The 64,160-nt window shown below is 30.4% G+C and overlaps 5 protein-coding genes across 6 annotated transcripts in view; 3 read left to right on the forward strand and 2 right to left on the reverse strand.

Annotated features, from left to right (window-relative positions):
* Positions 1–2,373, forward strand: part of LOC131179421 (F-box protein At3g62230-like) — a 2,973-nt gene extending 600 nt beyond the window's left edge. The window contains exons 2-4 of the mRNA XM_058146268.1: positions 1–6; positions 998–1,171; positions 2,074–2,373. The exon at positions 1–6 is cut by the window's left edge and continues 343 nt beyond it. Of these exons, the coding sequence (XP_058002251.1) occupies positions 1–6; positions 998–1,171; positions 2,074–2,373 (480 nt within the window). The remainder of the gene's footprint in view (positions 7–997; positions 1,172–2,073) is intronic.
* A 3,453-nt stretch (positions 2,374–5,826) lies between these two features.
* Positions 5,827–9,965, forward strand: LOC110638960 (BES1/BZR1 homolog protein 4). 2 transcript variants are annotated; one of them, XM_058145545.1, is made up of 4 exons: positions 5,827–6,431; positions 6,879–6,984; positions 7,070–7,104; positions 8,736–9,965. In XM_058145545.1, the coding sequence occupies exons 1-4, from the start codon at positions 6,216–6,218 to the stop codon at positions 9,462–9,464; spliced, it is 1,086 nt and encodes a 361-aa protein (XP_058001528.1). In that variant the 5' UTR covers positions 5,827–6,215; the 3' UTR covers positions 9,465–9,965. The 2 variants fall into 2 exon arrangements, with proteins under 2 accessions (XP_058001528.1, XP_021645397.2); XM_021789705.2 differs by lacking the exons at positions 6,879–6,984; positions 7,070–7,104.
* A 10,045-nt stretch (positions 9,966–20,010) lies between these two features.
* On the forward strand, positions 20,011–36,011 carry LOC131168858 (uncharacterized). Its single transcript, XM_058145546.1, has 7 exons — positions 20,011–21,195; positions 24,182–24,421; positions 24,951–25,040; positions 30,805–30,954; positions 31,421–31,545; positions 32,490–32,619; positions 35,258–36,011. The coding sequence occupies exons 1-7, from the start codon at positions 20,629–20,631 to the stop codon at positions 35,381–35,383; spliced, it is 1,428 nt and encodes a 475-aa protein (XP_058001529.1). The 5' UTR covers positions 20,011–20,628; the 3' UTR covers positions 35,384–36,011.
* A 633-nt stretch (positions 36,012–36,644) lies between these two features.
* On the reverse strand, positions 36,645–46,465 carry LOC110638959 (seipin-2). The gene is given in 6 exon segments (XM_058145548.1): positions 36,645–37,151; positions 37,153–37,259; positions 37,313–37,729; positions 37,732–37,970; positions 45,644–45,924; positions 45,926–46,465. Coding segments are annotated over 6 exon segments (1,383 nt in total). The 5' UTR covers positions 45,952–46,465; the 3' UTR covers positions 36,645–36,838.
* A 1,881-nt stretch (positions 46,466–48,346) lies between these two features.
* LOC110638956 (probable LRR receptor-like serine/threonine-protein kinase At1g53430) lies at positions 48,347–56,937 on the reverse strand. The gene is made up of 24 exons (XM_021789701.2): positions 56,536–56,937; positions 54,135–54,303; positions 53,957–54,028; positions 53,581–53,652; positions 53,385–53,456; positions 53,228–53,299; positions 53,055–53,126; positions 52,900–52,971; positions 52,744–52,815; positions 52,562–52,633; positions 52,398–52,469; positions 52,149–52,220; positions 51,996–52,061; positions 51,766–51,825; positions 51,648–51,686; positions 51,511–51,560; positions 51,047–51,414; positions 50,687–50,885; positions 50,474–50,614; positions 50,247–50,365; positions 49,916–50,126; positions 49,600–49,837; positions 49,217–49,367; positions 48,347–48,989 (listed from the first exon to the last, which is right to left on the reverse strand). Exons 1-24 carry the CDS (start codon positions 56,651–56,653, stop codon positions 48,582–48,584), a joined length of 3,057 nt encoding a protein of 1,018 aa, XP_021645393.1. The 5' UTR covers positions 56,654–56,937; the 3' UTR covers positions 48,347–48,581.
* Between the last annotated feature and the right edge of the window lie 7,223 nt (positions 56,938–64,160).

Raw genomic sequence — 64,160 nt, forward strand, 5'->3', positions numbered from 1 at the left:
CTTCAGGTACTAGCTGCTCTTCTTTCCCTATCAAAAGACCAATATATATCTATGCTCTCCCTGATGTTGAGATAGATTTATTTATATTGTTAGTCTTAATCCCATATGGCTTCCATTGTCCACCAATTGTTAGATCTTATAATCTCATATCATATGATTTAATTCTTCATTTAATAGCATCAATCACTCATTTATAATTATATTTATTTCACTTGAATTTCAAACATAATTTCAATTTAAGAAGTGTAATATTTTATCCATAATTATTATATTAGTTCTAAATTTTCATGTTAATTTTGTCCAAATTCAAAAATTAGATTCAATCTATTGTCCTATTGTGAAATATCTAACACTTCAGTTAATAGTCACAAATTATATATCACACGTGTATTGCGAACATAATTTAAATTTAGAAAGTGAGATATCTTTTCCTTAGTTATTTTACTAGTTCACCAAATTTTCATATTAATTTCATCCAAATTAGAAAAGTATATTCAATCTCTTGTCATGCTGTAAAATATCTAATACTTGATTTAATGGTTATCATCATAATTATTCACTTGTAAATTATTCAATAAGCGTGCATTGCGCACAGTTTAAATAAAAAAATCGGTACTCTCAATTATCCTTACTACAAATTAAATTAATATAGTTTAGATTGGAAAACTACAATGCTTCAAATGACTTCTTATTCACTTGTCATGCTTATTTTACTTCAAACCCAATAGTATTCATATCAATCTGCATATAATTAGTCAATGCTCATACTCTACTCATATAGTTTAGTTTGGAAAACTGTGATGATCCCAATTATGCTTATGATAAATTTATTCAATTTTTTTATATATATAATTAGTTTCGATTAAGATTTGAATTGGAGATTTTATAGTCATAGAGATGACTATAATACCACTAATTTAAAGTTCATAGGTTAATTTGTTTAATATTAATTTTATAAATTTGGAAGTGAAAAACTTTTTGTTTTTGGTTCTTGCAGATTGTAGCGCAAGGAGAGGAACCATTACGTGTACATGCTCCGATTGATGTCCGCCATCTGATATTGAAAACTTTAATGCACTTAAACGAATTTCATGGCATGAGGTTCATGTTCAGTAGCTGCCCACTTCTAGAGATCCTTACTTTAGACATAGGCCATCGAAAAATCTTCCATGTGAGTACTTAACTTGCACTTCAATAAGGAGATTGATTGTTATATAAATAAGCAGTTCGATATTGAAGGATTATTGTGTTACCCCTTATTATAGCTTGGTTAACGCCTAGCTTTTTGTTGCTCCTACCTATATATATATATATATATATAATCTTTATCACATCAGATTATCTTGTGCTTTTCTCTCACATGTTACAACATAGTAAGATTTTGCCACTAAAGCTTTTGCTTTTTTGGCGAAATCAGATTTCACCACTAAATTTTTTTGCAATGCAGTGTTTGCAGTGAACCGGCAACGATTTTAATTTTGCCACTAAATATTGGATAAATTTTGATAATTGTTTCTGAACTTATCTAGTTGTAACATTACAGTCACTTAACTTAAAAATGTAACATAAAAACTCATAAACTTTCAAATTTTACACAGTAAAATCCCTCTAATATCCAATTACTAATTTTTCAGTTAGACGTTGACCTGGACAGTTCTAGTATGGAGCTTAGTCAATATTTCTCTTTTATAGAGAGCCATATGCAAATTGAATCATTATTCTCTCTATAGACAGAATAATTTTTTACGTATTTAAAGAAATATTGACTAAGAGTCATGCGAAAGCTGTTGACGTTAGTTTCTAATTGAAAAATTAATAATTGAAAGTCAGAAGAATTTTACTGTGCAAAATTTAAAAGTTTAGGGGGTTTTATGTTATATTTTAAAATTGAAGGATTGTAGTATTACAATTATATAAGTTTAGGGATAGTTGTTAAAATTTATTCCTAAATATTTTAGTGGTAAAATATGAAGTTTTAATGTGAGTTTTTGTCCCACAAAAATTGTGTATATATGTGTGTGTGTTGGGAGTGTTGTATATGAATTAACTTGTGTTTTGGTTTGTTAATCTCAGAATTATGTACCTCCCTTTGAATTAAATCCTCATGAATTTTGGTCAAAGGACATAAGGGTTCAAAAGTGCATTCATAGCTGCCTTCGAGTGGTGAATGTCAAGGGGTTTAAAGGCACTTTGAATGAACTGTATGTCTTGAGATACATAATCTGCTATGGTCGCCAACTACAACATCTTAATCTCCATATCTCCAATGAAGAAGGTGACAATGGAGAAAACAGGGATACTTATATGACAAGAGTTGAACGAATTACGCAGTTCAAGAACTCCTCCCCGAACCTGCAAATATCTATCTTCTAAATCGGCAGTATTTTCTTCTGATATATTCTGATATGAGTTTGTTAAAAGTATCATGTGGCAGCAACTGTTGAACAGTATGCATGTTTGGCTTTAGTTTTATAATTTTATGTTTGAATTTTTCAACCAACTATATAGTTTGGTGTGAAGCTTGAATTTGATCAAGTTTTCACCTTTCTTTGTGGAGCTTTCTTAACACTCATCAGGGGAAAAACTTATTCCATTTTGACAACTCGAGACATAGATTTTATCATTCATATATATATATATATATATATATATATATATATATATATATATATATATATTGTATTTTAAATTTACAATAAATTAAATTTAAATATGAATTTTCCATATTGTAGATATATTATATGCATACCATGATCAACAATCAAAATAATAATATGAAAGATCATGGAATTCCATTTATGGTTTGTGGATTTGTTATATTGCACAATGACTGAATTTCAAATGGTGTTAATAGAAGCATGAAAAATACAATTTTAATTTTATTTTAAAAAGGTTAAAATTGACTAATGAGACCTTGATTTAACATGAAAACAATTCAAGATTAAGGTCTCACAAATCAAGAGGACACTTACTATTATTAGGTTACGAAACAGAAGTTATTATTGCTACATATTCATAAAATTTAACAAAAATAATTAACTAAGCTAGGAAGTCTTATTGTATATTTTTAATTGTAAAATTGTATTAGATTAATCTTACCTTCTTTTCAAGTTAAAAATATGATTGATACTAAACATTAAAATTAAGAATTTTTTTATTGAAATAAAAGTAGTTTTTTATATTAATTTAAATTTAATAGTTAGAAACTATTTAGTATTTCTGTTAAAATTGTTAAAAAAATTACTACTAATTAATGAGTATTAAAAAATAATTTAAAATAAAATTTGCTAAATTTTAGTTATAAGAACATTAAAATAATAAAACAGTTTTTTTTCAAACTAATTTTTTTCACGGTATTTAAAATTATGCTTTTATTCAAAAAAACAATTTCGACCTTTCAAACAGGCATCTAAACGACAGCAGTTTGTTTTTGAGTGAGAGTAGCAGAGGTACGCCTCTGAGTGTTTTACATTTTTTCGGGAAAATTTTGTATGCATTTATATTCATATGGATTTTTCTTGTCTAAATCTAGTTTATGATAGATCTAAAATATAAAATATATAATGAAACTCACCTATTAAATATATAAATCCTATGAGTGATCAAATTTAGATAAGAATTTTTCTGTTTAGATGTTTGGAAGCCAAGGTTAAAAATAAATATAATATTATTGTGCAAGTAATTGTCAATGAAATTTTTAGTTGCATTATTTATGAGAGACTTGCTACATTAAGTGAATATATTGTGGAATTTTGCCATTTACTACTATTATATTAAATTTACATTATTTATGCAATAATTTGAGTTTACCCATTTTTATAGATATATATTTACCTTCAAATTTAGATATATGTTTTAATAATTATTTTTTAATTAATATTATTCATTTATTTTCATAAAATTAAAATTTTAATATATTAAATTTAAATTATGATAATTTTGAGTTTAGTGAAGGGTCATGAAATTATATAATATATATTAGAATTATGAATTACATTAAAAATAAAAGTGTAGAAAAAATTTGGTGAGTGTAGATTTAAAATACTTTATTAAAAATGTTATTTTAAATTCATTTTAAATGAGTTATAAAATATATTATTTCTAAAAATAATTTTTATTTCTAAAAATTAAGAACTAAGGATTCAATTTTGATTTTAATTTCGATTCTTAAAGAGAATCAAACTTGAAATTGGAATTGAACACTCAAAATTTAAAAAAGCTTGATTTTACGAGAAAGAGTGGAGGGGATATGATTTTAGAGGTCAGTAGTTGTTAGGTTAGGATAGACTCTAAAGTAGTTTCGGTCGATAATTTAGTATGGACCGATTTCAATTCAAGGATTAACACTAATTTGATCATGATTAAAGTTTCACTTCAATTTTGTTTTCAGTTTAATCTAATTTAATTTGATTTTAATCAAATTTAACTGTAAAAAAATTTTAATTTTAAATAAAAAAATAATTGTAATGTAAACCAAATTGTTAGATTTTAATTCAATTTAAAATTAATTTTGATTAATCTAAATTTAGTCAATGTTCAACTTTGAATTAAATTATTTTAATTTTAATTTTGAATTAGGCCTTGAGCGCCTCTAACTACACTCTCTCTCTCGATTAGGCGATGGGATTTGGCCTTATAGTTCCGATTCCGATTCACCCTTTTAAGCATATTGAACCGGTCTGGTGGCCGGCTTTTGTGATCGGAGAGATTAGATTTTTTTTTTTTTTCATTATTATTCAAAGAGAAATATTGGAATTTTTTTTTTTTTTTTTTTAAGGCAGAGATATTGGACCTTTGAATAGAAGGAAATTGGACAATTCCAACACGCGAAGCCTCGACCAACTATTGCGTCTTCTCGCCACGTAGCCATTACTTTTGCCTTGGTTCAGTAACGGTCTCTGTCTATGACTACCCAATGAGAGCGGAGACTGAGTTGCACGTCTCAAGAAGTTCGGCGCACGTGTCAAATTAGGCCCAAGAGGTTAAGGTGATGGCGTATGCGCGTATAACACATGATCATGCGGACTCGCCTCGCTTTTCACGTGACAAGGCGTGACCGAAAATTGGACCTTTTACTTCAAACGCCGTTGAACAACTAGCTGGCACATAACAAACAGTGCGTGACACTTGCTAACCGTTAAAACTAAGATTATTATTTAATCCTAGATCTTAATTAATATTATAATTTAATCTCAATTTAAAAATTAAAAGATTTAATCTTTCTTATTTATTTTTCATCGATTTTATTTAATATTATTATTAATTTAAATAAAAAAAATATTATTTAATTTTTAAATTTTGATTGGTATGATAAATTACTCTCCATATTTTAAAATTTAAATAATTTAATTGGTATATTTAATAATTATTGAAATTATTAAAAATTTTTCTTATTAATTGTTTTATTAATTTTTTTTAATTTTTTTCTATAATAAAAAAATTAATTTATTTAATAATAATTAATTTAATTAAAAGAAAATATAAGGATTAAATTTTTTAATTTTTAAAATATAAAAATTAAATTATAATATCAATTAAACTCAAGTAGTTAAATAATAATTTTTTTATTTAAATAAAAATATTTTATTTTTTCATTTAAACTCATTGAAATTCTGAATTGAAAGATTTTTAATTTTGAATGAATCATAAATGAGAATTAAATTGTTGAATTTTTAAGATGCAGTAACTAAGTTGTAATATTAGTTGAAATTTAAGGGTGAATAATAAATTTCCTTAAAATTAAAAAGATAGTGGCAAACTTGTAAAACTAGATACGCATTAAGGGCAGTTAGAATTGTCAAACATATTTAGCTGACCATCATCATCTCATCTCATGTCCTTATTTGTTCTCAGCTCATGATGCTTTGATTTCCTGTCTCTTCCCTCCTTTTCCCGGGTTTCACATTCGGTTTCCCTGTCTGAGCCCTCCAATGAACTGATCCATCTCCTCTCAATTTCAATAATCATGAATCTGGTCACTTTTGCTTTACCACCATCACTTCAATCTCTTTCAAAAACTTCAATCCATTTCTTTGCCTGATCCAGTGACCCTAAAGCTCTACCAATTTACACTCTTCTCAAACCCTCCCAAGTTTCTGGGTTTTTACGACTAATTCTATAGAAAAACCAAAACCCGTTTTAGCAAAATGAAGACTTGGTTGATTCTTGCAGATCATAGATAGAGATTCTTTATTTATTTCAGTAGCTGAGACACTATGACTTCGGGGACGAGGCTACCAACATGGAAGGAAAGAGAGAACAACAAAAGGAGAGAAAGGAGAAGGAGAGCAATAGCAGCAAAGATCTTCGCAGGATTAAGGATGTATGGTAACTTCAAGCTTCCTAAGCACTGTGACAACAACGAGGTCCTCAAAGCCCTCTGCAATGAGGCTGGTTGGACCGTCGAGCCCGATGGCACCACCTATCGTAAGGTACTTCTGAATTCCTCTTCGCCCACGGCCCCGCCCCCTCCCTTTGTTGCCTTGTTTTTGGTAGCATTTTGCTTCTGTTTTCTTGATTTTGGAAACAGAAAAAGAGAAATTACTCCAATTTTGCATTTGGCTAATCACCAAAGCCAGTTCTTGCCTCCAATCTCCGGCGCATGTTAGCAGAGGCCAGCTACTTTCTGTTAACATGTGCTGGTGGGGCTGCGCAAGGCAGCTGGGGGAGCGTTACTTCACTGCCTTTTGCGTGATTAGCGTTTCTTTTATTGGCTACTTTTTTGTATCATCGGCGTACTTTAGATCTGTTCAGCATTGATTTTCTTTCTATCTAGTTCCTTTTTTCTCTGTTGTTTGTTGAGATGTCACTCCCCTTTCTCGCGTGAACCATAAGAATCTTTCTCTGTGCTTCTTTTAACTCTAGTTGATCTCATATAGAATATGGACCAGCTCTGTCACAGATCTCGATTAAAAGACCAAGAAATCCTCAACAAATATCAATATATGCCACTGGTTGGTAACATGGGGATAACGATGGACGAGGGTATTTCTCCCTTTATTTGATAGATTTTAGTGGTTTTGCTTTATTTATTGCAAAAGTAAGGAAGACTTTTTCTTTTTTGGTTCAGAGTTTCTGCTCACAGCTCACTTCCCTGTTTGGGAGGTACTACCTCCATCCACTTTTCACTTTTATTTGTCACTGTTCAAAGTTATTCTGTATCTGTCACTTTGAGAAAAAACAATTAAGGAATATTAATTATTTTTTTATAATTTTACTCTTATTTTTATTAAATAAAATAAAGGATAATTTAATTAAATTATAAAAAAATTATTATTATAATTTAGGTGATTTAATTATTTTTTTTAGTCATAGGAGATATTATATTTTTGTTTGGTTTAGTTTCTGGTCATGTGGTTGAGTAATGATAAATTGTTAATGTAGTTTCTTGGAAATTCAATTATTTTGAGGACCATTTGTTTGCATAGCTTCCTAGTTAGTATCTCTTTATATTGGAAAAGGCTTGGTTTTTTTTTTTTTTTTTTTCACTTGGTCCCAACAACAATGCCAAATAGAGCATAAATGGTCTGTGATGGTTATGGGGATTAAATTGAGGCTTTGCATTTATGAGTCCATAGGTTAGTGATAGAAATTAAACGGTCATTTAGTCACTCAAATTCAATTTGATAAAATAAAATCCCTCAATTTTATTTTTGTTTCAAAAATGTTCTCCTGGCCTACAATAGCAAGTTTACAGGTTAACAATAATAAAATTAACCTTTTGCCCTCTTTTTTTATTTTTTACTTTTATGATTAAATTAATTAATAATTATTATCAAAATATTATTTTATTTTAACTAAATTTATAAATAAATTGTTAATTATATATATGTTATTTTTTATTAATTAATAAATTTTAAATTTTAAAATAATATTTTATTAATATATTTTTATTTTATCAATATTTTAGTTTTTATATAAAAAATAAATAATAATTTGTAGATTTTTTTTTATTAAATATTAATTAATGTTAACTAAAAAAATGAACCTTAAAACCAATTATTGCGGGTAAAGGGACATTTCCTGGAATAAAATTAAAGTTGAGGGATTTTATTTTAACAAATCGAAGCTAAGTGACTTAAATGAAATAATCACCTAAATTGAGGAATGGTCGGTGCAATTTACCCATGATGGTGTCATTTTTATAACTAATTGGTGCATCTAAAGCAATGGTGTATGGTGGGTGGATCAATTTTTTGCTATGGAATGTGAACACATGAATGTGTGGATTGAGCCTTGCAAAATCAGGGCACCTTAGACCCTACGAATTTAAAGACTCTGAGATATTGCAAGATTATTGTTGGTTTCAATGAATTCAATTGGGTTCATGTCTTCCTTACCAGTCTCAAGGCTAAAGCTGTCTGCCTTATTATGATGTAATGAAGAGTGTTGAAGCAATTGGAAAGCTCAGAAGGATTTAACTATGTTTTTCTTGTGCAATTCATGGAGGCTTGTAGTGATTGTTTAGAGAAATCTTTATGTGGTTAACAGAGGACCAGGGGCGAAATTATAATTAATCACTAGGGCTGCATGTAGGGAGGATAATTTTGAGTAAATTGACTTATTAACTGTTTGATGGAAATACTGGAGAAAGACATTGTATCTTCTGCATCCATTTCATTCCTTGTATACAGCATCACTTCTGCATATGTTGCTTAAATTCAAGAGCACTCCCTTCATGATCTTTTGATTTTTTTTTTTTTTATTTATGCCTAGTCATCATTCAACTTTTGCAGGGGTGCAAGCCTGTGGAGCGCATGGATATTGTGGGTGGTTCTGCAACAGCAAGCCCATGCTCCTCTTACCGCCCAAGCCCTTGTGCTTCCTACAACCCAAGTCCTGCATCCTCTTCCTTTCCAAGTCCAGCTTCATCCTCCTATGCTGCTAATACTAATGCTGACAGCAATTCCCTCATCCCATGGCTCAAAAACCTTTCATCTGCATCCTCATCAGCATCATCCTCTAAGTTTCCCAATCTTTACATCCATGGTGGATCTATCAGTGCTCCTGTTACCCCTCCTTTAAGTTCTCCAACAGCCCGAACACCTCGAATGAAAGCCAACTGGGATGACCAATCTGCTCGCCCAAGCTGGGGTGGGCAGCATTATTCCTTCCTACCATCTTCTACTCCACCAAGCCCTGGCCGGCAGATTCTTCCTGATCCTGAATGGTTTGCCAGAATTGGCATCCCACAGGCTGGCCCAAATTCTCCCACATTCAGCCTTGTTTCTTCCAACCCATTTGGCTTCAAGGAAGAGGCTTTAGCTGGTGGTGGATCCCATGGTGGATCCCGTGGTGGATCCTGCATGTGGACTCCTGGGCAAAGTGGGACCTGTTCTCCTGCCATTGCAGCTGGCTTTGATAATACTGCTGATGTTCCGATGTCTGAGGTAATTTCTGATGAGTTTGCATTTGGTAGCAATGCAACAGGACTGCTGAAGCCAAGCGAAGGAGAGGATTCATGAAGAGTGTGGATCAGATGATCTGGAGCTTACTCTTGGGAGCTCAAGAACCAGGTGATCTGGCATGAATAGATCAAACTGAGTTCTAAGTTTCTCAAATCATGTTGGGAACCGAAAGATGGGTTGCTCAAATGAAAAGTTCCAATTGTCTCCTTAGACATATATTAGTTCCATGTTGTGCTTTCAGAAGAAAGAGTTTATAAAGGAGATGAAGGTGAGCACCAGCACTTGCTCCCTTCTTATAGTCCTTTTCCTTTCTGTTATAACATATAGATGGTCTTCAAATGAAGGGTAGCTTCACAACCCTTTCATTAGCCTCTGTGTATTTTCTGGGGAGAAATGGTCGATTTGTATTGGTTGCCGTTGAAAGTAGTGCTTAATGACTTGGGTCAATTGTATGTAAATCAATGGCCAAACCTACCTTCTGTGAAAATTAGAAGAGAGTGGTTTTTTTACCATTGCTTTTGTTATGTTATTTGATGCTAAATTGTTTTGTTCTTGTTATCTGGCTTTACATCCTTTTCAGCCTTTGTTTTTCTATTTTTGGCTTATTATTTTCATGGACCAAGGACTTGGATAAGTTACAGAAATCACCCATATAATATCTCTGAATTAAACAAATCAACCCTCTAGTTTTAATAATTGTATAAAATCATTCCTAAAATGAATTTTATAATCCTATAACTATAATTGGTTAATTTTAAATTGTGTTAAGTTAATTCGTCACAACTCAATCCATTTAATATGCTTTGATGTGATATGTTAAATCAAATTAATTAATCAATTCACAACATGTCACAATTGCTCACTTGATCAATAAAATTTCAATACAAACACAAATAAATTCAATTTTAATTCTCTATTTTTACATCAATTTCATGGTGATTTTCAATTTTTCATATTGGAGGGATTTTAATTATTTTATTTAATTTTATTTTTATTATTATTATTATCATTATTATTTAGTGGGGGTTGGCTAAGAATGTGTATGCTAATGTTACTGCTTATAGAATTGGTGATGTGCTAAAAAGGAGGCACTTTTAGATAAGGATAATGAATGTGGGCCAAAGCACTTGACGCTCCTCCACCGAAATTCTTGAAATTAGAATGGCTATAGGGTTATTTCTCTTTAACTGATTTTCTTGTTCTTTTTGACCTGACATTATTTGCTCATGTGGTGTTCTTTTGTGCCTGGCCAATGGCTTACATTCATTTTATCATCATGATGACTTATGCACCAATCCATTCATCCAGTCGTTTGGCTCATTTGCCCTTTCTGATTTTTAGTTTTTATTTGGTTCAAAATTCACCGTCATTAAGCAAATAAAGTGTTGTCCCACATCAATAGCGAGGCTCAGTTATTTTTTCTACAAGGTATCAAAGTCAACTTTGCTGCTAATTGAGTTAGTCTTGGTCTATTTTCTCTACACAAAGTTGGAGAAGATCAATATGATATCTTCACATAATCTTTTGTGTTGAATAAATCTCTTACATACCATCTTCACGTTGCACAAACAGCACATTGTTAGAGCTTTGGAAATTAAGTTTTCAATTTCTGATTTTGGGTATTTGATAAGCACAAGTAGCTAACTTCAACTTCTGAATCAAACAAGCTTTTAGCTTTATTGCCATATCCAAGACTAGGAATAAGCATACACTCGAAAATTGACAGATTTATAGATGATGAATGAAAAAAAAGGTTAAATCCAGGGTAAGAAGAATATGTTTATGTGATTAAGAATGTACTGTGGAAGAGCAGAAGATGCATTTAAGATTCTAAATACGACACGAAAAAGATAAACCAATGATGTAGAAAGCAGCCTTCGACAGAGAAGTTGCAAACCACCAACTGCTTATCATATGATAATCTAATTAACAGATGTTTGACCTTCTGAATTTTAAGTCGGTTACAAGTTCAACGACACCACTGATGTAGAAAGCCATGTCTATGAAGTATAACTGTCAGAGTTGGTATCATGACATTAGTTTAAATAGTCAAATTTGATGGGTTCAAATGAACCCACATGGTAAAGAAGGTTTGAATCTTTCAATTTGTGTTTTTAATCAAATGGAAAGTTCTTGAACTGACAGTCTTGGGGGATCTGTTCTGTTAAAACCTGAGCAGGCCATGGAATGGAAGTCCATATTGACTGATCCTCTGCATTTGATTTGAATCTGCATCCTATTAGACACTCATTATCAATCTTCAGCAGCAAAACTGAAAAGATTTTACAAAAATCTTGTTCCAAAATAGACAAGGAAATCCTAATTTGCTGGCAATTGAAACCATGCTTGTTCTGTGATTAACCACTAATTTTCCCTAATGTGAACAGCACTGTTGAAGTTATGTTTCTTGTCAATTTCATGACTACCAAATTCCTGGTTGAACAGATTCATTTTATATTTGTTGGAATTGAAATCTAATTCAGTATGATATGGATGGTCTACTTTCTGACCACTGAGGTTTAGTTTCCACTTAAGAAACATTTGCACTAGATTTTGGAGATAGAAATGGCGAATTTTTATGGAAGTTGCTTCTTAGCCCTCATCAAGGCATATATGCTTTTCTCTCTTGTTCCAGCTTATCTTATTTTCTCTCTTTGATCAAAATTTGGATCCCTTCAGAAATAGTGCAAAGCACAACGAATGCTTATCTTTAGAACCACTATTTTACAAGCATGTTCTTGTTATTGTGATTGAAAATGCTTTCTTAGCAGACAACAACATCAGCAGATATTGAAAATTTTCCTAATCAATATATAAAATATAATAATAATTCCAATATAATGATGAAATCAGGAAATACAAATACAGCACCAACAGAGGAAATTCAGCCTCAAATTACCAGCCCATGAAGCCAGCAGATTCAATCTCATCCTCCCTTTATTTAAATTGTATGCAAAACAGCATAGCATACAAGTGCAGGGAATTCTAATGAACAAACTTCCTGCAGAACTAGTAAAAGATTGAGAGATGCAAAGGTAACAAGAGAGCTAAGGAAGCAAATAATATTGTAGCAAACATATGAGGAGAGCAGTCACCAGCAGCACCATTACCACCAGAATGAGATTGAGATGGAGCCGACCCAGGTGAGTGTAAAAGGTGGGGAGAAGGAGCTGGCTCAGGTGCTCCCCCTTCAGACAAGCCTGGCAAAGCCAACATTGTGTAAATCATGCAAACTAAGGCCAACTGAATGAATTGCCTTGTGTTTGCCATATCTGATAATTAACTTGTAAGAGTAATTATAGGATAGTAAACTCAATTCAATGAACCTCCTGCCAAACAGCTGATAGCTTTATAGAAGATTTGAGGAGAGCTGGAGAGGATATGTAAAGGTTACAACTAGGCCGGTTTGTGGTTGCATCCATTGTAGAAACTTTCTTTATTGAGGGATTGGACTCTCTTGTCTACTGACTATAACTTAATCTAATGTATAATAATTGACTAAGCACTGATGAGCCAAGTTTCTGCCAGGTGCAGATGCTTTTGACATTTATGGGATTTAAACTCAGATATTTGTTATACACATGGACTCTAAGGTGGTACATATGGCCTGTACTACTCACCGCAGAAACTCTATGGTGGTACATATGGCCTGTACTACTCATTGCAGAAAATAAGATTTTTCTAGTCTTAAACTGGAATTAGGTATAGCTGACATAAGAATTGACCTTTCCAAGTCATTAACTAATCAAATGGTAATCAACCTTTACAAACTGATTATTGTTTTGATAGAGTCAATTTCATGTACAATACAGCACCCACTTGTGGATTCATGAACAGTATCTCCATCATTTTTCATGTTTAGTAAATTTATAATAATATTAGATCATCTAGCTTAATCTACTAATTGATTCAATGAAGTCTAACAATGAACCCAAAATATCTGACCTTGCAAATTGGCTAATTTTTCTACTGTCATAACCTAATAAGTAATTTTCCGAATCCATGCTGGTTGACCTTTTCCATATTGCAAAGGGACATTCCCTTTGAAGCAGTAATAGGAACCAGTAGTTTTGACAGGATCAATATCTTGAAATGTGAAAGCATGAATTAGATGGATCAGTATTTAATCCCATTTTCAGACCTACTCTTCTGTCTCATTGCCCTAACTTAACCCTTTTTTTTTATTATGTATTTGAGGTTATACCTACTACTCTTGTATTATCTTCTTTTTCTTTTAATTATATATCTCTTTCATGACTTGAACTAATCTTGATGCATTCTCATGAATTTTTATTTCAGCATTTTCTTGCTCAAATATTGTTGTTCCTTTCGTTACAAAAAATTATGAGTTAACATGCAGTGAAACTTTTGATCCCGCAGGTGAATTCAACCTAAATCCATGGCTCGTTTCAGTACTTTAAATAACAGATACTCTCTGGTTATCTGTTAATTTCAAAACTGACAATACAGATAACTCAAATATGGAGTTTGAGCCATCTTAGGCTGTAGCCTGCTTAGTTTTACACACCATTCGTTAACTTATCCCTGCCTTGTAACGAGGCAGCTATTTCTGCAACTCCAAGTTCCAACCCATGATAGAGTTCTGGAAATAGAGGAGCAAAAAGATGGGAATATATTTTCCAGGCACTCCATCCATAATGGAGAGTTCTTAGAGCCCTCATCTACAAGTTTAAGTTTTTAGGTTGAGTGTCCATAGTTCCAATCCTATCAACAAAATGGGAGAGATATAAAACTATTCTTATAGCTATCATCTACCAGTTTAAACTCTTAGGTTGAGTGATTTCTTACACTCTACAGATGACTCAGTATTTGTTTATGTGGCTTTTTAGTATTTGAGGCCATGCATTTTGTTGTTTTGATGAGTTGTTATGTCATTTAATAAATATAATATTTAGTTTTAGTATTAAAGAATAGTGAAATTAAAAAATGTTTCACCAAACTAGGGTTTATAAAATTTGGGATTTGTAATTTAGGGATTTTTGAAAATTAGGGTTTCTAGTGGACTTAAGTGTTGTAATTCTCTGAAATTTATAATACAACATTTATTAATGATTTTTAATTGATCAAATGTATAAGTGCACTCTAAATATTTTGGGATTAATCTATCTCACCCTGAACTTTTGTTAAAACCTATCATACCCTTAACATTTTTTTTATAATAATTAAATACAAATTTGCCCTATTAACAAAGCATGTGAACATAAGCAAATGAAAACACATGTGATGTGGTATGCCAACAGTTTTTTTTTTTTTTCATTAAACTCTCTTTTTTATCTGTTTAGCATTATTGTTAGATCTGCCATAAAAAAATATATTTTTTAAATATATTAATTAAAGAGCATTAAAAAAAATTAAAATTAAAATTAAAATTTATATATTTTAATCAACGCTAAATTAAGAAACTAATTTTTTTTCTAAATTAATTTTTTTTAACATCATCTAAATTTTTTTTTCTGAAAAACAATTTTAACCCTCCAACTTCAATACCAAACAGACTCTTCATCCTGCACAAATTTGAGCTATTATTTATTCTCTGCTTCTATCTCTCTTGTGTTATCAATGTTCTCTCTGTATTGCATGCTCATTCATTCTCTTTCATTCTTCTCAATTCACTCTCTTAATTAATATCACTACCTTTATTTAGGCTTTTGTTATAGAATCTTGTTAGTATTTAGAAAACCCAAAGTTTAAGGATGTAATAGATTCCAATCAGAGATATAATATGTTAAACATAAAAAGTTCAAGGGTGCTTATGCATTTAGCCATTTTTATTTTGATAATTAGGGCATGAAATTGTGCACGTGTTTGGTGTTTTTTTTTTTTTTTAATTTGTAATTAATTAACCGTTACTTGCATTCCAATTTCAGGGATTTTGATAGGTCTATGCACATTTTATTCATGGTACTCTATTTAATGCAACGAGTGGTTGTGTATTTATTGGTTTAGGTTTGTATATTGAAGTTTTGCTTTAAATGTGGTGTTACTTGGCATAAATATGTCTCATTTCTAAGTGTTTTTTTCAAGATTTTTGCATAAAATTAAAAAAAAATATATTTAAATAATCTCACTTTCATAAAAAAATAATTATAGTTGACTAAAATATTCTTATAATACTTTGAAAAATATTCTTGTAACACTTTGGAAATGTAGAAAGGTGATAACATAAATGCATCGAAAATAATAATAGAAACAGGTAAAATTGAAAATAAATAATTAATATTTCCTTAATTTTTTTAAAATGGTAAATAAAATGGAACAAAAAAATTTCCAAAACATCATTTAAAATGAGACGAATGTAGCGAGTTATATCACTATGTTGTTTTACAAATATGGATCAAATAAATATTTTTATAGGCTAAAAACACATTTTCACCCTTTGAACTTTACTTAAAAAATCTCGTGGTGAACTTCTAAAATGTCCCACAATACACTTAAATTTCTGTAAATATCTTATAATATACCTCAACTTCTATAAAAATGGATTCAAAATACCTTTCAAATTTCAGTTAGTAATTACTTTTACAAAAATTGAGATATATCATGTAACATTCACAAGAGCTGAGATGTATCATAGGATATTTTAAAAGTTCAGGGTGCCACTAGATTTTTGTAGTAAAGTTCAGGGGTGAAAATATACATATTCAGCCCATTTTTATATATCATACCATAGTGGTATGCAGGGAAAGTTAAGTTATTATACTAAATAATTCTTATTTACACTTAAGTGTATACACCCAGTCAATTATTAATTATTATTTTAATTAAAATCGTATATGATGGGTCCCATATAATAATACATGTATATAATTTTTTATTAATTGAGTGTTTGTACACCTTAATATATAGATAAGAAATTTCCTATTGTAATAAGAAGGATCGGACAATAATAAAATGTCAATTGGATGACATGTACCTTATTATAATAGACAAATGTGTCATGGTTTGAAACTTAAGGATTTATTGAGATATTATTAGAGGATGCCAAGGGTAGATTACAAAGGTGGGTTAAGATGGTGGGATTTTGCTAATTCTCAATTTGAGTTTTGAAAACTTAATTTGTTTCTATGCATGTTATATAGTCCTTCTAATAACTCACTATAAAAGAATTAATCACGAGAGTTGGAGGAATGTGAAATTACCTTTTGATCCAATAAATATTTATTTTATTTCTTATCACCATCTCCTTCATAATTTGTGGACGTTGAGCATTCCATTCTTTTCTTGATTCTTTTTCATCCTCGTCTAAGGCAATTAGGCACATGTAAAATTTTGGAGTGCTCCTTCAAGCTTTGTTCATTAGTATTATCGACTTGTGATTCTTGCTCTATTTGTTGATGAAAGAGTAATTCTTTGTATTCTTGAATACAATAACTTAATAACAATGGTTAGAATTGAATATATAATCCATACAATTAAATTTTATATTTAAGTTATATTTAAATAATTATATACTTTATAAAATATTATATATTTTTTGTATTTATAATTATTTAAATACAAAATAGTAAAAAACACTAAATTTAGATGTATGGAATTTTTTATTAATAAAAAAAATTAATGAATTAAATTGTTATAAATCGAAAAGCAGGATAAGAACTAATTTATTAACAGAATTTAAATTTGAGAACTAAATGTTATTAAAAACAATTGAGGGACTGATTTATAAATTTTGTTATACCTCAAAGATTTAATTATATTCTAAATAAAAAAAATTAATGCCTTCTTTTTTTTTTTGCAATTTTTTTACTTTCATATTTTCCCATAACTTTTAAAGCAAATAATAATGAATAAAGAAAGTACAACAGTTATGATCCTTATTATTTTAATTAAAATTTATAAATTTATTAATTTAAACTTAAAAAATTTAACATTAATTTTAATTTTAGAATTTGAAATATTTATATTCAAAATTGATTGAATATAAAATTTTAATTTCAAATTATATTTATATTAAAAATACAGAACCGATTAATAAAATTATTATTTTTATTTTAATCAGCATATACTATGTTAAAATTTTATAATAATTTTTTTTCGAAATAAAAGATTTTATGATAACTTGATTACTATAAATGTTATAAGTATAGAATTAAATTGATAAAATTAAATATTTTGATTAAAATTGGAAATGAAAGCAAAATTAAAATTTTTTTTTCTTACTTATTAAGTCTATTTATTATTTTATTTCTTAAACTAACAATTTTTTACGACATATATAAAAGTGGGAATTAAAGTCCAAAAATATCATTTATTATTTATATTATTTATAAAAATATCAATAAAAATATATTTTTAGCGGTAGATATAAAAATTCATCATTAATAAAATATCTTAGTGACGTCGTCGACAATAACACATAAGAATAATGTATCCATCGCTAAAATTTTTAATATTACTATAATTAATATATATCAAAATTTTTAATATTATTTTAATAATAACCATACTTATAGCAAAAATTCTACTATAAAGTCCTAATATAGTAATTTTATAATCTTAATTATATAATTATTAATAATTCATTAAAAATTATTTAATTTATTATAATGTAAATAATAAAAAAAAACTTTAAGTACTCAATCTCACTTTTATTAATTTATTATTTTTTTAAATATTTACAAACTTTATATACTGATTTTTCTTAATAATATGTATTACACGTTGTTTATACTTGTTATATAAATTCGTGATTTAATTTTTTTATAAGTAATTTTTTTTTAATTTTTATTATAATATAATATTACTATAAGGTATTGATTTTCAATAATAAATTTTTAATATAATGCGTTTCAAAATTTTTTATTTAAGAATATAAATAATAAAAAATTTATAAAAATTTCTTTTTTTAATATAATAAAGTTCATTTATATTATATTATAATGTTCAAAATTTTTTATTTAAAAATTTAACACACTACTAATTTTAAATAAATATTATGAAAAGGTTCAAACACTTATTCTATAATATTTTAAAATAATATTAACAATACATATTTTGATGATGATAATAGTAATAATTATAATGAAATAATAATATGTCAATTAAACTCATCATTAAAATCATTAATTGCTTGAAAGTAGTAGTGTTTAAAATAATAAAAAAAATATGAATAGAAAATGCTTAAAAATTATTTATAAAATAAATTAAAGTAATAAAATTCTTTACTATTTTTTAAAAGTAGTGTTCATAGGAAAAAATAAATTAATAAAGATGTAAAAAAATATTTATATTTAATTATCTTTATAATATGTGCATTTTAGTTTTTATTGAAATAATTCTAATATATTATCACTAAGTATAATTATTATTAAAAGAATGTTAAAATTTTTCATATGTTAACTATTGTAATATTAGAAATTAAAAATTTTAGAGATTTAGCAACAAATATTATCAATAAACTTTGTGTCACTAAACGACGATCTATATAATAAACCTCATTATTAAAGTATTAGCGGTGAAATTGGTTTCGCTAAAGGTGTTAGCGACAATGATATTAATTAGCGATAAATTCTGTCACTAATATATGTTATCGGCAATAAATTATTTTTATCACTATAAATATGTTTTTAGTATTTTATAAATAATAAAAATAATGAAAGTCATTTTTATGAGTAATTAGTTTTATTTATGTAAAAATATAATATATTAATTTGTATATACATTTTGTACTCTATTTATAATTAATAAAATATTTTTTCATTTTTATCAAAAACAAAATTATTGGTCTTATTTAGAATAAAATTAAAATATAAATTGAGAAAGTTTTGTAAAACATATGTAGTTCATAATTTTCAACCGTTTATATTATATTTTTTTTAATTTATATTTTAATTTTGTTTTAAATAAGACTAATAATTTTTTATAGAAATGAAAAATATTTTATTAGTTAAAAATATAGTACATACATATATTAGTAATTAGATTTCACTGTGATTTATTTATGATGGCAGAAATGGTGTACGAAATGATTAAATTCTGTTCACTCCATCTGTCCATCCCAAGTAAATTATTATAAAATTAAGTGAATTTTAATTATTAATATAAAAATTATATATATATTAATTAAAAAATTTAGCATATATATTACGAAAGATTATAAAATAATTTTATTGTATATAAAAATAATATTTACTTTTATAAAAAATAATTATTTTTATAATATAAAAAATAAATTTTATATAATTATGTGAGAAAATAATATATATATATATTAAATATATCTAATAATTTTTTTATAATTTATGTATTTACTTTTTCTAATTATTTTATATTTTTTTAAAAAATTATTTATTAAAAATTATTTATTATTTAAAAAAATAAAAAATTAATTAATTTTTCTTATTTATCTTTATTTTTATTGATTAGTGAGGACGATGATAATTTAATAAATTAAAAAATATTTTATTATAATAAAATTATGATATTAAATAAAATTATAATTTTTTATTTAGCATAAATTAGAATAAAATTTTGATATTAAATAATAATAACCATTGGCTGTCTTAAAGAAAATCCCAATCCAGAAAACCACACATCAACGTGGCAGAAGTGCAACGAAATCTATGTGCGCATTACGCATCCCGTGCGCTTTGGAGACATTCAGCCTCCTTACGCACATTTTCCTGTGTCTCTATCCCTACAGGGGTCGCTTCTAAATTCAGTCCCATCTGCGAAAGAGAACCTCAAACCTTCGACTCAAATCAAATCCTCTATCTTCATTACACTCTTTTTCCCTTCCACTAATTGTTCTCAATTTCTGTTTTTCCTTTCAAACCTAACCCTAATTTCACATTTTTTCTTTAAAGTTTTCCTTGGCTTTCGATAACTCTCTGTAAATTCATTACTTGGGAGCTTATATGCTATTGAATTATTGTTGCTTTGCTTAAAGTAAAGGAAAAATTAAAATACTGAGGACTGATTTATTTATCTGTTTCTGATTCAAATTCATAGTTTTTTGTTTGCTGAGGTTTGTGGGTTTTCTTATTTAGTAGCTTTTGGAAAAGCAATAGAGTTAAAGTTTGGTTTTTTCTTTCCAAAAATTTTGAAACATTGTCGTATTTCTCTCTCTACCGATCAGTTCTACAACTAACAATATCAACTAATACACTATCAGCACCAAACCCATAACGACCTGATTTTCTATCAGTGATCGACAACTCCCTTTTGTGGTAATCTGATGATTTGTTGAATTCTATTGCAAATGTCGGTGGAAAGGTCGTTCGAAGCATGGGAGGAAGTGCAGCGGCATGGCCAGGACCTTGCGGACCGGCTGGCGCAGGGATTTACGGGCCTTATTCAATCCCATATGACAAACACGCCAGCTTTTACTTGGCCTAACCCTCAGAAAGCGAAGCTTTTCGATTTGGAATTCCGAGGCCAAAATTTCAATGGAAGGGATTTGGGAGTTTTAACCGATTATAGTGGGATAAATGGGGTTTCTGCGATTTTCGATATTGGAAACAGAATTTGCCAAGCTGGTGCAGATTTTGGGGCGTGCTTGAATGGGTTAGTGCAGCAGTTCTTTAGGAGGTTGCCGGTGCCGTTTAGGCAGGAGGAGGCTGTTGGGATGGACGTGAGGAGGGATGGTAAAAGGAGGATTTTTGGGGTGGGTGTGGAGGGCGAGTTGGAGTTGGAGTTGGTGAGTGAGAGGTTGAGGGATTATGGGTTTGTAGAGAATGATGCGACGGGCGGTAAGCTTGGTGGTTCATCAGACGAAGAAATAGGTTGGTTTAATTTGAAATCCGTGGGGTATCTTGGTAAATCACAGGTAATGACAGTGTAATTTTTTTTATGCAATAACTAGTAATTATTAGAAGTGTTTATTGCAGCACACGAATGGTGGTTTTTCTTTATTTTAGAGTTTCTATTGTTGAATGCTAATATGCTATGTAGATTGTAAGATTACTTTGTCTACCTATTAGATGCACGGAAGTTAAATTTTTATGTATTGGAACTGGGGGAATGAAAATGTCTTCGTTATTCTAGTTGGCTAAGCTTTGTGATTTTAGCATAAAGATGATAAGTAACATATAATTATATATAAATATAATATTTTTCATAAAATCAATATAATAAAGTATTATTTTAAATTGACAATAATTGATGGTGTTGTCTACATTGTTCTATTATTGAATGTAAATAATTTCATTCATTTTTTATTGATTTAGAATAATATTTATTATATTGGTTTTATGTAAAAAAAATTATAGTTATATGTACTTTTTTTTGTGAAGTACTACTATTTTTTCGTTAATCTAATATGCTTTATTTGAAGTGAGTGCTTTTTGAAAAATAATTATTACTTTATGTAAATATGTGAGATAAAATATAAAAATTTCGTGAAGTTAGAATGTTTTTGTGAAAAAAAGTATTTACTTTGTTTTTGAAACAAAGTAGAAACCACTGAGAATGATTGTGTGGGTGCTTGATCATTTTTAGGTTTCAAATCTAACTGTTGAAACCTCTTGCAATTTAGATCTTAAGCGACTTTCTAATGATAGGAATTGTAGAGGTGGAAAATTTTGAAATACAAAAGCTGAGTTGTTTTGTTTACATTCTACTTTTAACTAAGACCAAATTGAGAGACTGTTTTTAGAACTATCTGCTTCTATAATGGACTCTGTCGTATTAGTGTAATTCCTTTTTAGCTTTGCCTTGCAAATTGTTTTATTGCTTCCTTAGGTGCCCTCATAATATATTCACATTCACTTTTAATTGGCTTTGTGCTTGTTGCTTAAGCTAATGATTGAGGCTACTTCATAGGCTTCAAAAAAAGAATGACCTCTATAAAGTCTTTTTTCTTTTTGATACAATTTTCCTTTGACCATATGATTAATTATGAACGTAGAAATGAAAATCAGATATGGCTACGTAGCAAGACCATCATGGAGGGAGTGTTGCAACTTATAAGCAATTAAAGAAATTGTATCGGGTGTCATCATAAGAACATCAAGCAAGACCTACAGTCTTTAAATTGAGTGTTTAGGTTTTCATTCAAGATATTAGGAATAGCTTCAGTGTAAGTCACTTTGATGTATTATTTTTAAAGTCATTGTGCAGTTTCTAGAGACAAAAAGAAGACAAATCATGGAAGCGATCTTTCTCATTAGAAGCTTGATGGAGAAATATAGAGATGTGAAGAAAGATCTACACTTGGTTTTTATCGATTTGGAAAAGGCTTATGATAGTGTTCCAAGAGATATCTTATGGAGAGTGTTAGAACAAAAGAGGGTATCTATTAGGTTCATACAAGTGTTGAAGGATATGTATGAAGGAGCAACTACCATTGTGTACACAGTGGGAGGGGACACAAGAGATTTTTCTATCTCAGTTGGATTACACTAAGGTTCAGCTATAAGCCCTTACTTTTTTACATTAGTTTTAGATGAATTGACGAAACATATAAAAGAGAGTATCCCTTGGTGCTTGATGTTTGCGGATGATATAATTCTGATAGATGAGACACGAGAAGGAGTCAATAGAAAGCTAGAGTTTTGGAGAAGCACTCTAGAGTCAAAGGGCTTTAAGTTAAGTAGAACGAAGGCAGAATATATGCATTGCAAGTTTTGTGAAGGCTGAACTGGAGATAGGAAAGGAGTTAGTCTGGATGGAGTAATACTGCTCCAAAGTAATCACTTTAAATATCTCGGCTCAATCCTTCAAGTAGATGGGGGATGTGAGGAAGATGTTAGTCATAGGATTAAAGCCGGATGTTTGAAGTGGAGATGTGCCAAGGGAGTTTTATGTGATCGCAAAATTCCCAATAAGTTGAAAGGAAAATTTTATCGTACAGCCATACGACTGGCCATGTTATATGGTAGTGAGTGTTGAGCACTGAAGAAGTCGTATGTGTCTAAGATAAAAGTTGCGGAGATGAGAATGTTAAGGTAGATGAGTGGCCATACTAGGCTAGATAAAGTCCGTAATGAGAGTATTGGGGAAAAAGTAGGAGTTGTGTCAATTGAAGATAAGTTGAGAGAAGGGAGATTGAGGTGTTTTGGTCATGTGAAGCGTAGACATACAGAAGCTCCAGTTAGACAAGTAGAGCACATTAAGTTAGAGGATAGAAAAAAAAGTAGGGGTAGACCTAAACTGACTTGGATGAGAGTTACAACATGACTTAGAAGCATTGCACATTTCCGAGGACTTAACCCAAAATCGTTTAGAGTGGAGAAAAAGAATCCATATAGTCGACCCCAAATTTTTGAGATAAAGGCTTAGTTGAGTTGAGTTGAGTTAGGTTTAAGATAAAAAAGCTGGTTAAATGCAGGGACATTAATTGAGTTGTAGGTGAATGATTGATTCAATTTATGGGTGCTTCCTGAATGAGGGCAGAGAGGTCAGTAGAGGTAGTGTAAAAGTGGCAATAACATGTTATGATTACTGGGATGGAACTTTGTTGCGTTAAATCATATTGCTCCACTTTAGTCACACATTGCCCACTTCCTTTCAGCTCTGCTGGGTGCATGACAAAACTATCTATTGCAGTGCAAGTGCTTAGCATGTATCTAAAATAACTTGTCTTAGTTTGCTCTAATGATTTGTTCTAGCCAATTGAAAGGCTTTTCTAGCGAACAAGGAATATCACCCATCATTAACATCTATAATGACGACAACTTGTTTCCCTGCAGTAGTAGTTCTATATTTATAATGTCATTATCATTGCAGTTAATGAACCACTATCAAGTGTCATTTGTTATCTAAAATATCTCATTGTTGCAGTTTTCCAATGATTCTTTTTCTTCTGGGTGCAGGGGGTCATAAATATCACATCAACTTATGACAGTAGAACTAACAACATAGAGAGTTCTTTGGTTGCAAGAGGAGATTTATGGAGAGTTGAGACATCACATGGCAGTTCCACATCAGGAAATGATAATTCGTCTCTCTTCCTTGTCCAGCTTGGACCGCTACTATTTGTTCGTGACTCGACACTTCTTCTACCTGTTCATTTGTCAAAGCAACACTTGCTTTGGTATGGTTATGATAGGAAGGTATGACCAATTTTAGTCAGCCTGGTTGTCAACTAAAGATGAATGTGTTTGGAGATGAGTTTGGCATGATAAAAAGTGTTTGGTTATACTTTTACCATTTTTCCAAATTAAAGTACATCCTCTTTTGGCATGGCTTTCATCTGAAAGTTGATAAGAATTGGCTTCCAAAGATAATGGCTTTAAGCATTCGCTGAACGTTAGTGGTTTGCTTGCTCATAATTGTTTTACTGATCCTGTTATTGGACATTTTAATTTATTCACTTTACATTATGGCAACACTTTTGCATTGTTACTTGTTCTGGATTTTATACCAGTTGTATGGTGGTGCATATGTTGCTATGCTTGGATTGGCATTGACTTTTTTACATCTAAGATGTCATATCTTAAGATGGTAGTCTCTATATTGTCATTATATTATATCCAAATTTTCATCTAGATCTTTGTTGCTTAGTGCTTTATTTTTTAGTGGTTCTTAAAGACTTATTTTTTTTTTTTTTTTTTTTTTTTTTTTTTTTAATTTTGTGGCCAGAATGGAATGCATTCTCTATGTCCTGCTGTATGGTCAAAGCATAGAAGGTGGCTGTTAATGTCAATGCTGTGTCTCAATCCATTAGCTTGTGTAAGTTATAACTTCTTCTGAAATATGAGACATTACACTGACTATATTCTTGAATCCAGTATTATTGTTGTATTCAAAAGGAAAAATATTATTATCAAATTTGTAACTGTCTTTAATTTTTACGCAGATTTAAGGCATGACTGTTAGTCCCATCCCGCCTTTAAATACCTTCACACCTCACTCATGCAGAAACACAATTTTTAAAAAAATTTTATTGGCTATACAAATTCTTGAATCTGTACAGCAACACAAAATACTAAACACGGTACATGTAGTTTATTGGCTATACAAATTAATTATCTTGGTTTTTTTTATTTTTTTCAATTTCCTAATTTTAATTTGCTATCGCATTATTTGGGATTTCACATCAGGTCTTGGCTTTGACGTTTGTAAGTTTGCTTGTGTCTGTCAAAGATGAAGTGTTTACTAATTGCATCAATCAGATCATTCTAGCCAAATGGGTGACCCTAGCTTTCTATCTCTCTTGAAGCATTTAATTTTTGGATTAATTATGCTCGCATGAAATTATGGCTTTAGCAACCTACCCAGATTTCTGGAGACACTACTGTTGTCCTCTTCCATTCATTTGTCAATTTAGGTATGACTTCACAGTTTTGATATTTTATCCCACTACCTACATGCTACTAGGTACTTCATTTTCAGCTTTTCTTTTTCTTTTCTCTTCCTTCTGAAAAAAAGGGAAATCTGTGAAAATAATTTTATTTCTTTAAAAGAAAAATCAAAATAATTAGCAACCTAGTTTTAGGGTTTAATTAAATATCCTTAATTAGAATATAGGGTTACTTCCCAGTAGTTTGAAGTGAGTGACCCACCTAAAAGATGAAGAAAGGCATAATTTTAGAGAGCTGTCCCTCGCTTTGCTTTTTACTTGAATCAAATATATGCAATAAAGCCAGCTTTTTTCCAAAAAGAGCAGAAAGGTCCATTAAATCCGGGAGCGGATCAATTGCCTCACTACCACCACCACACCTCACCTACGCTAAGTGTTTTTAGCCATCAAAATTATAACCATAATTAATCATCCTTTTTAATCACTTTTTATTACCTAATAAAAAGCCTCTTTCTTTTTTGACTTCCATGAATTCTTGATCTTTCACTTTGAACTAATTCTCTTACATGTCCTATATTTACAATGGTTCATTCACAAATCTAGGAGCCCAAAACTAAGGGTGGAAGGTAGGATTTGTTAGCAAATAGCAATTATTGTTACTTTTGATATATTTCTCGATTATGTGTGTGTGTGTATGTGTGTGTGTGTGTGTTTCTAACTTTATTTGTTGTAGAACAGAGATTTATAACCAACCAATCTCCATTGTAATGCAGTATAGGAAGCTTAGAGTTCTATTTAGGAATTTTAATTATTATAGAATCAGGAAATTTAAATAGTTTTTATTGTTTAGGAATTTTATTATTATTAGGTCTATTATTTACTAGTTTATCTTATTTAGTATTCCTAATTAGATTTGAATCGGGGTTTTTATTCCTAATTTGATTAGGGTTGTAAGCTCTATAAATAGCGCTAATTTTCTTTTATTCAGTAGATTTACTATGACAATTTGTGAGATCAATAATATTTTGAGAATTAGTTTTCTTTTCAAAGATTGGTCCTTGATTTGTTCTTCGTTCTTGTTATTGTTCTACATCAATTTTGGTATCAAAGTCTAAATTCAATCTAATTTCCATAGCTTCCTGCAAATTTTCCAAACAGCCTACAAACATAGCAGCCAATTCAAACCATCTCTTTTTTAACCTGCTTCGAAATTCTGCCTTAGTTTACTGTTTATTATATATAAAAAAAAAAATTCAAACCCAGAAATAGAACTTCGAGAAACAAAGAACCCAGAAACAGCGCTGCCATTGCCCCTTCACTGGAGTCACCATCTGGTCATCAAATAGGCACACCGCCATCACTAGACCACGGGCAACGTCCTGGTGACCCTCCCGAAGGTCGTCTGATCACCTGAACCTACTCGAAACTCAAGATGCTACCGGGTTAGTTCTTGACCCACAACAAGAGCCGGATGAAAATCCAAGTCAGCTCCCAATCCATTCCCATTGGTTGCCATTTGCCGATATGCCATTTTACGATGTCGAAAGTCCCAGCTGACGCTCCAACGGAGAAAATATACTGGGTTGAGTCATCAGACCTGTGTCTCTACCCATCTAAGCTTACACCTCTACACCTGTGTACACAGGATCCTATTCTAGCAACTATGCCACATCATCGCCATAACGCACCTTCATGTTAGCTAAACTTCAACAGTTTCTTTCCTTGCCAATTTTGACGTCTTCCATTTGATTTTGAAGTCTGTTTGAAACAACTTCTAAAAGCTGAATTTTGGGTCTTCTTTAGGTAAGGTATGTTTCCTTAATTCGAATATATGGAAACTTATATTGAGGAGCTAGAAGAGGAGATCATTTACTAGAAAAATGTTCTTGAAGAAATTAATTATGACACTAGATTTCATAGGGTTCAATTATTTATAGTCGTGATCGTGAAATGTGTTATTTATTATATGGTAAATATTGAGAAGTTAAACAAATTTTGCTACATAAAAAAAGAGACTGTAGATTTACAAGAATTCTTACAAGTTAAGGAAAGAGAACTTGAAGAATGCAAGGAAGAATTTGTGATTCCATGTGTAAAAAAATTGAAAGCACAACTTAATAAGTTATCAAGAGTAAAAGTACAGGTTGATGAGTTAACAAACATATAGCTTAATAAGTTGTCAATAGCTGTGTGAGAACTTAAAGAAGAAATTAAAATTGTAAAACAAGAAAAGAAGTTTGACGTTGAAGATGATCGAGAAGAAGCATTAGAAGAGCAATTTGAAGATGAAAATGAGGAATAAAACGAGCAACTTGAAGAAACTAAACTTGAAAGGTCTAAGATTAAAGAATCCAAAGATTTGAGTCTTGAACATTTGCATGTTGCTGAGTCTATTCTAGAGCGAGAAGTCATTCAAGCAATAGAGACTTCAATGGAGATTGAAGAAAAGCCAAATATGGAGATTTTGATGGAAATTGATGAAGTTCAAGTCAATCAAGTCTTGGAGACTTCAAGGGAGATTGAAGACAGTAAAGTCATGGAGTCAGTGAAAATTGAAGATCCTACCAAGTTAAAGAGCCTTTCAACTATTATTCTAATTGATTTTATCTGTCTTAATGCTTCAAAGAAGTGCGAAGTCAAATTTGTTGCTACCATCCAAGAAGATCGAATTATGTGTTCTCTAGATTTGGTTTTTGATCCTTTAACACTTCAAAACTTGATGATGAGTTTTTTCTAATTAGGGAAGAATAATGCAGTATAGGAAGTTTAGAGTTTTATTTAGGAACGATATAGGAAGTTTAGAGTTTTATTTAGGAATTTTAATTATTATAGAATTAGAAATAAAGAGTTTTTATTGCTTAGAAATTTTATTATTATTAGGTCTATTATTTCCTAATTTATCTTATTTAGTATTTTTAATTAAATTTAAACTAGTGTTTTTATTTCTAATTTGATTAGGGTTATAAGCTCTATAAATAGAGCTAATTTTCTATTATTCATTAGATTAGCTATGACAATTTTGTGAGATCAATAATATTTTGAGAACTAATTCTCTTTTCAAGGATTGGTGCTTGATATGTTCTTTGTTATTGTTATTGTTATTGTTCTACATTACGCCAACTATTCGTATCATAAACATTACCTATTGGCATTTTCAATTAAAATAATTGCTATCGGGCCACTACTTAATTGAGAATTTTGTTATATGTTAACTATACAATTAGAAAGGCAATCAGGGGGAAGACCACTTTGAAATGAAAAATGCGTACATCAACCTAGTTATCACATAATATATGAATTAATCATTTACATCCTCCCATACACATTTTTATAAAAAAAAAAATAATTTAAATTATTACATAAAATTATTGAAATTTCATGTTAGTAATTAATTTATAAATACATGTGATGAATTGGGTTGATTCAAAAATTTTTCATATCGGATTCAATGAGATAATCTAAACCCATATGCCTTTAATTAAGAAGAAAATATAGCCTGCACAAGATCTCATACTTAATTAATTTATTAATTATACCTCATTATTAATTTGTTCCGCTTGGGATTATGATGGTTTGACTTAAAAAAAAAAAAAAGAAAGAAAAAGGGTTCGTTCGCTTTTCTTTGTTTCATTTTTTTATTAATTTCAAAAACAAAATTCAAAATTGAAGGAAAAAAGAATCAAATGTGATAAGGTTGGTCGTTACATGGCCCACCAATTGATTAAAGGAAAGAATAATTGTTTTCTTCTTTAAGCTGGTCATTACTATAAGGGCCTATTTGGTTTAGCTGTTAGTTGAACCGGATAGTTGTTAACTGATAGCTATTACTATTAGTTGATAGCTGGAAGCTGATGATAGCTGATTTATGTTAAGTGATTGGTAAAACTATATTTAAATATTACTGTTGATATGTAAAATGACTAATAAGAATATATATCATATAATTTATTTTATTATTGAAATAAATATAAAATTATAAATTTATTTATTTTATTATTAAAATAAATATATAATTATTAATTTAATATATTATATCATTTATTATATTAAAATAAAATATAATTATTGATTTATCATATCATATTTATTTTACTATTGAAATAAGAAAATGATTAAATTTCTTAAAAAAATAATTAAATAATTTTAAAAATGTAGTTATATAAAATAGTAAAGTGATTGTTATTGTTGATAAAGAAAAAAAATCTTATAATCTTAAGTTTAAAAAATTAATAGAAAATATTTTAACAAAATTGTAATATGCTAATTAAGTTGTTAAAATTGTAAATGAAAAATATTGAAGCAAACAATATTAATAATATTGATTTTTGAGTTACACGAGAAAGGATAAAATGGTTTAAATAAAAAAAATAAAATCAAATCAGCTCTCAGCTGATGAAAAACAATTCTAAAAATAGAGCTGATACAAATTACAATTTATAGATATCATATCAGTTATCCATTAGCTATCAATTCTATTTTTAAAAAGTTACCAAACGCGTTAATTTACCTGTTTAGGTGTTTATTAGTTATCAGCTGCACTCAAAAAGTGAATCAAACATCCTCTAAGTAGCAACAAGTATTTTTTTTATTACCCCACTTTATGGTGGTTGCTACTTGTAGTAGTGCCCACCTTCTTTTTTTTTTTTTTTAAAAAAATTCTTTTGTAGCCGGTCACTACTATAAGTAACGATAAGCTCTTTTTAGCTTTTTTTTTATTCCATTAAAATATGCTGGTCGCTAATTTGAATGCTGATTGGCTATTTGACTCATTCAGCCTGGCCTAAATCGCCCTTATTTAGTTAAATGTCCCCTTTTCTGTGTTATAATTTTTGAAAAACACCTGTTTAGAAAAAAGGCCAAAAATAGTCCACTGAGCATGATTTTCTTGAAGTAGTTAAACAAACAAGGGGGGGAACTGTGTGATTGATGTTGAAATTTTTGACAAGGTTGCATTTAACACCTCTGTGCATTCTTGAAGTGGTATTTAGTGAATGAATGAAAGAATAGGGTCATCTTGTGACAATCAATTTCAATCTTTATGAGTAGTTGACTTCTTGTTGATGAATTATCAAGAAAGGTGCTGTCACAGAATTTTTTTTTATTAGCTATAATCTTCACTCTGTCAGTTTCTTGAGATGAATTTTCTAATTTCTTATTATGCTTTCTCCTTTTGCTGCCGCTTTCTACATGCAGTCGTTCGTAGATTTGCAGTTTCCAAATGGTCAGTTTACCTATGTGTCAGGTGAGGGGCTGACTACAAGTGCTTTTCTACCCCTTTTTGGGGGCCTTCTCCAAGCTCAGGGTCAATATCCAGGAGAAATGAGATTTAGCTTCTCTCATAAGGTCAGGTTATTAATATATGCCTGGTTCTTAATGATTCCAAGATAATCTTAGTTTCATTTGGATAGAAATATTTGAAATTTCAGTATAAACTGTGTCATTTATAAGCTATATATCTAACAATGATATTAAAAATATATGGTTAATCTAAAGTGTTATAGTGCCCATTTGAAATTACACCTTTTTAGTAGTTATTCATGGTCAAATAAGTTAAAGTTCGCATTCATGAATTCAGTTTCTAATCAATTAAATAATGAATCTACCTAACCAAAGTGTGTGTCTATGTGTGTGTATAATCAACTTTGAAACTAACTTATTAAGTAATTCATGTCAAATGCATGCTTATACAAACACAACCTTAATAAATTTTGTTGGTATTTGGTTTGGAATGGACTTGAATACAAAATCTTCATAATTTGAATGGGTTTCATTGATTTGTAAAATGTCCACTGTTTAAATGTCTTACCAGAACAAGTGGGGTACACGCATCACGCCAATGGTACAATGGCCTGACAAATCATTTACATTAGGTTTTGAACAAGCCTTAGCATGGCAGAGATCAGGTCTAATGGTGAGGCCTACATTTCAGTTCAGGTAACATTTCAGGTTTCCTTCCATTTCATATATACAATGTCGCATGATTATTTCTCCAGAATATCCATGGCTTTTAAGTCCTGCAATAACCTGTAAAGAATATGATTTATGAGAGATTAGTATTACTAGCTGTGCCATAACTTCTTGAATGGTCTAAATGCCATGTTTTCATATGGTTCTTTTTGTCAGTGACATGGTTGCGTCCAATGCTACACTAGCGCCATTAGGATTCGATGTTCAGTATTTTCAAGCATGATAAAATTGATGTTTGATGGATAACATAATTTGAAAAAGTGAGCTAGTGAATGCTGAATGCATTGCATTACTGATAGTAATTAGTTAAAAATTAAAAATGAAAAGAAAAAGATAAAAGGAAGGTACTCAGTTTATGCTGATTTCAGTCTGTTCTTCTTAACAGCAGTCTGTTCTTGAATTTGCTCTCTTTCAATTTCTTTTTTCCCCTTTTTCCTTGCAGTCAATGTAGCTCAATATAATTTAGACTGTTCCACTGTACAATATTCTTCTTCTTCTTCAGCCTGTTCTTGCATTTGCTTTCTATTTCTTTTTCCCCATTTTCCTTGTCGTCAATGTGGCTCCATATAATTTAGATTGTTCCACTTCAGGTGAACCAAATTCTTTCATGGGGCTGTGGTAGCTGCATGGTCTTATTCTATTTATTGGAGTTGGAACTAGGCCTGCTTTATAACTGTATACTAATAAACAGTTTTTTACAAGTATGTGACATGAGTATGTAACAGTGAAGTTGGAGTTAAAAGTAATAGAGATGTCAATATTGGTCAAGTTTAATGCATGTGTAGAATCTGTTAGTTTCTTGGGATTATGGTTATTTAGGAGTTGCTTATTGCTTATATTTTGCCTTTCATTTTGCTTTTCTTTTTTCAGATCACCGTTATTTAACTTTGTTCTGCTTTACGCTTTGCCAGTTTGTGCCCAACTTTGGGTGGAAGCAATCCTGGGTTGCGAGCAGAACTTATTCATTCAGTAAATGAACAACTGAATCTGATCTGCGGCTGTGCATTCATGACACACCCTTCCATATTTGCATCACTGTCTGTAAGTTGCTTTATTTGGTGTCAGTGTATCTATTAACTTGATCACAACTCTACTTGCTTTTTGGTTTGCTTGAAGATCTCTATGTTCTTCCCTTCCCTTCTTTTCCCACCACACCCCCCTACCCATCTCCTTCTCAATTTGCTGGTTCTAGTGTAGAAACAGAATAGAAGCCTGGTGTACAGGAAGTGATTACTTTGTTCTGTGGTCCTGTGTAGGGGATTACAAGATAATGAATTATGAATCTAAAAAATCTAGATAACTGGTGGAATGTAAAAAAAATTCTCTTAGAACATTAACCCTATTTTGAAAGGGTGTAGAAAAATTGAGGAAAACTTTGAAAAGATTCCACTATCCCTTGTTTGGAAGAGAAGGGAAGGTAGGGGAGAGGAAAATGAAGGATGAAAATTCTCCACTTGGTCCATCAATTCCTTGCTTCCAAACTTTGGGAGGAAAGTGAAGTGAAAATCAGTTAAATTTCACACTTGGCGATAATTCAATATTGGGAAAATTACAAGAAAGTGCCATGAGATTTCACGCTTCAACACTTTGGGGGCTTGTGGTTCAATTTTTGACATTTTGGTACCCTAAGTTCTACTCAATTAGCAGTTTTAGGCCAAATGCTATGACACTGGTAATCTATGCTGATGTGACACTAAATATCTAAATAATTTTAATAAAAATATTTTTTATTTAAACAAAAATATTAAAAAATTTTGCAATTCCCTAACCCAACTTATCTCCTCCTTACCCAAAACCCTGGGAAGGAAAGAAACTTCCTCCTAATCATAAATTTCTCTACCTATTTGACTGCACCTTCAGTCGATGAAGCTTGTCTCTCACTTCCTATCTTTCAAGATAGAAGTTGAAGACATCAGCATATTTCATTCAATACGTTAAATTCCAAATTACATCAGAGAAACAAAAACTCTCTTTTTTCCCTTCCCTTTACAATTTCAAATCTTGTCCAGCTTCTCTGCGTTGACCAATTTCAATGGCCATTAGAGACAAAATAGAAGCAGAGGCATTTGATAACGAGGAATACGGTGGTGATGACGGTGATGAGGTGGAATGTAATGTGGGTTGAATTCCCTTGTATGCGCAAGCTTTCTGTTGTTTGCCGTTCAAAACAATAGGGAAAATTACTCAGCCGTGAGCCATCTGCCTTCATTGCAAAGGCTTGTGATTAGAGATTGTTTGTAATTGGTGGTTTCATTTCAAAGCCTTTCGATGATATCTAACTTGATAGTCGATGGACATAGAAAGATGGAATTCAGTGGAGGCTTTAGCTCAACAAATTTCATGGTTGTTTATGAAGAATAATTTTTGCTTCCATTGGAATATTGGTAATGTTGAGAAAATTACAGAAAAGAAAAGAAACATGTGGTTTTATATTTGGGTTGGGAAAGAAAGAAAAATTGAAGTAAATGGAAACAATAAAAAAATAAAATTTAATTAATGAATAATTAATAAACATTAACAATTTTAATTTCTTTTTTCCATAAATTTTTAATTTCCATTAAAATTATTAATTCAGTTTTAATTTAATTTTTTTATCCTATGTGGGACTCATTAAATTGATTTTAGGCATAGTTTTAGCATGGATTTTTCTATAATTAGAGTTAATAATTTTTTTTAGGTATGTATTTTGCTTTACTAAAGGATAAAATTTTACATTTTGCTTAATTAGAGGCTAAAATTTTGCATTCAATTGAAAAATAGATCATGGTATTATTTTTTTGTTGATGATTGATGAGAATGTGATAATACCATGAAACTGAATTTTCGAACAGAATTATTTTGATTTGATTCAGTTCAGTTTGGTTTATAAATTTATATGAAATTTGGTTTTTGGTTTATTCAGTTCGCGGTTCGATTTTGAATTGAACCGACTGAATGATTAACCCTACCCATTTGGACCAAAAAAAAAAAAAAAAAGAGGAAGGCTACGTAATAATGGTCATTACAATTAAGTGAGGGGCCTAATGACTGTTACAGATGCATTTTTTCCTATATATAATGGGGATAATGCCACATGGGCCTTAAAAACTTGTACATAATGGCCATTACGATATTTAGCTGCTATTATTTTAAAACCATGGATGGAAACCTCTGTGCCATTGAAAACACTCGTATTCAGTTAACACTAAATATTTTTCCTAAACAAGAAACTGTAGCTTGGTTGGCCAATTGTTTTTCCTGGGTAGGCTTCAATGCCTGCCATACTTTAATTTGAACAAGAATTGCTTTCTGAAGTTTTTACAGAGGTCTGATTGCTCCCTGGATATGTAAATGTACATAGGTGGATTACTTGCTGATGATGTGAAAACTTCTTGAATAGATACAAAGTTCATTAGCACAAGATAGTACTGGTGAATGCTTCTTGGAAAGGGATTGTGGTACTCTTGCAGTTTGCACTGCATACTTGTTTGATGTGTTTACATAGGTCTTGGGCTAAAGATTTCTAGCGAATGTATATTTTAAAGCTAATCATCAACTGGATGAACTTGCCTAGAGTGAAGCACATTAAGTATACAACATTTAATGTTATATTGATTTAGCCTTCTGAATAGAGATTCCATGTAAATAGCACCATGAAACTCTTTTTTTTTTAATCTTTTTTTATGAACCCTCAATGCAGATTGGCCGGTCTAAGTGGAATGGTAGCACCGGGAGTTCAGGAATTGTTGTTAGAGTTGATAGTCCGCTCTCTGATGTTGGTCGACCATCGTTTTCCGTTCAGATAAATAGCGGCATTGAGTTTTGAGCGTCTGGGCATCACATATCTTGCATTAGGCATGTAAATAATCTCCAGCTTTAGGCTTGTATATTTTGAGCGTTCTTTCTATTTAATTATACAAGTAACCATCGTTTTCTTTCTGTAATTAAGAGGTTTTTCTTTGTTTTTATGTGCTTTGTGACAGGTTGAAGCACAATGTAAATTTTAAATTGGACTGGAATTATTATTGGCTCTAGTTTCAGAAATCTCTGTTGACTGCATTGCTTCCAAGTTCCAACCTTCTGTCTTGGAGTTAGATCTGGTCACCGTCTGGAACTGGAATCTCTCTGTAAATTAGGTTCAGAATTGATTCACAGTTTCAGGAATTGAACCGATCAGAACTGGTGGTTTGACTTGTTGATCTGATTTGGCCTGATTTAAAAAAAAAATTGGAAAAAAAAATAATACATGGCGAACTCTACCCCTTCTACCCGGCGACGGCCATTTGACGGTTGGCTTGATTTTTTTATTTTTTTATAAGTATTTTAATTAAAAATAAAATTTATAAATTTCTTTTTTTATTCTTTATAAATTTGTAAATGTCTTTTTGTTCTATGCAAGTCCTGTGGAACGCTAGTCCCATGGTTCGATATAATCCAACCGGTTTCCAAACCAATCCAGATCGTCTTCTAACATTCGTATTTTTATTTTTTTTAATTTAATAAATGGAAAGGGAAGTAATGAGAACCATGTTACCACCCATCACATGAAAACACCTTCACTTTGCATACTTTCGTATATTGTTGGAATGCACTGCGGGTTAGATGCAAAACCAGCAACACCTTTGGTTTTGAAGCCACTCGTTTTCAAGGGCTTCTCTCATTCTGAACGGTAGGCATGGGACTCTTGGGCTTACCTTTCACCCCTTCAGAAAAAGAGCTATTATCTCTAGTATTAAAAACCCTTATAATTCCCCGATCCATGAACCGTTAAATCTTGAGATCACCTTATCTTTACTTTCCACATTTGAGATTTTAACAAAGCCAAATCTTCTTCTAGCCCTGTCAACTTAAGCTTTTTGGGCATGGAAAAGCATTAACAACTTTTCCATATCTATTAAACATTCTCCTCAAACCATTGGCAGGCCAATACCCAGGTAGGTTATCCAAGAAAATGTTAAAGAGGTTTTGAGCTTCGGTTTCAATTGATGCCAAATAAACAAGACAAAAATCATCATATTTTTTTATTTGAGAGTTTCAATCTTGCAGTTATAGTTAATAGAAACAAAAGGAGCATAAAATGGTGGAGTAGAACTGCAAAACATAGCACTTAAGTTTAAGATGTGTGCAGGATTTATACTTTATCTTACATCGTCATAATTATTTTCCTACTCTTAAAACATAATTACTCTTTCCTTATAATCAATATTAATGCTCAGCATCAACCTTGGATTGCAAGTCATCATCTGATCACCTGTTTCTATACCAGCAGATGATGTTTGAATCACTTGTTTCTATACCGGCAGATGATGTTTGAACGATCTTCTTTGCAGATGATGTTTGAACGATCTTCTTTTTTCGCATATGCTATGCGAGGCCTTCCTCTTGGAAGAATTATAGGTCTACAGAAGAGTAAAAGCAACATAAGCTCAGTGAAAAGCAGGACGATGCTTGTCCACACAAAAATGGTTCTCCTCCAGTTCCAGATTAATCTTTTCAGCCGTGGGAGATCAGACTCAAGAGACAGTGATGCTTCATAGATTTCAGGGATACCAGCACCTGATTTGTACTCAGCTCGAGACTCTAGCATCACCTTCGATGATTGTTTCGACACATCGGACGGGTTGGCTTTTGAACCGCAACATACATGGATGACTTGAGCTTGCAGTGACTTTTCAAATTGCTGACAGGAATTCCACCCTCACCTTGACAAACAAAAGGAGACCAAACAAAGTGATATATATATATATATAAATACCTGGAAGATGCCAAGTTTGCGATTGCAGTCAGACTCGGGCACTGTCAAAGAAACAATGAGCTGCAATTTGTGATTGTAAGGAATAACACGATCTCCAACTTCCTTAGCAATTAGGCCAGAAGGATCTCCCACACCAGAGTGTGGCATTATTGGCACAAATGCTACTGGACTAGTTTTTGTGTAATCGAAGTTCAGAATTTCTCTGGCCTGAACAGGCTTAGCTACAATGTTTCTCATCAATAAACCTCCAAATACAAACCCTGATACTAGTAACGCTAAAAGCATGAGAAATACATAGCTTGACCAGAAGAATGCACGCCCAAACCTCATCGCTATATTTCCCATTGTTTTTTGTGCTTTCTCAGTAACATTTCTACTAGAAATACCCCAGAATTTAAACAATTTCGTAATAAAAAAAACCCTCTAATGTGCCTTAGAGTTTGGAAAGGAAACATAAGAAACATGAACGAGAAGTACGATAACCAAATCGGAAATGTGAAAAAACTGACCAGAAGACTGAACTGAAAACCCATGAACTTCATCAGTAGTACTGCAAAGAAAGCAAGAAAATTCAAAGAAAATTGATTGCAGCCTGCGGAAGGAGAATTCACTACCTGTGACTCATCAACATGCTCATTGTTCCATTCATTAGTGGTCACTACAAAAAAAGTGAGTATAGGGGACAATTTTTGGGGACCAATTTTTTTTATGGTCCTCAAATCATAATTTTTTTATATTATAGGGACCAATATATTTTTTGTCCCTAATTAAATTATCATTTAAAATTGGGGACGGCTTTTCTATTATAATTAAAAATAAAAAAAAATTCTTAAATATAGGAGACAATTATATATTTCGTCCCTGAAGTGTGAGTTAAGGGTACAAGTATAGGAGATGACAAAAATTTTTAGTCTCCAAATGCTATAATTAGAAACATCCTAAGCTTTTTTACATAATTATATAATTTTATATTCACTACAAGAATTATGGCTTTTAACGATCAAGAATTAACAATAAAATTAAAATTTCCTTGTTAATAATTTATAAATAACTACCAATATTTTAAGTGGTCGTAATTGTATTAATTTTTAACTACCATTATTAAATTCTCTTGTTAAAAAGTAATATATTGGTATTTTTTAATTTATTTTTTCAATTTTTAAAAGTCTTTGATGAGGGCAATATTACCCTTGTTAATGAATTATTTTATTTCTTTTAGAATTTGTTTTCCCTCTAGCGGGATTTTCTGTGTCATGAGTCCTTCAAATTGGTAACTTCCGCTCAAAACTAATTTCTCCTAATATTGTAGTCTTAACGTGTTCCTTTAGGGTTCTATGAAAGCAAAATTAATCTATTGTTTCTTAGGGTTAAAACTAATTGTTCCCAATTCTCAAAGGTGGATTTGGAAGGCTCTGCCTGCTGCCAAGTGTGGATTTTGAAGAAACTAAGTCTAGGTTTCAGAGAATTTGTGTCTTTTATGGAAGCAGTTCGGGCAAGGAAGCTAGCTATAAGAAGCCGTTGTTGAGTTAGGCAAGAAACAGGTATTTACATATATATATTCGAATCTTCCTATTGTCTCTTTCTATTCTCATTCATTTTTCTTCACAAAAATGTACAAGCCAATATCTCAATTTGAGCCCGTTTTGATTCTCTCTCTTTCTGATTTTGGGAATTAGAAAGAGACCCACCTAGCTAACGAGGTTATTTGTGATCCCTTTGTGGAGATTTTGAATTGTCTTTTTGTGTTTTGGGGATTCATAGAACTCCATGAGTTTTCATCCAACATGTTGTGGCATGGGTTATTGAGTGTCGGGTGCAATTGAACTTCCTCTTCAATTTTCTACTATATATTATATATAGATGTAGTTCTTCTGTCATTAATCTTCAAAGTGTTTGTTTTTAGTCAAAATATATCTCCTTTTGATATTTGTTCTTATGGAAGTGCTGCTTCCTGGTTGTAAGATACATTTTTGGTGCTGATAAGAAAATAGTAATAGCCTGTTGAATTTTTGTTCCTCTAGCTAATTGTAATAGACTTGTTGAATTATACTCTTATCCATTTAGGTGTTGTGGTTGTATGAAACAACCCAATAAGTCATTGAACTAATAAATTTGGAGAAGATTAGACTAATATAGTTCTTTTTCATAGCAAGTGTTTAAACTCTTTATTTGTTGAACAACAGGCATACCTCCAATCTTGTCTATATTTATATTAACCAGCAGTGTTGGATCCACATGGAAGCTAGAAATTTTGATGGCTCCAATATGTTTTCATTGATTATTTTACTGTCTATTAATATAATATAATATTTTACTATTGAGAGCTAGGAAAATGTTATTTGGTAATGTTCTTTCTGCTTATTTTATGACAACCACATTAATATTATAACAAAAATGATTGGTTTGTCCCTTTTTAATCGTAAAATTTCTGGACTTTAGAAAATTTTGTTATTGCTTGCATTTGAAAAGCCTTGTGAATATAAATATAGTTGTTATGACAGTTTTTTTTCCCTTTTAATTTTCATGCACTTGCTTTTAACCATTTTATATTGTCATGTGCCAAAGACAAACTATGTGACTATTTGCACATGTCAAACAAGCCCCTTTTTTAATCAAATACAATTCATTTATCCAATGCAGTCTGTACTCTTACAGTATAACAATTTTCCAAATCTTAACAGGCCTACAACCTATCAAAACCAAAATCCAAAAAAAAAAAAAAAAGAAAAGAAAAGAGAAGAAAGAGAGAACCTTCCTTCTCATTGTGGATTTGTTTTACTATTTTGAACTATTATTTACATTAATTTCCTTGCACATATTTAATAATTCATTTGCTGCCAAGCGATATGTGATATTCTTGTCAGTTTTGGGATAACATTATATGCCATTTGAGATTAAGCAAGTAGCATGTGGAGCAAAACAATTATTTTTAAGCTTCTAGCAAAACCAATTGATAAGACCAGTTTGATGTATACATTTATCTATTCAATCTCTAACTTGAATATCATCCTGCAAACACATGTAATATGAACTTGACTATTCAATTTTGGGTTTTATAGTTAGTTTTGTACAGAACTTTCATTACCACAATTTCTGTTACCAAATCAAGTTTCCAAAACTTGTTATCTGCATAAAAAGTTGGGAATAATAATAATAATAATAATAATAATAATAATAATAATAATAATAATAATAATAATAATAATAATAATAAGTTAATGCACATACAACAAAGTGACAGGACTAAATTGAAACCCTGATATGAAGAGTGTTTAGGATTTCTGGCTTAGAATGGTTTCCCTTCCATATAGTTACACTTACATTTGGGCATAATAAATGTTAACTAAAAAATGGCAGGACCTAATTCTAACCCTTTCTTTAAGGGCTAATTGTCATGTCTTGCCGTCATTGTCATCTATCTCAGACACAGTTTATTCTGAAAATAATATTGTTAATTTTCTTTATTAGAGAAATTTTGTATTGGCAATGCTCCTTTCTCTTTACTAAAACGTATAACTGCTATTATTTGGGGACCTTCCATTCATTGCTCATACCCCACATTCATAATTGATCATGCAATACGATTATTGTTAACTAATAGCTAGCCCATTGCCCATGGACACTTGTTGGCTGAGGGTGGCCACCTAACCCACTCTTAGGAATGTTCCTTCATTCATTCATTCTCATAAATATATTCTTATTTTTCATAAAGAAAATCTCATATATATTTTGTTGAAATTAACTAAAGTAGCACAGACCTGCATAAAGTAGCTAAGTAGAAAATCTTATAAGCATTTAAGTTTGTTTAAAATATGGCATGGTACCTCTTTCATTATTTTAATGTGTAGCTTATCCCAATCTGTTGCTCTTTTTTTTTTTTTTAGGGAAAATCAAGGTTTGTGAATCTTAGTACACTAGACTTGCATGAAAACTAACTTAAATGCTTTAACTATTGATTGAAATTAGCTAAAGTAGTATAGACCAGTAATATTGACTTTATTTGAAAAACTGAAATGCTTTGGGAACCAAAATGGTTCTATTCAAATTTTGATGCTAACATTTTCTTAGCTGGTATTTAATTCCATCAATCCTATCTAATTGCTTACTAGTTTTATCCAAAACATTATGAACTACTCTTGCAAGCTAAATGCTAACTAGTACTAGCAGCTTACATAAAAAAAAAAAATGCAAAAACCATTTCAAGGTAAGGATAGTAATAGGTCAGTTTTTTACGGGTAGAAGAATAATACCAGTGATGAGTTTGGGCTTTGTTTGTTAGTATCCGTTACCCAAACCCATTTAATTTTAATTAAATTAAGCAAATTAATACTAATTCCCTTTTTGCAGTTTGCTAATACTTATTATTTTATTTTTATATTATCACACTCAAATTCAAGATAAAGCATTATTTTTCTTGAAGGCCTTTATATATTTTTTACTAATTACCTTGGATCATATTAATGGCCTTATGTGCTACTCTTATTATACAATCTATAGTAGCGAATTAGGGGGATGTTAACAGTGTGCAACAAATAAATCTGCAACTTTAGTACATACTTTATGTTATCATGCCTTTGAAAATTAATGGTAAAACGACAATAAACCTTGCTCTCTAGACTATGAAAGCTTGGGTGGCTTCACAAATAGACTAGATTTAACTTAAATATTTTAAAACTTTTTAAAATGGTAGAGGCTTGGCGAATCAGAACCTGCACCCATGCCCATATAGAATTCACTATGACTATATATATATATGAGACATTACTTTATAGGCAAATGTGTTATTAATCTGTATGTTGACTTTTATGTAGGCTACAGGCTGTGAAAATTTGTTCAAGTTGCACAACTTAATTAGGAGGTTAGCTACTGCAAAGGAGAAGGAACTTGCATATTGTAAGGCTATTTGTAGTTGCAATAATTAATTCCATTTTCATAAATTCTGACATAATTATTGCATAAGTACATCCATGCTACTGCTTAGGATTTCAACAATCTAGATGATTTTGTTTCATTGCCTGTCTCATTAGTGATATTTCCCTGTTAAAATGTGATCTTTTTTTTTATATACACTTTTTTGATATTATTGCACTAGTGCTTAAAAAATAAATAAATAAAAAACTAGTAAATGTTGATGTGAGTGAATCAATTTTAAGTGCCAAGCTTTGGGCAGATTTCATCATTTTTCTTACTCTTTGACAGTCATTATGAGTGGGACTTCCTTTTCATGCATTCATTTTTAACTTTATTAATTTAACCCATAATATTTAATATTTATTTTAATTTCAAAAATTCAGTTATTAAAACTAAAATTAAAATTGATGTCAAAATTTTAAAATTTAATTAATAAAACATAGTGCTAGGTTTTCTTTGCTTTGCTTGTAGATGTACAATAATCTTGGATCATGCTTACACTGCTTGCTTGCCTCTATCCTTCTTGGCACTATTCTCTTTGTGATTAATGTTAATTAATTAAACATATTTTTTCATTATTTTTTAATGTTTTATTTATTTAATAATGTAACCTAAATTTTAAACTAAATTCTTTTCTTTATCAAACATGTTTGCTTATTTTTATAGTTATATTTTTTATTATCTATTTATTAGATAATGGCTCCTAATAAAGGATGGATGGATGGATCTTGTTGGTGATTGTCTCAATGATATATATTTATGTGGGGTTGAGGAATTTTTAGACTATGCTTTGAAAAAGACTGGGATGAAAAGTATTGAAAATAAAAGCAAGAATAATCAAACGGAGGCTTGATATTTTGACAAGTAAAAAATATACAATCAAATAATTAGCGACTTTTTGAATAATTGTGATTAAATTTACTTAATTGTACAGACTAATTATTATTAGAGAGGAATCATTTGTTCATATAGTGGAATTGATTTCTTATGCATTGAAGTTTAGTCCCCCCTTGGGCATGGAATATGCATATGAAAAATAAGTTTTAAGGTGCAAGATGAAAAGTCCTTATTCATGTTGAATTTTCTTAATGTGCAGTGGCAAAGCCCAAGTATATCTTGATAAGTTGACAAATGGAAAGAAGGACAAGTTGATTATCTTCATAACCACAGGAAAATATTTTCGACCAATTGGTGAACATGAAAGAAAGTTGGCATCATGGTTAGGATATTGTGCAAGATCTTGTGGTTCACCTAAGAAGCCTTGGAATGCTATTGAAGCTCGATATCGTACTTGTTTATGGAGTATGATTCACGTTAACTTCATATGCTTTTTTAGAGTTTCTTGTTTGAAAAAATTCTTTTTATCCTTTAAATCATATCACATTATATTTTATTACATTCTATGTTAAATTGCCAAATAAGATGAAAAAATGATATTGCATAATTAAGAATCAATTTTAAATTTTATAGGATTACTTTGATGTAAGTCATGAGAGTCCAAAAAAATGGAAGAAGCTTGAGGAAATGCAAAAGGTGAAGCCGGACACGGCTGAGATAAAAAAAGCTAAGTTTGAATTCTATTATTTCTATGAGATGAAAATATTATGTCGCAAATGGAAATACAAGCTACACCTTAAGTATTTGAAGTACTCAAGTGATGATGAACGACTGCAACATGTTCCTGAAGGATTGATTGTGGATACTTGGAAGGAAATATTCAAAGTTTTTGCTAATGAGGACTTTCAGGTACTTTTTAATTACTTTTTCTATTATGGCAAAAAATAAATATTTTTTTAACATCAATATCATGTAGGCCTTATGTTCCACTCATACAAATAATCGTGCTAGTCAAAGAATTATTGCTTCAACTGGTCCCACTCCTTTTGGGCAAGTAGCGTATGATATGGTAAACTATAAAAAAAAAATACTATTTACTCATAGTTATTTCTTTTCTTTAGTTATATTATGTTATATAATGCATGGTTAATATAATTAATACTATAGATGGATGAGGAGATTGGTGAAGTACCATATGCTTCTGAAGTCTGGATGGCTACACATGGGTTCTTGGATGAGCAAAGCCAAACACAATGGCATGATCCAGAATCATCAAGGATATATGTAAGTATTTCGACTATGATAATGAGACTGGTCCTGCTCCAAATGATGTCTTAAAAGAGGTGTTTTGTGTTAGATCTGGTTATATCCGTGGTAAAGGATTAGGATACAAAGCAAGCACTAGATGAATGGCATGTGGTTCTAGAAATGAGGAATTAAATGAATTGAGAGATGAGGTAGCAAGGTCGAATGCTCGTTTGAAGGAACAAGAACAATGCAATAATAAGATAGCACAACTAAATGCTCGACTCAAGGAACAAGAAGAGTGCAATTTGGAGTTTTTTAAAATATTTGAGAATGTGATAGGATACAAATCATTAGAAAGTCAAGATATGATAATAGTAAGTACTTTTTAGATATATTTAATTTAATGAATTGGAAAAACTATTTTTTGAATGTCCTTTTATTTAAATCTATTGTAGGATTAACAGATCGAGTGATGAAGGCTTGCAGACTAGCAATGAAGTTGAATTAGAGTTTGAAGACTACTATTATCATAGGAGTTTTATTTTGAATATTATCAAGTATGAACAAATTAGGAATAAATGTAAGTAGATTTAAGTTTATTTTGCATACTAGCTACGTACACTTAAAAATTATTGTTATATCATACTTTAAAACTTATGTTGTGTTTTATTATTGAATATTGATTTTATCATATAGTTATTTTGAATTAAATATGAAATTTACGAGTATCAATATTTTTAACAATTATAAATATAATATCCCAATATTAAAAGCAACTTTATAGGGAACAAAATATGAGGATATGAGGATGAAAATTATCCCTATTCAATTTTTATCAGGGGACAATTTTTGTCCCTTTAATAGTAAGGGATGACTATGGTCTCCATTATTGGGGACAAGTATTGTCCTATTTAAATAGAGACGAATGTCATCCCATTTTAATAGGGGAACGATTATGGTCTCCCTTAAGTCTCATCCAAAATTAGGGACCAGCGTCGTCCCCCTTTTATAGAGGACGATTATGGTCCCCCTTGAGTTTGGACAATGGGGACGATAGTCATTCCCATATTAGGGGACGACTATGATTGTCGTCCCCATATTAGGGACAACTATTGTTCTCATATTGGGGACGACTATCGTCTCTTTTTTCAGCTATCGTCTCTTTTTTCGGGGACAACATTATGATTTGTCGTCCTCTATAGAATAGGATACGGAGCTAAAGAGGACAACAAATGGGGACGATTAATGTCGTCCCCTATACCTGAGGACAATTATTCATAGATTTGGGGACAATTTTATGTGTCCCTTATACTCACTTTTTTTGTAGTGTAGTACCAGTGCCATATACGACATGCTTATCCTTCTTGGCACTAACCCTTTCGTTGTCTTGCAAGGAAACACCATTTTCATCTCTTCTCCGCCCAAAAGTACATTCTGCACAATTGTGACAATCCTTTGAACTAGAGCCCCAGTCTTGCTGCCCAAAGCTATTGCTGAAAGATTTCATTTTCAACCTATTTCTATCCATGAACTTGTCAGCTCCCCCTATGCCAAGTTTGATCAGGCAACATTTTAGCGCATCGCAGAGACTCGTAGACTCTACATCGGTTTGGCTAAATTTCTTGCTGTTTGGATTCTTCCATAGAAGTTTTTTTCTTGCAGGGTTTGAACTTCGGCTAATGGGGGTGCGAACTATGGAAACTTTGCAACTGCATAATGAACTTTATAGGTGGGAAATGATAATTTGGCGGGCACAATTGTGATTTTCTTGGGATGCTAACCAGTTCGATTGTTTTGGTGTCTGATTTTATGTATTGAGTGAACAATCTTTACATCAATCTTGTTGGTGAGGGGATTAGGATAAGTTTTAGAGGGACACACGCTTCAATACTGCTCCATACATGTCAGCTCAAGCAGGATGAACCTTAGCTAGCAAACCAGCAAGAAGCTTCTATTTTGGTGTGCTACATTTCATTGCCGATATTATTCTCTCTGCAATTTCAGCATGCACGGAGAACTCAGTAATAGAATACTAAAAATTAAGGGCCTAAACAAGCTGAGAGCTCAAACTCTTATTAAATTTTTACTAGGTTCGAGTTTAATTCCAATTCAAATTAAAAGATAAACTCCGATTGTTTAAATTTGCTAGACTCAAACTAGACGTATAAACTTGTGAATTAGATTCACATTTAACTCATTTATTAGACTCATGAAGTTGAGTTTAAACTCAACTTATAAAGTTTAAAATCAGTCAAATTATTATCTAATTAAACACGTTCAAGAAATTATAATAATTAAATTAATTATCATAATGACAACATTAATTAAATTATAATGCCATAAATTCTATATATTTTATATAATTATAAATTTTAAATATAGTACTTTTTGATTTTATAATTACATTATTTATGATTCATTTATAATTTTAATTTACAAATCATTCAATTGTTAAAATTAAAATTACTACTTAAGTTTAATAATTAAATTGATAAAAATTAAAACTTTTCATTTAAATTAAAAATGCATGTAATTGTTTTTTTTTTTTACTTCGAAGAAATAATGTATAGTTAGAAATACGCAAGTATGAAATTTTCACATCAAAAAAAGATATAATGAGTGTGTTTTTCACAATGTCCATAAAAAAGAATTCTTCCTACTTGGTTTGAGCTCCCAAATATGTGTAATATTTTCCACTCAGAATCTGTAATTAATCAAATTAAAAGTGCATGAATAAAAGAGTCTAGGGAAGAAAAAACCAAACTTGGGATTTACAGTGATTAGCCTTCCAAAAATACAATTTTGGGAGTTCCTCTCCATTAATAAATTCTTTTTAAGACAAGAGAGTCAAGTCTATTATATCCTTAGATCACTTGCACTCTTCCTACAAGCTTCTCTTGATGCTTGCCTAATAATAATGAGTTTCCCCAACTCTCAAACAACAAGCTTTTAATCTTGATGTTTATCAATCATTGCACAAGTTTTAATGTTTGGTACTTGCCAATCAAAAACTAGAGATCATACAAAATTTTCTCTCCCTTTTTTTTTATCATTCAAGCTTTTCATTTCTTTGAAACACTCTTTAAAATTTTTTATGTCAATCAATGTTCTCTTGATACTTGCATATTTCAAGTCCTCATATTTAAAGAGTTATTTGACCTATTTAAATTTCATGAAAGCATGAAAACTAGCTGTTACATTTTGTTTAAAGCATTATTTTTGATATTGTTAAAAAAATTATTTTATTATTTTGGAATTTTTATTATTAAAATATATTAAATTCAACTTAAAAATAGTTTTTAATATCCTTTAATTAATATATTTAAGAATGTACTTTTCTTAATGGTAATTTCAATACTAATACTAAATAGAACTTAAATATGTTCTTGAATTTAGAAAATTAGGGTGCTATTTTTTCAAAATAGCTTGCAAATTTTGCTATTGCTTATAGGGAGTTTGGCTTTCAACATGACTTAAACTTTTGTAAAGTTTTAAGAACGATAGACAACAGAAAATAGAATAACGATCTTTATAGGTTAATAAAGGATAATTATTATTTTTGTAACTTTTAACCTCTCGTTAATAAGAGAATAGGTTAAATTTTAATGTCTTAACATTTAACTCCTTTTTAATACCTTCAAGGATTAGGTTAATATAGCTTAACAAATGAAATAATACCATTGTAATGTCCCAGGATTGTACCAAGCGGTGGTACAAATCCCATATCATTGGGAAATGAAAATATTAATGAATATATATAACCTTAAATACCATTAACTGTTGAACCATTAATTAATTTTTACTCCCTTGAGCACTTCCTTGCATCTTCAAGCCCTTCCAGTCATTCAAGGACACATTAGGTACTATTCTCATGTTCTTTCAAATTTTTTGATTTATGGGTTTTTGCGATTTATAATGTACTATTTTTCTGCAATTTTTTCCTTGCACAGAGAGAGATGTGATGCAGAGTGACAGATAGAGAGAGAAATGCAAAGGTCAAAAAGAAAAATAAAAAGGTGGCATTCAAGGCTAATGTAGTTGAACATTGGAATTAAGATATTAATTAATTGTAAGACTTAAAAGGATTGACAAAACAATGAAACATGTTTTAAATATTTTAGTAAAAGAAAGAAGCTTTACACACTTTCAAAGCTATTGTTATAGATCAAGCAAACAATAATTTACACAAGAATCAACACATCTTCATAACTGTCCTATATATAAGTATTAGCTACTTCATCAATCATGCCTCAGTTTACTTCAATTTAACATCTTAAAGATCCTTAAGAAGCCTACTTGATGAATGCTCTTGTGAATCACCTTTACTTGGGAGAGAAATTGAGGAATCTATCCATGGTCCCTCCATTGACATGCTTCCTTGATCATGAATATCCTGAGAGAACTTGGAGATGTGAGTTTGGCTGTCATGAGACAAAATTTCAAAGGCTTTAAACCTTGCATCCTGATCCATGGAACCACGCTTGATTATTGGAGCTTGGACTGGAATTTTGCCTTCCACCATACTCACTACAGAAGACATTGATGGCCTCAATGTGGGAGATGGGTTGGTGCACAACAAAGCCAGGTTAAGAACCCTCATTGCCTCTTGCTTTGAGTAGTTTGATCCTAGATTTGGATCCACAAGTTCCAGAAGGTTTCCTTGCTCTTGCAACACATAAGCCTTCGTTTATGTAACAAAAGAAAAGGGTTTAGATATCTAGCTTGTGTAGTCTTTCCAAGCAAGAATAGTATCATTAAATTTGCACACAAGAAATTTTTGGATGCAAATATGAATAATTAGGTTTCCTGGAATTTTCTAGCAATGAAGATTATGGTTTCTGCAGTGTAAATGTAAAATGTATAAGGGAAAATAAATTCTATAAGGGAAAACTGCAATAAATATGGTACCCAATCAAGAAGATAAACAAACTCCTCCTTTGGTCTGTAATTGGTGTTGCTCTTCCCACTTACAATCTCCAGAGCAACAACTCCAAAGCTGTAAACATCTGCTTTATCTGTCAAGTAACCCCTCATAGCATATTCTGGAGCCATATAACCTCTGCATGCAATTGTAAAATGTCATAAAAAAATAATTTTTAAAGTCTGATGCAAAAAAAGGTAAGATTAGAAGCTGACTTCAAATTAGACCCATACATTTCACAAGTTCTCCAACAAATACTACATCATTTCATATGCATTCTATAATCTGTCCAAAACCCACTACTTTAAAAGAAGTCTACCTCTTTTGCCATAACTGAAACATATAGACTTAGAGAGATAGAGGGACTCACATTGTTCCAGCTATTCGTGTGCTGATATGAGTGTTCTCGTCTTCATCAAGCTTGGCTAAACCAAAGTCTGATATCTTAGCATTTAAATCCTTATCAAGAAGCACATTGGTAGCCTTAATATCCCTGTGTACAATTTTCAGCCTTGACTCCTCATGGAGATAAGCTAATCCCTTTGCAATACCCAACAATATCTTCTTTCTTGTTGGCCAGTCCAATTCAAGTCGTTGATCCTCATGAGCTAATATCATAAGACTCAATTCAGTCATACTCCAGAGAATTCAGAAAATGATGCACAAGATGTTAGTGAAGCAATTACCAAAAAGTGCGCGAGCAAGACTGTTATTTTCCATGTATTCATAGACTAGCAACAATTGGTTTCCTTCAATGCAGCAGCCATACAGCCTCACAAGGTTAGGATGTTGTAACGCAGATATCATGCCTATCTCATTCACAAATTCACGGTTCCCTTGCTTCGATTTTGATGAGAGCTGCTTAACAGCAATTATTGCACCATCTGACAGCACTCCCTGATATGAGCAGGTTAAAATTTTAGAATATTTTAAAATGTCTTAAATAATAAATGTCATGCATAGCCTTAAATGACATAACAAATTAAGTGAACAACAAATGCAAAAATTCATAATTACCTTGTACACTGGCCCAAATCCTCCCTCTCCAATCTTATTTACTGCGTCAAAATTGTTGGTAGCATGTTTAATTTGTCTTAGAGTGAAATAACCAGTCTGGAGATCTAGTCCACGAAGTTCTGCAAGAGGAGCAGAACTCAAATCAGGCAGAAAAGACAATCAAAAAATTTCATACAATGCACAAATATTAAAGAACAGCTAGACAAGTATTACTCAATCAATCTTACCTTTATCTTCAAGGTCCTTCCCTCCTAAATAACCTTTCAATCGGAGGACTATCAAGATCAGCACAACAACCAGACATGAAGCAGCTACAATGCCAATAATAGCTCCAACCGGCAACCCTCCTCCATCATCAACCTTGAAGTCTATGAGGAGAGAATACATAAATGACAAGTTCATGGCAAAGATGAAAATCATTGAAGATGAAATGAACTTACTTGGTGTCACTGTAATAGCTGATATGAGAGGTCCATAGACACCTCTAACTGGAATTGCATTAGTACCTTTGCCCAACCAATATAAATGTATCTCCAATGTGCTACCATTAACGGTAATATTATCAAATTCTGCAACATAACCAATACCAGCTCCTCCAGCTTTCTCCATAATATTGAAATCCTTCAAAACTACATTTCCCTGGGAAAATAAATCAAATTAGAATAAGCAAACATATTTCCTCTTTCTATAGCTCAATCAATATAACAAGGAACTAAATCATAGCCAAGTCCCCATTGAGAATTCATACAAAATATAAAATCCTAAAATGAATGTTGATCATGAAAAACCTTTAAACTCACTTGAATTGATACATCAAATATGCGTCTTCCAAGGCTGCTAAATGTCTCATCATTGGAAAACATGATTTCAGCAAAGTGAAGCTTCACATTATAGCTGCCCTGCCGCATACATAAGCCATAGTACTTGAGTGATTGAGGAGCAAGGCGGGCAGATTCATACAATCCTGCTCCAGTCACATTTGTACCAAAACTTGTTCTTGCTACAAAATTAGCACCATCATCGCCCACAAAAAGTCCAGTACTGCTATAAGCCCATTTCTCTGCTACAGAAATAAAGGCAGATGCCCCCCCTGGAGTTAAGTCATCTTCATATTCATTATTGTTGAAGCTCATCTTGGATCCCCCACAGTTTATAAACAATGAATGGTCTGCAGACATATTTGATTCATTGGTAAATGCCTCATAATTTTCTCACTTATTTCTGACATTCAGTAGGGGAAAAACAGTGATATATTTACACTCACATTCAGGTTTCCCAGAGCAGGTAAGGTCCTTCCTCAAGCACCAGGAAATCCTACAAGATGATGGTTTGATGATCAATAATCTATATTTCAAATGTGTTTTTAATTTGTTGAGGAATGTTAGTGAATGCAGAACTTACTCATTGCTCTCAGAAGGTGAAAAACTAGAAACTAAGTTCCTGTTACATGTTAAAAAAGAAGTGAGTATCTAGCATGGCAGATAAGAGAACATTAACAAATAACAAAAATGATGCTTACACTTCTGGCAGCTGGCAACCGCTTGTAACTGACCCCGTAAAATTGTTGTAAGATACATCCCTGATATGGTATAGCAAGTCAAAAGTAGTTAAAGTTCTGATTTAGCAGAGCTAAAAGAAATTATAAAATTGCACAATAAGGTAAAAGTTGACTATATTTTTCTTGCAAGAAGAGGTGAAGAAAATTTATGTACATTCTATTAAAGGTGCATAGCTTTATGACAGACTTACAAGTTCTGCTTCCTGCTTAATATCCAGTCAGGTAGTGTTCCGGTCAGCGAGTTATTAGTCAGAAACCTACATGGATTGAGATTAAAGAGGTAGTCAGAGAAGAACACACTCAGAAAATTGTGCCTTTCACCATTTTTTTTCTCAGCGACTTACATATAATTTATTTTTTGCAAATTCGAAAATGTGCCTGGAATTGAGCCTGTCAACTTATTGAAGCTAAGGTCTCTGCAATAAATAAATGGAATCACACACATAAAACAGCTAATTCATAGCAAAATACAGCAATGCAGTCTAGTTCATGTAATATGGAGCCTGTCCATTTTGCTAAACTAACATCCAAAAGATACTTATAAAATTAAGCATCCATATAAAAATGGCTGTTTGAGGCTTTGAGCAACTTACAAAACTTTTAAGTCTGCCATATTTCCAATGTATTCCGGGATTGTAGCAGTGATTAAGCAATTTCTCAGTATCCTAAATCACAAAAAAGTAATCAATCACATAATTAACAGAATCCAAATAACACAGGTTTGAATAACATAATTGAACAGACACAGTCAACTCACAATCTCTGCATTTTTGTCATAGCGCTAAGATCAGGGAAATTTGAACTTGTTCCATGCAAATCGGATATTCTCCTGACAAACAACATTTGGAAGAAGAATAAGTTTTTCTATTCATGAATGTAGATCTTCATGATAAGTAACAACAAAAAAGATTGATTAAACTGAGAGGAAATCTTGCTTACAATTCAGTTAAGTTCGTCAACAGTGATATGGTAGCAGGAATAGGACCCTCCAGGGATGTTCCTTGCAAATCTCTGCAAATGGAAGTTATTTCTCTATTAGTTTGTTCCAGAGAAATAATGTGACAAAATGAAAGGGATTAATTAGCAGATACTCACAATCTATCAAGATTTGTCCAATTCCCGATAAATTCAGGTATTTTACCTGAGAGTTCATTCCCATCTATCCTACTGCAAGAAGCATTTAAAGTTCATGAGTGCTTGAGCTCAAAATGCTAAAATATTGAGAGAATTTGCCACATTACATCACTTACAAGTCAGTTAAGTTCTTTAAATTGCCAAATGAAACTGGTATCACTCCTGTGATATTGTTTGAAGAAAGATAGCTGCAGGAGCAACAAACAATTGGATGTTATGAGACATTGTACATATTATGTTTAAGAATGAATTCAAAGAGAAGATGAAGAAAGCAGTCGTGCAGTCGTACAGTTCCTTCAAGCTCCTCATATTTCCAAGGTTTGAAGGGAGAGGTCCTACAAGAAGATTATCCTCCAAGACCCTGAAACATCCAGTTAAAGTGGTAAATGAGACATTGTAACTAAGTATTTGCTCAACTTGGCAAAGAGTTATCTGTCATAACTTACATTTTCTCCAGTGTAGCAATGTTGCCAATTTCATCAGGAATTGGACCAGTGAGACGGTTTCCCAGAAGGGACCTAATTAAGCACAGCAGTAATCAGTATTCAGTAATGACAAGATGGTCCAATAACTTGTTTGTGGATGACATTATTGTAATAGAAAAGGGTCCTTGGTGATATGGAAATGCAAAAAAGGACTTACAATATCCGAAGGTTAGGGAGCCAAGCAAGACTTTTAGGAATTGTTCCATTGAGATAGTTACGAGTGAGATCACTGTCCAATATAAAAATGTACCAAATTAGTCACTAAAAAAAAAAAAAATCACTTAGGCTATCAGTAGTTGAATCTTTCAATTGTAACAAAGTCTCAAATTCAGTGTCCACTAACACTCAATTGTTAACAAAATAGTAATAATAATAATAATAATAATAATAATAATAATAATAAATATAAAATATAATTATAAATTAGCCATTTTATACTTTTCAAGAAATGCATGGAAACACAAACACATAAATCTCCTTTAAATTATAAACTTGCATAAAAAGTGAATGAGATATCTGCATGTGCTGCTTACAGTTCAACCAGAAAAGTAAGGTTTCCAATTTCAGTGGGTAGAACTCCAGTCAAGTTAAAACCCTTCAGCAGGCTGCAAAGAAATAAATTTAAAAAATAAATAAATAAAATTACCAAAATATTACATGCGAATCGAATGTGGTAGAGAAAAATGAAAGGCAAAAGGAAGAAGCATATACATATTTGTAACGTGACAAACGGCGCCGTTTTCAAATGAACAATTGCACGTAACATTACTTAGAATGTTGTTATCCGAGATGATCCGTTTCCACTCTTCTTTGCTGCAAGAATCTTGGGTGACGCTCCAGGGGCTCTTCAATTTCGTAGATATTGTTTGAAGAATTTCCACTGTCAAAAATAGTTCAAGAAATTTAATTATTCATGGTTAAGACTTATACCCATTATCAAATCCATTTATATAAATTATTAATTAAATATAATATATATTTATAATAATATATTCTAAATGAATTAATATTAAAATTTTATAATTAAATGATAATAATTAAATTTGAAATAAATATGAGTAATTTAGAATATATTTTAATTAATTATTAATAAGTTTTATTTAAATAAAATGATTGAGCCTATTCATTGTTATCCAATATGTCACAGCGTGGCAAGCCCAGTTGCCAAATAAAGGACGATATGAGTCAAAAGGGCCGGCAGGAAGAAACAGAACCTGTCAAAAAAATTTGATGGCGTGTAGGTCCCATTCAAAAACCAATCAATGCTCCCCAAAACTAATAGCTATCAAAATTATTAGGCAAAATAAGAATATGAATTTTCATAATTATATAAAATAAGATTAATACTATCTAATAATTTTCTTTAGTATTTAATAATAGTGTTCACATTTAAAATAATAATAATAATAATAATGTTCACATTTTAAAACTACGGTCAATGACTTTTTATGTATTAAATTGACCATTTCCTTCACATTAGAAATTCAAACTCAAACTCAAATTCATTTTCTTTTGATAATTTCAGTGAAAGCACAATGAATGGATTATAACTGCTGGGCTTCTCTTTATCACCCGTGAATAATTTTAGAAGAAGTAGATATAAGACTTGAAAGTCAAAACCTCATTTCCTATACTTTTTAAAATATAAAAAAAACTAAGTAGATTATCTTATTGACATTTTCTCTCAATAATTAAATTATTATACATAAAAACAATGCATTATCTCCTTCTAATAAAACCACATTAAATAATGCTAAATCCATTTCTAATAGAGATTATTTCTAAATTTTGAATTATTATTATTATTATTTAATCAATTTATGTATGAAATAAAATATTTTCTTTTATTTTTATATGAAATTTTATTAAAAATAAATTATTTATTTATTATAAAATAAATATTTAGACTCTATTTATTTTATAAAAAATGATTATATTTTTTATAAATAAAATTTAAAAAAATATTTTTTATAAAATTATTTTTCATTATTGAATTACAATATTAAGTTAATAATATATATTTATTTTATATATATATATATATAAGTGTTTTCATATTTTAATAAAATTATAAAAATTTATAAAATAAAAAAATTAACTTTTTTAAATTATTTTTTTAAAAATAATTTAATTTTTTCTTTAAATATAAAAATATTTTTTATTCATCAATTTCGGTAAATGCTCAAACGTCAAATTATTTTTTAAGAAAATATTATTTAATAAAACAAACAAATCCTTAATCACTAAATTATTAGCTGAAGGACAACTACCCTAAATTATAATGGCAATTTTGTAATATTTTCAAAATTTTATTTTATTTTGTTTTATTTATTAAAAAAAAAAGATATGATTGCTGACAAGTACGTAACCATAAAAATAATAAGTCTGTAAAAATCAAATCAGGACCACGCTATTTTGCAAAAAGTACGAGCAGATGCAGCCGATACAGATATCACTACTTCCATTTTTCCACCGTTAGCTTTTATTCATATTATAATTTAAGATCTCATCACTTTGAAAACATTATCATATATCATTGCCATCATTGATAGATAATTAGAATTCTTCTTTTTTTTTTTTTTGAAAAGGTAGTAAGAAAATCTGTTGTTTGGTTGCAGAGAAAAAAAAAACGATCAGACAAATTTTTCCAGGAAAATGAAACTCAAAATTGTTCTCAACTTATAAATTGCCTCATTTTCTCATCTACCAAACCAAATCTTGAGAGAGAGAGAGAGAGAGAGAATTGAAATTTATTTTGTTGAAATTCTCAGAAAGCAAACAGAGCATCTCTACTTAGAAGAAACTGCTAAAAGCAAAATGAAGACACTGGCAAAATGAATGGTTATTTTATGCAATCAATGTCTCACATTAATCTTCAAAATCCGAAAGAGAGAATAAAGGATTTTGAGCAGAGTGATAGAGGTTACGTTTCTGGATTCCAAATAACAGTTTTCCAGTCTTAAATTTTCCCTCAAATTCTCACCAGCCAAACAAAAGCATAACTGACTTCTTTGTTAATGAAGGAATAAGACAATTTCTCACAACAAACAGCAAGAAAATCAATTTATTTTGCCAAATATGGAAAGAAGAGTGCAGAAGTGAATATAAATACCTTCATCTTGAGGCAAGACTTGAGCCCGAGATCCCAACTTGACAAAAAAGCAATCCAAAACCAAAACCCAGAAAACAATAACAGAGAAAATCTTCAAGACAGTAGGAACAAACGCCATAGTGTTTTTCCTTTTGCTCTTCTTATCTTCTCTGGGAGAACAGAGAGAAAAGAGAGACTGCAAGAAGAAAATGACAAGAATTGCAGGGAAATTAACAAAGAAGAAATCTTAGAAGAAGAGGGTGGAGTAGCAGTTGGAGGATTAAAGATGACAGAAGAGTTTGGATTTTATCAAGGTGCTGTTGTAAGGTTTCTTTTGAATGCGTCAAATTAAAAAGAAAATGACGAATACGACGCTGTTTCTTTGTAATTACAAAAGTGTTTCAATGAAAAGCGGCAAGAAAAAATCAAAATGATCTAATGAGAAAAAGGAGTTAAAAAGAAAGAGCAAACTCGCTCTTAGCCGCCAATGAGGAATGGTTTCCACTTAAAATATTCATCCATATCAGGGTTTTTTTAGTAAATTTCTTTTTTAAAGTAAGAATTTTTATACTTTTAAATATTTATAATTTTTAATTATTTAAGAAGAATGAAAAATTTTTTTTAAATATTTAAAAATTTTATAGAGAAAATCTTTCTAATCCATCAATTTCACAAGTTGGAGGGTTAAAAAAATAAAAATTTTTGAAAATTTTTAAAAATTTATAAATAAATTTTCATAGAGATTTTGCAGGAACTTATGAATATATGATCTTGTGGGGAACAAATTATAAAATGAATTCATAATTTTATATAGGATAATTTATATGTAATGAGAAGTAATTATAAAGCAGTTTTAAGAAAAATCAATAGCTATTAAGTAGTTTTATTGATTTGCCAATTTATATATAATGCTTAAATTTAATTTATCATAAATTTAAAAATATAAATATATAAAATTTATATATTTAATTAATAAATTTTATCCTATCTTTTATCTATTAGATTTATAATGAATGGAATTAGAAATCAAACTTCTTAAAATTTTAAAAATTAACTAAATTTAAATATATATTTTTTTAAATTACTATTTACTCTCTAAAATTATTAAAATTATGAATTTACTTATAAATTCTAGTGTATTTTAAAAAAGAAATTATTATTTGTCCTCTAATATTTTATTTTTTGTTTCAATTATTTTTTTTTTTCAACATCTATATTTCTATCTAAATTTTGATCATATTTTTTATATTATTTAATTTTAATCTTTTAATAATTTATATTTTTATTTTAGTTTCTATATATTTATCAAAATTTTACTTATTTTCTTTTGAATTTTTATTTTTGGCCCTCTAAGAATTTATTTCTACTTTCGCCCCTAATTGGGTGTAGATTAAAAAAAATAATAATAATCTGATGTTTTATGAAATAAAAAAGCATGACGAGTACGGAAACTGCTTCTTTCTAATTACGGAAACTGCTTCGAGTGAAAAGCGGCAAGAGCCAAAACGCTGTAATGAGAAAAAGGAGCAAAACTCGCTCTTGGGCTAGCCGCCAATGAGGAATCTAATTGTTTCCGTGGAAATATCCATTGATTTTTGAGAAATCATTCATTGTTCTCTCATATTTATATAAATTTCTTTTTCTATATTTTAATAAGTAATCAAAATTATTTAATTAAAATTTGGTGAAATATTATGAATGTGATCCTGCAATAGAGAAATTATAGAATAAATAGGTAATTTCATATAAGATGGTTTATATGGGATAACAAGTTAATAATAAATAAATATGTATGTATAAAAAAGTCTCACAAAATTAAGACAAATGTAAGATAGGAATGACAACATGTCAGATTTTTATGAGTATTAAATTTGATTAAATCCTAATAGAATAGATTTTAATTTTATATAATTAGACGGGTTCGGATTTAAAAAATAATACTCGTGACAGACTCGGATTTTACATGTTGGACATTCTTTACCTGAATTCGTTTATATAAATATTTAATTAAATATAAAACATATATTTTTTGTAATAATATTTGTAAATTTTTATATATTTTATTTTATATAAAATGAAATTTAAATATTTATGAAATTATTAAATTTTTAAAATATAAATTATTAATCAAAATAATTTTTTATGTAAAATATTAATTAAAATATATAAAATTAAACGGGTTTGATTTTTTTTCAGATAACAACAATCGGATTTGGGACGAGTTTGTATAGTTGAGAATAAATTCTAATCGAGTTTAAAATGAGTTCAAATTTTAATGATAATAATACGATTTGGGTTCGAGTTTAAGTATGGTGATTTCTGCGGATACTCTACTTATTGTCATCCCTAATGCAGGATATAGTTCTAAAAGGGAGGCAGGAACTTACACGTCTCATTTTATCAGCTCTTAGTTAGAAACTGTTTCATATCAATTCCATATTTATTTCATGCGTTGACAAAAATAACTCTCGGCTTATCCCACTCTTTCAAGGCAACTTGCCGCATCCAAGAAGGTTTGTATGTCTTTGGAAGTGTTGTACATATTTTGACATTATTTTAACGAAGTTAAAAGTTTATTTTAAATATATTATTATTATTATTAATGTATATATTATTTAGTTTATAAAATATAAAAAAATTTAAATTATCACACCATCATGAAATATAAAACATTTTATTACTAATTCTATTTATAATTTAAATATAAATACATTTAAATATTATATTATTTATAATTATATTTTCTTTAATTTTTTAATTTATATTTATTAATTTTAATAAAAATAATAAATAATATAACATAATAAATTAATAATTATATTCTATTTCAATAATAAAATAAACGACACAATATACTATACTCTTATCAGTAATTTTACATACCAATAATAATAATTGGATATAACTTTACTAAACGCTTGAAACTTAACAATTATAATTAACTATTAACAATTAATTATTAATAACAACTATTAATTATTAGCTGTATCTAATAGTTAAACCCAAGAGTTAGGTATTAGCAATAAAATGACAAACCATCATAAGACAATAGTTTCTAATTAAGAAATTTCCATGCAATTTAGTTATGGAAAAAGTCATAAGGCGGCATTTGTGTTTAATAAAACAATGGATTAATTATTATAAACAGTTAAAAGCTGCTTTTGGAATTTGGAATTTGAAATTTCCATGCAGAAGAAAACTTAATTGAAGTGGTTTTTTTTTTCTGTGTTCTGACGTACCCAATTTGGAAAATAAAATTATATTTATGGTATGATTGGGATCTTGGTGGACCATGCATACAAATGCAAAAAATAAACAATATGTTTAAAAATTCCTAGTCAAAATTAGCTAATTAATTAAATTGTCATGTGAGAGCTATGCTATATTTAGAACAGATGGTTAATTAAGGAATCCCCATCCTCCCCATCTTTCTCATTATTTATTAATCTTAATTTTCTTTTTTTTTTCTTTTAATCTCTTTATTAGTAGTCATCAATGAGTATTTTCTGTTGATTTTTTTATTTTTTTTTTAATTTTTTCTAATGACTTTTACATTTATATCTATTAAAATTTTTTTTTTAAAATTTCATTATATATTTTATGTCTTAAATTCATAATGAATTGAGTCTAAATAATAAAAAGTCATATTGCATATTATGAAACAATTTATGTAAACGAAAAAGTGGAAATGCCTTTTATTAATAAAAATATGTACAAGATACATACTAAATGATATGCTCTAGGGCATACTACTAACACGCAGGTTGCCTATTCATTTTATGATATTGTATAATTTTTTTTTACTCCTAGAATTTCGCATGTGTTAGAAGCACTTATTTTTATTTTAGGCCTGTATTATAAAAGTTATGTTGGACCTGTAAAATTATTAACTGTATGCATGATGTGTAACACTCCTATTTGTATAGCCTGGTATATTTCACTGTTCCGGTGACCAGTGTCAGTCCGGACAATTAAGGGGATTAGAACTACACTTAAGACAACTAGATAAGCCCTAAACACAAATAATTAATAATGTTCAATTAGTTAAGTATAAACAAGAAAAACAGAACATAAGAAGTTAAACGAGCTGAGAGTCACAGTGATAGGTGACCTTCTCGGGAAGGACTGCGAAGTCGTTTTAAACTCAAATTTCGAGCCGTAAAATGGAACGCTGCGGTCCTTAGGACCATTACGAACACACTGGAAAAGAGAAAATCACGAAAAAGAATTGTTAAGTCAGTCAAATAATTAGGTCAGGGAGCCAGAAGAAATATTGAATTAATTGCAAACCGGGATAAACCGGCGAGGGGCAATTTGGTCAATTGACCCGAGTGACTCGACCTAATCACAAATAAAATCGGAGAAAAGAAAATTCCGGAATCGAGAATTAAATTAAAGAACTAATAGAAAAATAAATAGAAAAAAAATGAAAAAGTTAAAAAAGTGATGACATCATGCATGATGCCATAAAAATAATAATTAATATATTTAAATAATTAGATTTTTGGGTCTTCCATAAGGATAAAAACAAAAAAGAAAAGATAAAAAAAATAAAACAAAAGTCTATCTTCTTCAAGTTAGCCGTCCACCTCTCTCTTCCCTCTCTCCCTTACTAGTCCTCCATGAAAGCTCATTTTTTGAGCTAGAAGGAACCACAAATTCAGCTATAGAAGTGTAATCCTCGTAGTTAAACCTTGTTAACCTCACTTGAGAAGAAGATTGATCAAGAAAAAAGAAGAAAAGAAGAAGAAAATTGAAGATTGAACATCAAAGCGAGGTTAGTTCTTTTAATTAAAATTTTAGTTAATACATGTGTTCTTAGTTTAAGTGAACTTAGAAATTATGAAAAATGGAAAAGAAAATAATTTTTGGAGGATTATATGTGAATTTCGGCCTTCCTATGTAGGGGTATGTTTTGCATGAGTTTGATTGAGTTAAACATGTTAGGATGCTTGAATGAGTTGAAAGATTGTGTTTATATGCTTTGAATTAGTTAAATGCAAAGAGTTTGTGTAGTTAGGGTTTTAGGACACTTAGGGTTAGAGACAAAAAAGTGAGGAACTTGTAAATGGTGTCTTTGACCTAATGTGAAGTGAAAAATGATCATTTGTGACCTAATTAAGTGTGCTAGAAGTGTTTGAATTAAAGCCAAATTCGGAGGGAGTTTGGTCATGCTACTGGCAGCATGACCAAGTCAACTTTGAAGGACCAAAAATGAAAATTTACAAGTCCAATTGGTATGAGACCAATTGGGAATGAAAATAGACACTAAATGACACAATTTTCATTTAGGAAGCATGCCCAAAAAGTGACCAAAACCTAGTGAATAAATTGACCAAACTTGAGAAATCACAGTCTGCCTCTATACAAACTGACCAAATGAATAGTGTTTGTTCATTTGGTCATAACTTGAACCAGGAAGGTCTAAATGACCTGAAATTTTACTAGTGGTTAGATGAGATATAGACCTAAAACTTTTATGAAGAACACAAACCCAAATTATGCCAATAACCAAGTCATTTGACCACCCCAAGTTAGTGACCTAAAACTGCCAACACCAAAAATTGCCCAGAAAATCTGGGTTGAGTCTAATCCGGCAGCCATTGTTCAAATGGCTATAACTTGAGTTACAAAACTCCAATTGGAGTGATTCAAAAAGGAGAATAAACTTAAGACAATAGGGAACATTTTCTACGAAGAAAGTTTTGCCAAATTCCAACAGTAAACTAACCAATGGAATAGTGCAACCTTAGGCACCAAAACTGAAAATTTTCAAATTTGCCTAAAAGACTTAGAATTTGAATAAACAATCAAAACCAATAAATTTAGTGACCAAAATGTGGTTTGTGGGTGAAGTTGGAATTTCCATACCTATTAAGCCTTAGAAAGTCAACAAATTGACTTGAATAGTGTAGTGAATAGTAACCCGAGACACAAAAAATTAAAGAATATCGAGTTTAGCACATTAGAGCTAGGTAAAAGTGAAGTTAAATTTATTTTTGGATTTATGCTAAGTAATGGTACTGAAACACTGTGAAATTGTGTGTTTCAGTTGAAAAGAACACCGGGAAAAAACCCGAGGAATCGAGTCAAGGCCAAGAGGAGACTCGTTTAAGGTTTGTGCACAATGTATAATTTTTGTCAATTATCTTCTGCATATTGTTTTAAATATTGTGAATTATTGAATTGTGACATTATTATGATGCTTTTGATTTAAATTGTTAAAAGTTATTATGTATATTTGAAATGACAATGTTTAGCAAATTGTTAAGATAAGTTTTGAAACCACAGTGTCATGACCATATATTTGAACACCTCACTAGCATGACTAGTGGGGGTAATTAGTTTCGAATTTTGATTCCTTCTCTAGATAAGTGTTGAGGTGTGTCAATAGAAGATGATGTGAATGGATATCCATATATTTGAGCTAGCTAGCCTTGTGATGTGACTTCTCCTTAGCCTCTGGCTATTGAGATTATATTTGTTTCGAATGGCATGATCTAACTGTGGGTTTTATGAAATGTGATTTGATACTTCAAAATGAAATTGTTTGGGATTAAAATCTCATAATTTATATTTTGTATTTAATTCTCATGTTCAATCCAATTTTTGAATAAATGTGATTTTAATTCTGCATAAAGATTATTTTAGTATGTTGTGCACCACTGAGTCTTAGTACTCAGCGATAGCTGTTATTGCTGTCGCAGATTTAGAGACTAGAGGAGCAGCAGAGTGAGCTGCTGAAGATTGTGGAGCGATTTACCCTAAGGCTATATCGGGTATAATTTATACCCTAATCGTAAATATTTATTTTGATGAATGTAATGCACAGAAATATATGGACATGTGAAAATGGGTCTGGAGCAGCTTGTACAAAATCTGTATAAAATTCGTAATAAATTTTAGTTTGGATTTTCTTAATGTAAATTTTTGTATGATGTATATATAAATTGTTTATCTTTAAAGAAATATGAATGTATAAAATTGATTGACAGTACCTTGAGGATTATTGAATTTTGAACTTGAGAAATTGATTGAAATGATTGTGGAGTTATTGAAATTGATTGAGTTTGATTGTGAAATTGAAGTAGTTGTTGGAAAAATTATTGGAAGTGCTTTTATTTCAGGTATTTGAAGAACTGTTTTCTCAAAATACAGACGGAACTCTGTCAAAATTTTTATAAAATTTGCGGACAAATAAAATGAGCCAAAAATATTAACTAGTTTTAATTTTAACTAAATGTTTTAAATACCTATTAGAAAATGCTCACCACTTATCAAAAATAAGAAAATTATTTTAAAATCCCTTGTAGGGTACTTAATGAGTTATCGGTAGGTGAAGTTTGGTAGTTCATTAGGTATTCTACGGGATCATGTTATGCCTTACAGAGGGGTAAGGTGTGACATGATGGGATTGGATGAGGGAGCTGAGCTCCCATTTGAGTTATGACATTTTGATTATGTGGAGGGTGAGCTGAGCTCCCCAATTTATTATATATTGTGTTTACAGGTTGAGCGAGTAAAAAACTTTCCATTTAATGGTCCATTTTATGACCGGACTCTGTCCGGTTGAATTCTTGAAATTGGGCCCAAATAGGCCTTAGAGTTTGGTTGAGGAATAGTTAGACTTACTACGGGCCTCGGGG

This window comes from Hevea brasiliensis, chromosome 4, assembly GCF_030052815.1.
Source record: "Hevea brasiliensis isolate MT/VB/25A 57/8 chromosome 4, ASM3005281v1, whole genome shotgun sequence".
NCBI classification, from domain to species: Eukaryota; Viridiplantae; Streptophyta; class Magnoliopsida; order Malpighiales; family Euphorbiaceae; genus Hevea; species Hevea brasiliensis.

What these genes read in the sequence shown, in the direction of transcription:
- LOC110638960 (XM_058145545.1), top strand. Translation starts at nt 6,216, where the DNA reads ATGACTTCGGGGACGAGGCTACCAACATGGAAGGAAAGAGAGAACAAC. An exon ending in ATGGCACCACCTATCGTAAG is followed by an intron (nt 6,432 to 6,878) that starts GTACTTCTGAAT and finishes GATCTCATATAG; the next exon opens with AATATGGACCAGCTCTGTCA. An exon ending in CTCACTTCCCTGTTTGGGAG is followed by an intron (nt 7,105 to 8,735) that starts GTACTACCTCCA and finishes CAACTTTTGCAG; the next exon opens with GGGTGCAAGCCTGTGGAGCG.
- LOC110638956 (XM_021789701.2), bottom strand. Translation starts at nt 56,653, where the DNA reads ATGGCGTTTGTTCCTACTGTCTTGAAGATTTTCTCTGTTATTGTTTTC. An exon ending in ATGGCAGACTTAAAAGTTTT is followed by an intron (nt 52,221 to 52,397) that starts GTAAGTTGCTCA and finishes TATTTATTGCAG; the next exon opens with AGACCTTAGCTTCAATAAGT. An exon ending in GATTTGGGCCAGTGTACAAG is followed by an intron (nt 50,127 to 50,246) that starts GTAATTATGAAT and finishes TGCTCATATCAG; the next exon opens with GGAGTGCTGTCAGATGGTGC.
- LOC131168858 (XM_058145546.1), top strand. Translation starts at nt 20,629, where the DNA reads ATGTCGGTGGAAAGGTCGTTCGAAGCATGGGAGGAAGTGCAGCGGCAT. An exon ending in GTCTCAATCCATTAGCTTGT is followed by an intron (nt 25,041 to 30,804) that starts GTAAGTTATAAC and finishes TTCTACATGCAG; the next exon opens with TCGTTCGTAGATTTGCAGTT. An exon ending in GATTTAGCTTCTCTCATAAG is followed by an intron (nt 30,955 to 31,420) that starts GTCAGGTTATTA and finishes ATGTCTTACCAG; the next exon opens with AACAAGTGGGGTACACGCAT.